At 39.4% G+C, this 71,808-nt stretch overlaps 4 protein-coding genes and 1 long non-coding RNA gene across 7 annotated transcripts; 2 read left to right on the top strand and 3 right to left on the bottom strand.

Annotated features, from left to right (window-relative positions):
- The first annotated feature begins 13,184 nt into the window (after window positions 1-13,184).
- LOC116049049 (homeobox protein HMX1-like) lies at window positions 13,185-15,693 on the top strand. Its single transcript, XM_031298439.2, has 3 exons — window positions 13,185-13,855; window positions 14,490-14,639; window positions 15,174-15,693. The coding sequence occupies exons 1-3, from the start codon at window positions 13,606-13,608 to the stop codon at window positions 15,599-15,601; spliced, it is 828 nt and encodes a 275-aa protein (XP_031154299.1). The 5' UTR covers window positions 13,185-13,605; the 3' UTR covers window positions 15,602-15,693.
- A 3,460-nt stretch (window positions 15,694-19,153) lies between these two features.
- LOC116049073 (homeobox protein HMX2-like) lies at window positions 19,154-21,166 on the top strand. The gene is made up of 2 exons (XM_035994284.1): window positions 19,154-19,655; window positions 19,998-21,166. The coding sequence occupies exons 1-2, from the start codon at window positions 19,442-19,444 to the stop codon at window positions 20,537-20,539; spliced, it is 756 nt and encodes a 251-aa protein (XP_035850177.1). The 5' UTR covers window positions 19,154-19,441; the 3' UTR covers window positions 20,540-21,166.
- Window positions 21,167-35,577: 14,411 nt separating this feature from the next.
- Window positions 35,578-47,978, bottom strand: LOC116049062. Of its 2 annotated transcripts, none has more exons than XR_004104803.2 (4): window positions 47,844-47,978; window positions 44,720-44,890; window positions 42,949-43,041; window positions 35,578-35,645 (listed from the first exon to the last, which is right to left on the bottom strand). It is a non-coding gene; the product is annotated as an uncharacterized LOC116049062 (long non-coding RNA). The 2 variants fall into 2 exon arrangements; XR_004895608.1 differs by lacking the exon at window positions 35,578-35,645 and adding an exon at window positions 41,870-42,853.
- A 6,485-nt stretch (window positions 47,979-54,463) lies between these two features.
- Window positions 54,464-62,896, bottom strand: LOC116049027 (carboxypeptidase Z-like). 2 transcript variants are annotated; one of them, XM_031298397.2, is made up of 11 exons: window positions 62,400-62,896; window positions 61,890-61,919; window positions 60,952-61,326; window positions 59,410-59,634; window positions 59,084-59,316; window positions 57,794-57,949; window positions 57,479-57,637; window positions 57,061-57,196; window positions 56,707-56,846; window positions 56,141-56,240; window positions 54,464-55,477 (listed from the first exon to the last, which is right to left on the bottom strand). In XM_031298397.2, the coding sequence occupies exons 1-11, from the start codon at window positions 62,518-62,520 to the stop codon at window positions 55,119-55,121; spliced, it is 2,034 nt and encodes a 677-aa protein (XP_031154257.1). In that variant the 5' UTR covers window positions 62,521-62,896; the 3' UTR covers window positions 54,464-55,118. The 2 variants fall into 2 exon arrangements, with proteins under 2 accessions (XP_031154257.1, XP_031154256.1); XM_031298396.2 differs by having other exon boundaries at window positions 59,410-59,637; window positions 62,400-62,895.
- Window positions 62,897-65,461: 2,565 nt separating this feature from the next.
- On the bottom strand, window positions 65,462-70,795 carry gpr78b (G protein-coupled receptor 78b). The gene is made up of 3 exons (XM_031298432.2): window positions 69,441-70,795; window positions 69,223-69,336; window positions 65,462-67,779 (listed from the first exon to the last, which is right to left on the bottom strand). The coding sequence occupies exons 1-3, from the start codon at window positions 70,109-70,111 to the stop codon at window positions 67,542-67,544; spliced, it is 1,023 nt and encodes a 340-aa protein (XP_031154292.1). The 5' UTR covers window positions 70,112-70,795; the 3' UTR covers window positions 65,462-67,541.
- Between the last annotated feature and the right edge of the window lie 1,013 nt (window positions 70,796-71,808).

Below are 71,808 nucleotides of genomic sequence, written 5' to 3'. Positions count from 1 at the left end.
TGCTTCTGCAGGTACTGGGAAGCTTCAGCGTGTGCAAGGTACCATGAATTCTCTTCAGTACCAGGAGATATTGGATGACAATGTGATGCAGTCCGTCACAAACCTGAGGCTTGGGAGACGTTGGACCTTTCAACAGGACAATGATCCCAAGCATACCTCCAAGTCCACTAGAGCATGGTTGCAGATTAAAGGCTGGAACATTTTGAAGTGGCCATCGCAGTCACCAGGCTTAAATCCGATTGAGAACCTCTGGTGGGACTTAAAGAAAGCAGTTGCAGTGCGCAAGCCTAAGAATGTGACTGAACTGGAGGCTTTTGCCCATGATGAATGGGCGAAGATACCCGTAGATCGCTGCAAGACACTTGTGTCAAGCTATGCTTCACGTTTAAAAGCTGTTATAACTGTAAAAGGATGTTGTACTAAGTACTAAGATTGAATGTCACTTGTGGGTTGAATAAAACTGATAATAATGTGAGCACAGAAAAGACATTTGTGGTTATTTCATTATAAATGTTATGTTATATTTGTCTGACCTACACGTGCCTCTTTGATTTAATTGTAAGCAGGATGACTGAATGATCTAAATCAATGTCAAACCGGCCAAAACAATCAATTTCAGTGGGGGTTGAATAATTTTGAACACAACTGTAGGTTCTGTACTGTGGGGAAAGAAATAGCTACTGTACTGTGCATACTAACTGTGCCTACTGTAGAATACAGGGTGATACATTTCAACATGCTGTATTAAACTGTACAACACTTAAACTCAGGGTAGTAAGTAAGAAAATAAATTACTACATTATTCTTTTACTTCAGTTTCTCATTCAAAAGGAAATATTACATGCCAATGTGTATGTGACGTCTGTACTGACTTTATGTGGCAGACTGTAAACGTATATTATTAGGCTACCTCCAACATTAATACACTTGTTGAAGTTAAATGCTTAAATAATTAACATTCTCAGAGGAATTATTGGCCCAGTGGTTTAGTACATGTGAATTGTTTTTTAAAATTTGATTATCAAATTCGTAAGGAGTTTGCACCACTGAGCTGGGTCCACCTTTATTAACTGATGACAGAGCCCTGTCTGTGTCAAAATCATCTGCCTAAATAAAGTTGTGTTTACACAGGCAACAAGTGGAATAACACTACCTTCCCCAGAGGTTTCTGAGTGTCTAGGCATATACTGAAGCTGCCATGTGTAGACTGTTGCATAGCTATGGGTGGACTTTGGGTGTCAGCAAGGGCCCAACAACAAATGTTTGCCCAGGAGCCCCTAAAAAGGTCATTCCATGCCATGTTGCTCAGCCCACTGAGTCACCAACATATGGCTTGATTTATGTCCCAAATATGAGGCTTGTAAACAATGACAACATATTTATAGTGATACTATAATGACAAGCAATAATGCTTATGTTAAATTATTTTTTGTGATGATGTATCCAATTAGGTAGTCCAGCACAACAGAAGTACATGATAAAGCCTGACATCCGGCGCATGGCTCTACACAGTATGCCCCTCACCTTCTGCTATCTGTGCGTTACCGTTCCTCAAAAACCCATCACTACAGGAAACAACAGCAAACTCAGAGCTAGAAGCTACATGCTGAAAATAGCAAGTTTTGAAGAAAATTTGGATGGTGCAATAAGGCAGGCCTGCTTGGTTCTTTCTGTGAATGATTGTTTAGATTTACAAAGAATATGTTTAAGGCATTTACTCTCTAACAGGGATGTCCTAGCATGTTTGCCTGCCTGTTATGGAAAAAGTTTTATTTTCCAAGCATGACCTATTGTCTGCAGTGAGCTAGCAAGGGTAACGTTAAACATATAGAGACATGTTGTAAAAATGCCATTGTGAGGACCAGGGGAAAACCCTGCAGTCAAGGGGGGCGGTAGCTGCAGCTTATTACACTGGGCAAGATAAAGACACAGATGAGAAAATTGCTGTTAGCTAGTTCTCCTTCGTATATGGATCACCAGAAACATTAGTTGGCAATGATAGATTGAGAGCCATCCTACAAATGACAGCATTTGGGACCAATTGGTGGGAACTGCTGGACAAAGTTCATACGGCAATACACTGGTATGTTTATATGTGGTAGAGCCATTGCGTGGAGGAGGGGTGGGGGTGGTGCGCAATCACGGAAGGCTTGTATCATGTGGACGCGCCGACAGTGTTGTTGTCATTACTTAGAATTCCTCATGGGGACGACAGAAACTATGCACTGTTTGTTTTGTGTTTCTCTTCAAGAGTGTTTTACTCTGGCCGGTTTTGTCACTGCTCCTCTCTCTCACTCTCCTTCCGTCACCTGACACTTACAGGGAGGAGATTTTATTTTCGCGCCATCCGTCATCTCAAATGGGTGTTTCCCGGTTTTACACAGGTGGTGAAACCTGGTGAGGATTGCAGGTCGTCACAAGCTTTAATACAGCGCGGTGGAGATAGGTCTGGCAATGCGAGACTACCAATAAGGTGACTTTTTCTAGTTTTATAACAGAGACAATATACTCATATAAAAAAAATATCAGATATATCAGGATTTACAGTGTCTTGGTTGGTAAGAAAGAATACCTGGCTTTTCATATTTAGGGATATAATGCAATCCAGTCTCACAGCAGTTCGTGAAATGGTCACGTAATTTAATCTATTGATTCGTGTACACGTTTATCTCCGTTTTTTCGTGATGGTCAGCACGTTTTTTTTTCATGATGGTCAGCACGTTTTTTTACAACCTGATCTCACAGATTTCCATGAAATGAACACGGCCCCTTAAGTTAAGGAAAAGGTCGTGTGTGGGCTTACGTTTCCATGACACGCGGGACAACAACGGGACAAGAAGAACGGATGTTTGGGTTTAGTAAAAGAAGAAAGCAACGGTTGGGTTTAAGAAAAGAGATGTGCGGGTCTCCTGGGTCAAAGTCCTGTGTTGTTTGACCCATCCACCACCCCAACCAACCTCCCTATGCGGATTTTCGGCCTTTCATACTACTCGCTATTGTAGTCGCTCTTAATGAATCGTGCTGTGATCACGAAAGATGCTTCCCATTGAAATACATTAGTTTAAAAAAAATGTGCTGACCATCACGAAAAAAAGGAGATAAACGTGTCCGTGTACACCAATCAATAGATTACATTACGTGACAATCTCACGAACTGCCGTGAGACTGGGCTGTATAAGGACTCCTTTATTAAAAAAAAAGAAAATGTAATTAAAAACAATTAGTGAACTAGTTACCAACAACTCAATAACTTATTAATGCAACATAAACACTCCAGTAACATAGTTGCTTGCTTGTCATTACAACTTGTCAAAAAAACCTTATTTAATGCATTTTTAAAAATCACTATCAATCCACACTCATTGAAATCAGTGACGAGGCACATTCAGTGATTATGTGATGTCTTTTTAAATTAACTTGATAGCTTCTATACTTACAGTCCATGTCTCTCTCCCCTTTTGTTTAAAGTGAATCACGCAGAAGCAACAGTGACCGAGACATTTAGAGCTGTGACTGACTAAAGTATAACGCTGCCATCTAGTGACGAAGCTATGATGTTACAAACATGAAATCAGTTATTTATGCAGGAGTTAGTGTTGTCCACGGTCATGTAAATGTCTGCAGTTGACTGTTCGGTGTGACAGTACAATAAACTTCCAAAACTAATTTCAAAATGTATTGTAACTCAGACTCATCAAAAAAACCAAATACCATAATCACGGTAATCTAAAATATTTTTCCTCAGTTGCACTGGCTTATGTTATCATTTTGTTGCCATTTGAATTTTCACAAGGTTTGGTTCAAGCTCTCAGGAAAGAGAATACTCTTAAATAAATAATTGACAGTGTCTCTTACTGCAATCCAACAGCAAATATAACTACTGCTATTTCATTGACTTGTACAAACTGAGCTTTGCTGCCCTCAGCTGTTATAAACAACATAATAAGCATTGTTTTATGAACAGATTTTCTAAACTTGGATTTTTAGAAGTGTGCATATGGTGTTCATGTACCTCCTTTGAACAATGACTCACTTTTGTTTGTAATAATGATTTCCAGCAGCATATGCATATCATCATAATGCAGGCACAAATAAAACTAATCAAACCAATCCAATCCTAACACTGTGTGATTTCTTCCTCGGTCTGGATATTTCTGTTTGTCTTCACCGCATTAAGTGATATACACCAGAGTCACATTAATCACCAACAGGCAGCAGATGAAAGGGCATTTTTCTATGTTTCCACACACTGAACTCAAACAGCAGATTACAATAGGCTACGTTGGGTTTTAGGCCTCCCAGCCTTGAAAACAGCTTCAGGCACTATAGTGACCTCCCTCGCTGACTCCCTCTGAAACAACTTCAAATTAGCCCCGTTCTTTCATGTCACACCATCAAAATTATTAGCACACATACTGCAGCAGCAGTGGTGGGAGTTGTAAGCTAAAAGGTGTGTGTTGGCCATTTCAAGAAAATGTCTCACATTTGTTGGTTCGTTTTTTTTTTTTTTGTTCTCAACAGAAACACATCGGTGTTAACTTTGAACATTGTTTTTATGCTTCAATGTGATGAACTTTACAACTTGGCCTGTTTACTGTATGTGGGACACATTATATTTTTGATATAATAAATTAAACGTTGCCAAAATAGCGGGCCTGTTTCCAAGGATGTGATATAATTATATTATGTGTCATAATACAGCTTATTTTTTTATTATCTAGACTAATGTTACAGTGTTCTAAACCTCATGATGAATTCACACAACCTAAAGCCTGGAAGTAAACATCCAATACAGAGGTTTAAATATAGCATCATTAAATCTCATTACAATTTTTCTGCCTCGTTTTATATGCGTTTTTTGCTGTAATTTTTTCATCCAAAAGCAATCGTTTCGAAAATAATTTTCAAAATAAAATAGCGTCTCTTGAGAACACAACTGACAGAATTAGTCCCTAAAAAATAGTACAACAGATATAAGTTGATAAAAATGTGTGTACACTGCGCTAAGATGGAGAATAGAATTACATGGGGTCTAGTTACCAAAAGAGCATGTGCGGAAATAAGTCGTCCTGTAGCGGTGAGGTTCGAGGATGTTTCTCTGCAGAGTGTTTATTTACAAAGTCAATAAAAGCGATTCCATCAAAAGTACCGTTTTGCCGACAGTGTCAACTCCCCACCTCTTTCTACGCTATTTCTAAGTGGTGTTTTTAAAAAAAAAAAAAAGTTTTAAAAGGTATTCGGTGTCTGTTTATCAGCTATTTTAACGGTTTCCATTTCAGGCAATCAGAACCGAGCAGTAGGCTACCGCAGTCTGTTTAAAACGACTTTAGCCTAGGCTACTCTGGATGAGTTTATCGAATGAATAAATAAATAAATAAATAAAGTAGGGCCTATGATAGTAGCAAGTGTAACTGTATTCACTGAGTGAGTCAAATCAGAGCAACTTTACCTTAAGTGGAAACCCTACTGAGTCTTCAGCGGGCTGTACCATTGTAGCGGGCTACTGTAGCCTAATGTAGGCCTTTATAACTGACTTCAGCTCAACTTCACTTCACATTTTAACTGAGGTTTGGTTTGGGTTTGTAGGTGGACCGACTGGCGGGCTGGTGACTGCAGTTAAGGTTAAATTAATGAATCCTTAAAAAAAAGACCAAAAGTTGTAACACTACAGGGCTACTAATAATAATAATAATTTAAAAAAAATGAATATTCTACTTTGCTCAACATATCGATTCAATGTTTTTTTTTTAAGGCGGGGGTGTTTAGGTTAAGTGTAAATCAAATTGTCCTAGATTTTATTCCTGACAGTCTAACGCAGCGGCAGCTTTGGTCCTATATATATATATATATATATATATATATATATATATATATATATAAAAACTTGCACAACAGGCCTTTTAAATTAGCTCTAGTCTGCATTCTAGCTCCATAAAAAAATAAATTAGATTGTTGAGTTTAATGGCCATACTTTAGAGTATCAGCCAACTGACCGTAATTGCACATAGCCTATAGGTTAGGCCTATTTTGAGTCGTGTAAATATTCTATAATTCTAAATGTATCACCATTTTACACTGGAAGCTTTCTACATTTTACGCCCTCAACGTAACTGCAAGTGTGTCACGGATAAGAATTTCAATAAAAAAAAAAAGATGCTTTTACTGACCAACACGTTAATACAGCGATTTCAAACACCCCCGTCCCCTTGTCAGATCGCAGTTGCGGGTTGGACTCCCGGGGCAGGCCAGCAGCATTAAGTAAGCGGAGGACTTGCGTGACAAGAGGAGGGAAAACACGACTGTGGTAATCCGTCCTTCAGGCAAACATAAAGTGGACTCTTTCGTCTTTCCTGCCGCTTCTGGGTTTTCTTGCCCTGTCCCTTTGCATGTATGTTTAATCATATCAGATGGCCCTCACACTTTACAGAGACTATACATGGCTCGACCCCCAATTCTAATGAATGGGAAGAGGAAAAGAGGAAGAGGAAAAAGAGGACATTTTTGTTACCTACTGTCCTCAGGGGAAAGAGAGAAAACGTAAGAAAAAAGGTGAATTTATAACCTGGGCCTATATGTTTCCTGTAGGTCTAAATAATCTGAAATATTATCAATAGATTTTTTAGACACTTTTCTGTATTTACAAGGCCAAAGTAAATTAGATTTCTATTCACACAAGTCAGCTTAACCTACAGTAATAGTAGAGACAAACCATGCAATGTCTTTCAGTAGATTTACATGTTGGTAAAGTGTTATTGCATTGAGGAATTATCATTTCAAGGAGGAAATAATAACCGTTTTAGAAGTTGATAAAAAACTGCATCTCTGAACTGGATATATTCAACATTTGACACTTTTTTTTCCCCACTGAGTGTAATTAAGCAGTATAGGAGGAAGCCCACAGACAGGACTCTGCTCTAATAGCCTGTGTGTTCAGCTATCCTTCAGGGGCATGATTTATTGAAAATATGGACCCTGTGTATAAGCTAATATGACAGAAGTGCTTTGACCTCCGGGGGGCAGTGCACTCTCCACGGAAGTCAGCTGCTACCTTGAGTGTACTTCTTTCTCACGCGATTCCTCTATCTGAGCTCGAAGTCCATCTTTTCTGCAGATTTATTTAAGTTTGCATGTAGAAAGGATCTGAACCTCGGGGTCAGATAGAGTGTGCTGTAGGACACCAAAGGAAGTCATACGGCGGGAGGAAAGGCTCTATTATTAGGCATCTGTCTGCCTTTAACAAGTTTTAAAAGCCTTTATAAATTTGAGCAATAAGCTTTCCTTGTGTTGTTATTTAGCTGAAATTATCCCAAAAATCAAGTGCTTCGTTAACATTTGACCCCAGTTCCTGGCACAGCTCAAGACATTAATGGAATTACAGGGAAGCTGATGTTTTCTCATTGATCTGATGTCCCATAAGCCCTGGTATTTGTGCTGGGCCTGTAATCCATCAGAAGTGCTCCTTTCGTTCCCACCCCACACCCACAGGGATAAAACATGTTTCCTGTGTAGGTATATTGTACCTGCTGGCGGCTGCACTTATCTCATGCAATTAACCTTGATCACTTTAACATGCATGGGAAAGAGCCAGTGGTTGTGGAATCCCTCGGAGTTCAAGGCACTAAATAAGAGCGTGCAAATGATGCAAAACCTTATTTCTTCCTTTTCAAAAACGTGTTACAATGGGTATATCTTTCTGAAGCTTTTTGGCTTTTAAAAAAAGGAGAAAATGTCTTGCTCTACTCTTTCAGACACAAAGGGGTGGGGATGTGTGGCATTAGGCCATAATGTGGTTAAAATATCAAGCCTTTTCCTCCTTTGTGCTGAGCTGACAAGCTGGCTCTAACAGGGGTTAATTTGCTGTTCAAGGGTTAAACAAACAGGCCTTCATAGTTTATTCCAGCCAAGACTCTAATGGGTTTTCTTTCAAGGCTTCAGAGATACAATTTAACCTAAAAACAACAAGGTTATTATTTTTGTTACCAGGCTTTTGTGCAAGGCTGCAGATGCTTTCGCAATAAACCAAACAGCTCCCAGAATGCCTTTTGGTTTGTCCCAATGAATTGGGCTCCGGGTGCAGTAAGGTGAGGGCTAATAGGGATTAAGCAGGAAAAGTATGTGTCAGTTTCGATGCTTGTAATCTGAAATGTTCTTTTTGGAGTTTCTGAGCAGGTATAAAACACAGATTAAGAAGCATTTCTGATAAGTGACAGCGGGAGCCCAGAGGTCTGTTTTCACGCAGGGTCTTACGCTGACCTATTTGACACAAACTGCCAGAGAAACCGCGTGTTTAAAATCTCATCTGATGGAAACGAGTTCAGCAATTTTGAGTAAGAAAAGTAAAAAGGGACTGCTGGTGAAATAAAACAACAAAGACGGCGAGCAGGAGTTGCAGGAGAGCTGAAAAACAGGCAGATTCATCAATAGCTCCACGCTTGATGTGGCACAAAGGGCCTTCTGGTTGACTGGTTCTGTTTAGGCCGACCTAAGATGTCTGGACCTTTCTGACCTCATATACATACACTATTGCATTGTAGGCCATGGCCTCAACCTCAACAGCTTGCACCGCCACAGTGGCCCATTATAGTGCCAGTAATGATGTGGAGGATTCCCCAGCAGCAGACTATTAAAACATTGATTCTCATCCTGCAGCAAGACAAACATGTACACTGTTAATGATACTGGATTAGGATCCCATAATGCATTAGATTCATCATGCCTTTGTTTGAGATGAGCTGTCGTCAGATAATCAAAGTAATCAGCGAGAAGGACTGTGACGAGATATTCTGCCCTGCACTTGTTCTCTGGGAGGACTGTGGCTTTTAAAACAACTATTTAATTAGAGCTAATGTTTAATTAATAATTTCAAACATAGCCAATCAGTGATTGAGTGGTGGAAAAAAATAAGTGCTTAAGTAGTTTTATATACAGTTTATAAAATATGCATATTATTAGCTACCCAATATGTAAAATAGTTAAAATACCTTGCAACTCAATTAGCTAACAACATTAAAATGCTGCTTACATGTTAGTGCATTAGTAATGATACTAGTTTCATATATAATTGGATAATATATTCACTTTGACTTATGAGTGTTTTTACTTTTGATACTTTGGGTACATTTTGCTGATAAAACCTTTGTACTTTTGTTGAATTAAATTGTAAAGGGAGTATTTTTATATTGTGGTATTGCTACTTTTACTAGTAGGTAAGTAACGCAAGGATTTAATCTCTACTTCCACTACTGCCAATAAAAGTCAAATCATTCCCAGTAAAAATGCATATGAATCTTATCTCACCAATAAGTACTAGAAAAGAGTTCTAATCCTGAGTGTTCATGTAGCAGGAAATGTAGAGGTTAGACTTTTTCCACTGTGTCATATCTACCTTGCAGTGTGATCATTAATTAGAGATCCTGAACATGCCTTTGTGCAATGCTTCCCAATGAGGCCAGACAGGGAAGGAAGTGTTGGGTTATTGTGGCATGCGATCGGACACAAAAACATGTCCGTCTGAATTATTGCTGGGGAAAGACTGTTGGACAAAAACAGCAGAAAGCTAAATTTCCCATCATTCTGCATCTTTTTAAATACCCAGACACCTCAGCTGCATGTAAGCCTCTGTAAAACAGGGCCCTACACGTTTTTTTTTTTTTTTAAGCCTTCAAAATAGCTCCAGATAGGATGTGAGGTCATTTGAAGCAATTGTTGCCTTAGACAAAATGTCTTTCTCTGCCATGTCTCCGTATGACTTTATGAACTGCTGACCAATGACATAATATACTTCCACTAAAGCCAGATAGAAAGAACACGGTCAAATTACTGTGCACTTAGAAAACAAAACAAAACTGCACATCAGTAAAAAAAATAAAAAATAAATAAATAAATAAATAAAAGTACAAAAAAGAAAGAACTGAACTTCATCAAAGACCAATTGTACAACCAGATATCAAATCATTTGGACTTATTTCCAAAAAGCATCTAATCCTGAATAAAAAAAGGAGCCGACATCTGGACAATCTTAAACCAGTGGTTCACCCAGGGGGTTTATAAGACCAATCTAGTGTTTTCACGCAAAGATAGGAAAAAAGAAGAAAAGTTGTATTTCTGCTATATACAGAAGCCCATTTACTTTCCTCAGGCTTTTCTCTAATCTTTTTCTTTTTAAATATCGGAAAGTTGTAGCTCTTATAGCCTCTAAAGAATAATTGAAAAGAAAAACATTCTGAGAAGAAATCACAACCGCTCACAGACATGCAACCTGTGACGAGGGGTTGTAAATGCACACTGCATCGTTTTAAAAAAGGTCCTAAAAAACTATATTCTACTATATTCTCCATCAGCTTCTCACTGTGTGATAACTCCCACACAAACGCACCGTTTTACACAAAAGTTATAAGTTTTGGTTATTTTACATGAGGGATCAACACATTGCCCTGTGTCTCTGTGCTTTTTGTCACTGGGTTGGAGTGGGCGGGGCTTCATTTAGGGCAAAATGTGATGTCACATACTTCCGTGCACCAATCAGGACTCCGCAACATTTGAATCAGAATCTGACACAGTTGGAGGTTGTTTGGTTACTGTCGATCAAATCTGACAAAAATCACACCCACACAGTCCTGATGTAGCAGATTAGATAGTTTCTGAGTGTTAGACGCTTAATAAATAATACTAAAGACGTTTTTCTTATTTAATTCCTCATTTAGTTATGAATATCTAATATTTTTGAGAAATGACATTTGAAGCAATGTTTTCAGAGGCTCTAAGAAGGGGTCATAAACCAAAAAAAAGGTTGGAAACCATTGTCTTCAAAACTTAGATAGTGAGTTTTATCCTATCTGTACATTTCTTTCAATAAATAAATAAATAAATAGTAACTGCTGGAGTGTTTTCATTTTAAACCAAATTCTTCTTTCAACTTTAACCAAAAAGCAGCCTCAATTAACAGTTTATGCTAAACATTTCCACAACCCTCCACTCAAAACCCCTCTTAATAATTACATATATCAGCTATTACTACGCACCATACAGCATGTATACTGCAGGCTACATAGTGACAGAATAATAAATAAAGCCTGTTGAATAATAAGTTTAATCACTTTTACAAATCCCTTTGTAATTTGGGAATTCATGTAAAAATATCCGTGGAGGTGTTACACCCGAACCAGAATCCAGAGTATTAGGCTGATAGGCTATTACTTGCAAAAAAGGCTTGAATAAAGTCAATTTAGTGGCACAGTGGAGAACAATTGTGAGCAATTAATCTGAGAAAACAAACGGTTTGTTGTTCTCTGCCTCTCTTCACTGATGGCTGGTCAGCTGTGCAGGGATTTCATACACTGACAGATTACCGCTCTGTTCACTTTTTGGATTCTAACTAAGAACTAATCATTCCTGCAGTATTGTGAGATGTTCCCTTTGCAAAAAAGGAGTTTAAACAAGTTTGATGCACTAAAAGGTTGATCAACATGTAGCCTGAAAACCTGCAGCCTGGAATGTTCTGAGCATTTGTTCAAGGCTGCTTACAGATGAAAGTAAGCTTTTCATAGTGTTTGAATCCTATTACAACTCCAAACACGGTGGTGTTTCACCCCACCGTTCACAGCTTCGAAGCTGACTAAACATTTTCCACCTTCAGAATTAATTAACTCATATTAAGCTGGAACACACTTGTCCATCTACGGACATTCAGGGTGGCAGAGGCTCTTTCCAAGAAAGAAAAAAAGGCATTTATTCTTCATGGATAAGCTACACTTGAGCGTTCATATTAGGCTTTATAAAGATTTCCTAACCATGGTGAAATGCCTCAGCCTGCCAATCAGTGTGAAAGTGAGACAGAATTCTGAGGCCTGTGGTGGGGCTACACTTCACTGGTTGGTCCTTTAAGCCTGCTGGAGGGAGGAATAACATGATCCCGGTTCCAAAAGCAAGATGATGTTAGCACTGTTGATGCCTGCAGGTTTGTTGTGGCTCATTTGGAAATACATGTTTGCAAACAAACATCTCACACATAAAAAAAATAATTATTTTGGCAACTATGTACAGTATGTTTTTTTTGTTTTGTTTTGTTTTTACAGGATAATGTCTTCATGCAAGTGATAAACCATTCCAAAATGTGTTTTGCTTATTGTTACGTCACTTGGATGTTTGTCCTTCACTGTGCAGAGTTTGACACTAGAAGACCAATCCTCGTCTGCTGAGGAAAGCTTCTCGGTGTCTTAAATCCGACTGGTAGATGTTTACGAGCATCATTTGTGACATCACAACTAGTTTCGAAGCCAATCATGGTCCAGTATACAACTCAAACACAACTGTGATGTGGAAACTTAAAAGTCTCCAGTGCACATAAACTGAGAATGGACTTTTTAGTGTATTATAGGTGGCCTCTCGTGTGTTGCAGTTAATAGTTGCATATTCATAGATTGTGGATTTTTCATGGAGCAAAAAGGAGTAGATGAAATTAAAATTAAAAAGTTAATTTGTGTGGAAAAACCATAGCAGGCAAATTTAGTATTTTTATACATTATAAAAAAAATGGCTTCAGTGGATCTTTAAGAAATGTAATTCATTAGAACAAATGGAAGGCTTATAGCAGGAGGCAGACCACATGCTCACCTACAGTGGATTTATAGACCTTTAGATAACCAACTAAACATTTTTGAATGATACAAATAGAACAACTTTGGCATATAGAATCAGTGGTGTCAAACCAGCTGTAAATGGTTTCATCAGTTGCTCTCTTTTACTCCAAATGTCACAGAAAAACAAATTTGAGTTTTCTTATGTTAATAATTTCTTATGTAATAATAATAATAATACATGTTGAGTACAATTAAGTATATTTAAGTTTCATGATTTAATACTCTTTTTAATATATTTTCTACAGCTCTTTTACACCATTTTTGTATTTGTCTTTGGCAACTGAGCAGACGAAATAAAGAACTGGCGTGATTTCTTTATCACCTCGTTTTTGTTCTATTTTCAAAACGATCGCCTCGTGTTCTCCATAATGGAAAGGCAAAGTAGCTTCCATGACCAAGAAACACTTTTATTAAGATTATAACCAAGCATATATTGATGATTAATCCAGCAAAAGCAGTTTCATATAAAAAAATGGATTCTAATTATTTTGTGGCTATAAATAAGAACTGAGAGAATGAGAGATTTAAAGTGTGCATGGACAGATGTAACCATTAGGCGGTACTGTGCCATTCTTCATGAAGCTTTCTCCATCTCCAGCCCTGAGGACAACACTGTATCTCTGCTTTGGTTTGCTCCCTAATTGACCTAAATACAACGTCCTCCAGGCAGACTATCACACAGCCTACATGAGAGGCTCCGACGAAGTCTCGGGGTTTTCTTTTCTGGAGTAATTCCTCGTCTCTTCCAGACGGAATTTCTGTCTGGGTCTCTTACAGCGGAGGCTTGAGCTCTTGTTGCTCTAATGGATTGCATCGGGATGGTTCACGCGGAGCCGAAGACACTCCTGGCTGGAAATAAGACACGTTCCCGGGAATGATTTTATAAAATCTAAATCTGGGATTAAAAAAAAAAAAATAAATAAAAATAAGAAGCTGCCTGGGGAAGGAAGGACAGAGAAAAGTAAACATGCTTGACAAAAACGCGCCGAGACCGAAGCTGGGTCCTCCGTCGAGAGGTTCGTCTTTTTACATTGAGAATTTGCTGCGGACTGCATACAGCGGGGCTTCAGCTGAGGAGCGGGTGGACACACCGAGCTTCAAAGTTACCGTCCGCAGCCCGGTGGTCTGTCCGGGACTGGAAACAAAACGCCTGGACGACAGCAAAGTGCTGAACTGGAGTGGGACATCACCAAACACAGCGTATGGCACCTCGAGAAGTGAGTGCATCTATTTTTTCTATCGGGTTGTCTTTTAACAAAGAGTACCGGAATAAAAATAATGTGGTTCAATGATTGCTCTCATTTCGTCTGCTAATTCGGGGTAGCCGGCTTTACATGGTTGAATTGTGGTTTAGAATTATTGTGACAACAATTACCTTCAATGTACAAACCAGTAAACGCATTGCAATAGTAATTTCAATCTCATATCATAATATATCACCATTAAAACCTCCGCAATCCGTGCGTAAAAGTCCGAAATTACCACCTGGACCAGAAAGGCTACAGCAGTTTCCAGCATTTTTTTAATTTTCACAAAAACAAATTCTCACCCTGGTTCATCAGCAGGCCACAAGAGGACATGACACGTGGGCTGTAGCATGTTTTACTGTCCCTTCCTCCGTGCGTAAAACACCCAAACTGCCCAATTATCAGCCTGGCGCGAGCCTACAGTGTTTGGCATCACAACAATCTGACTCTGATGCTCCACGTCGACCAGCAGTGGAGATCTGATGCGTATCAATAATGTTGGAAAGGACAGGCAGCATAAATGCACATTTGGGGCAAAACGTGAAATATGTGCGAAATGAAGCCTGAACAATGAGTAGGATTTATTATGTTTCCTTGTTCCTAGGTCCACAGTGCAAGAACGATCACACAGACCCTGTGCCTGCGAGCGATCTGGATTCCCCAACGTTAACAGGACGGGCGGAGGAGAAGGGGGACGATAGTTTGACGGATGACAGAGAGGAGGACGCGCGCTCCTCCTACAGCTGTGACACACGTGAGGCCAAAGTACACAGGCTACATCCTACACAAAAAAAATAGTTCACCTTAAGCTCTGCGGTTTGCACGAGAGTGCATTGTCACCACGCATGCGCTTTCCTCCTGAAACGAATAGTTGTTCATCTCATCCAAAATGTAAGAATTTGGTTTTGGTGTTTCCAGAACTTTGAAGTTTGGTGTAGCTTGATTTTTTTTCTTGACAGATTGTGTCAGCAACAAAGGTCCACTTAAGTTTTATATTTAGTTGCAGGGGTGTAGCCAACAAATCCTGGGTCCAGTGAGTCATTGTGGGTAATAATAATCAGTAAGCACCTCAAGGTTTCAGGTATTTGATTCCATGGATTGATTATTTTATTAATAAACTATTTCTCAATTGACTTTCCATAAACTTTCCCACTTTAATCCTGATCACAATAAATACTGAAATCGATACAAGAGGATTTTACATATCACCCACTCTCCATTAGCTGCACTGTTAGACTAGTTGTATCCAGTTCCATTTAGTCAAATCTCTCCCGCTTCCTCCTCTCAGGTGACATGAAAGTGGCGCGAAAAAAGAAGACCCGCACCGTGTTCAGCCGGAGTCAGGTGTTCCAGCTCGAGTCCACTTTCGACCTGAAGCGCTACCTGAGCAGCTCGGAGCGAGCCGAGCTGGCCGCCTCGCTGCAGCTCACCGAGACCCAGGTGAAGATCTGGTTTCAAAACCGCAGGAACAAGTGGAAGAGGCAGATCGCTGCAGACATGGAGGCCAGCAGCGCCAGCGTCCCCTACGCCACCCAGAGGGTGGTCAGAGTTCCCGTGTTGTATCACGAGAATGGCACCGCGCCTGCGATGCTGACCGGCCTGCCTCCAGTGACGCCACCGGTGCTCGGCTTCTCGAATTCTATCAGCTATCCATTGACATCCCACTTCAGCCATCCGGTGTCGTTCATAACGCCACAGATGACTGGACTGGTGTGACTTTAAGGGTGGAAGGGATGTTAAAGAGGCCGGGCATACTTGTGACTGTTTTGATGCCAATTAATCAAATAAAGATGCTGCAGAAATATTCATTTTAGTTCAGTTTCAGATTCTCTAAGGTCCGATGATAAAGTCAGTTTATCCTCTGTTTAACATGTCTAGAAGCAACTTAAAGGGTAACTACCATTTTTTTCAACCTATTTTCCTATGTTTTTGTGTCTAAGTGACTGATAGGAACTTGGTCCAGTATTAAACAAGATCGCTGCAGTCAGCAGCGGCGAAACAAGCTACAATGTAAGTTAACAGAGCAATTGTCCAGCTTGTATTTACCAATCACAAAAGTGCTCGTTTTGCCACTGACGGGCTCAGATTAATATTCTAAGTGTCTGACAACATTATGAAAAGGATTTCTAAGGAGGTCGACCTTTCTGTTAGAGTAAGATCCTTTTTTTAAACATATAAACATCCGCGAAATTGCGTTCGCTAAATTTACTCCATGTAAATAAACAGTAATTTTAGCAGCGTAAAATAAACTTCATTCTAAGTTGACAGAAACTAAATAAAACTATGAAAAGCCGTTTTGGGTCGTCTTACCACTTTTACAACCATCACAACTCTAGTTTTGGTTGTAATAAACACAGTTTACTGATTTACATACACAAAATATGTTGGCTCTATACACGCTAAATGTATTGCTTTTTTTAAATGGAGTCTGGTGGGTTTAGTGCTAGCGACTTCAGGGATGTTTCTGGTTAAACAGAAAGGTCTCAAAGAGGTTTTAAAAGGTCCCTCTCTGAAGGGATCCTTTCCATAATGTTGTTAGATACTATGAAAATTAATCTGAGCCTGTCAGTGGCAAAACGAGCACTTTTGTGAAGGTAAATACATGCTGGACAAATGCCCTGTTAACTTACATTGTAGCTTGTTTCGCCGCTGCCGACTGCAGCGATCTCGCTTAATGGACAATTCCGGCGCAAAATGAACCTAGGGGTTAATAACAGATGTGTACCCACTCGATCGCTCTCTGGGACATGTTTTCTTGCTAATCAAATGTGTTTGTAGCTTGAAAGAAGCTAGCGCGGACCGCTGATTAGCTTACAACGCTAGTATTCGGGGCACAGGGAAAGTAAAAACAAATCGCTATTTATACATATCAAAATATCACCAAACTTCAACGGTAGCATAATGAGGGTCCCTAAATGTTAACCAAAGCATTGAGAACTTTGTAAGTGTACAGACAGTTTATTGAAAAGATAGATTATAAAGACACTCGCGTTCATGTTTACATGCGGCCGCCGTCTTGAAAACCAGTCATGATTTACAGCTGGCGATGCAAACTAAAATCAAAAGCAATTTGCTCAATATGTCTGAAATAATCGCACTCTGCATAACTTGTGTAGTGTACTTACTCAGTGGATAACTGTCCATCTGGTCCCTCCGGTCTGGGTCGCCATCTCCAATTTATTTTCGGGACATGGAAAAAAGTACAGCCCTGTTTATCAGAGAGTGGAAATCTTCAGACTGTACAAAACACTGCGTCTCTTGGGTGTCGCGACGCAACAGGTCCCACTCCGTGCAACACAGACAGTCCTGTTCGGTGGCCATAGCTTCACAATGTCCGCAGGGCCACCACCAGTTTCCCGTAGTACGAGGCTGTGTTGCGGCATTGACTACCGGTAGCTCTCTCTCTCTCGTAGCCCTTTCACAGAGCTCCTGCAGCTCTTCGTTCAATAAACTGTCTGTACACTTACAAAGTTCTCAATGCTTCGGTTAACATTTAGGGACCCTCATTATGCTACCGTTGAAGTTTGGTGATATTCTGAGCCTTTTTAGTGGTATAAATAGTGATTTGTTTTTACTTTCCCTGTGCCCCAAATACTAGTGTTGTAAGCTAATCAGCGGTCCGCGCTAGCTTCTTTCAAGCTACAAACACATTCGATTAGCATGAAAACATGTCCCAGAGAGCGATCGAGTGGGTACACATCTGTTAATAACCCCTAAGTTCGTTTTGCGCCGGAAATTGTCCTTTAAGGACAATATTTGGGTTGCCAGGTTGTAAAAAAAAAAAATCCCTTTGGCTGGTTTAACCACATACATGTTGGTGATCATACAGTAAATGGATGCTCATGGGTTTCTTACTTCCTAATAAGCCATCAAGTATGCGGTCAGAAATGTTAAGTCATTCATAAAAGAAGTTTTACAATAGTCTATCATGTCATGCAGAACCAGTTAAAGGGGCTTTTCACAACCTGGCAACACAAACGTTATTCAGGGTCCAGGCTGAAAAAAAACGGTAGTTAACCTTTAAGGTGGATCATCGGGATCCTTGAATGGCTGCTTTATAACCCTTAAAACAAGACCATTTCTCCCCAATGTTGTTTTCCAATTCACTTCAAACGTATCAAGTGGTTTTGAGATTCAGTCTATTTAAGCTGTCCAAAATCCTGCCCTCAGGCCTGGAGGACATTTCACACCAGGTCACAGGTTTCAACTAAAGCTCTATTGTGTGATTTCTTTTCACAGAAATTGTATGAATGACCCACACATATTGTTTATTAACTGGATCCCCATTAGCTGATGCCTTGGCGACGGCTAATCTTCCTGGGGTCCCCAAATATGGGGTCAAGAAGATTTTGAGCTTGTGAAACAAACCTGCATGTGGTATGCACCTTTGTAAACCTATGAAAACAACTCGCCCATGGGGAAAAAAATTGTATTACTAAAAAATAAAAAATTAAATAAATGCACAAATTATATCAATGCTCAACTCCAAGAAAACAGATGTTTGTGAACATCTGAGTACAAATTGAAAGCAGGAAACTAACACTCCAGTCTGACGTTATGAACCCACATTCAAGTTCTTTCTGTTTATAATCTTTACTCCAGGTCTCAGATGCAGAAAAGGGTGATATTTAACCACAGGTTTTGAAGTTCATTCTCAACATGATTTCACAAGCTCTGAATCTTTTTTTACCCTTATTTGAGCCAATACACGTATGCACAGTGTCCTCAGAATGATCTCCAGAATTGTAGAAACTTAATAATAATAATTTATGAAAAACGCGTTTGGTGTTTGTGACTTTGGTTAGCTGTTAATTATATGGTATTATTAGCAATATTCTTTGACATTTTTTAAAGAGGATTTTAATACATTTTGTACACTGATATCTTCACATGTGAATAAAATGGATGCAGAAATCGTTTGATGGTTTCTTACTGGCAAGGCAACTCTGTTCCTTATTTGCAAAGGCATTTAGTTTCTATGGCTAAGTTAAGGTTATGGACAAATTCAGGTGTGGGATTAAAGACAACGTTTACAGGATACCGCCAACATAGAAAAAGTCACAAAACGTACTTTAGTTAAGTTAGACTTTTGCTGCGTTTTTAAATTTAAATGACGCCTGAAGCCATATTTTAGGTGCTATAATTCTCATGACCCCAGTATAAGGCGTTGTCAAGCTGTCTGAATGTGGCATACAAAAAAAAAAGACCTGGTTTGGATATCAAGCTACCCCAAAATGATACTGACTCCAACTCTAAGTCAAACGCAGTTCAAAAGGAACTCTGCAAACGTCTTAAGTTTGCTCGTGAATGAGGCCAGCAGAAATTAGTTTGGACGACAGAAAAGTGTTACAATATGGCAGCCAGACGTAAATCTGCATCCCGCCCTCATCTGCCCCACAACCTCGCCTATCAAAAGCTGCTAAACCGCAGTCTTCCGGGTCGTTGAAGAACGTCGCACCTCGCTCCTCTGCGCGCGCTAGTCAGCAGCCGAGGAGCAATGGTGCTCGGAGCGTGCGGAGACGTCGGTGTTTCGGGAATCTCGGAGGAGCAGATGAAATGCCGGGGAACATGAGCAAAGAGGATGCCCCGAGCCGGAGCGCTTCTTTGACGTTCACCATTGACAACATCCTCAACCTGAAGCAGCGGGATAGCGGACACCTGGACGGGTCAAAGCCGCAGAGGGACAGTGGATGTACGGATGATTTGCAGGCGCAGTATGATGAGGCGTGGGACGTCCGGAGGAGACATGGCAGCGGATCAGACGAGACAGGTAATTGGGTTACATTTATTAAGCATACATCTTAATCATGACGACTAAGACAGTCCATCTCCAGTATTTTATTTACACGGATTAATACATTTTATAAAGAAAAGTTTTAGTCTGTTTAGAGCCAGATGGTGCGTAAAGTAAAGATAGATCAAAATACAAGAGACTGATGAAAGGATTTTCAGAAATTGTAGGGGTAAAGTTCGCGGACCATGAGGTCGTATTTGTATTTATTAATCAGGCTACAGCAATGCTTGTGCAGCTTCTTTGCATGTGTTTGCACACAGAAAAAACAAGTTTGCCTTTACCGCTGCATCAAAGTAGGTTGTGTCGCTTCATTCACAGCGCAAACGAAGCCCACAGTGCACCTTGCGGACCGCGGGGAAAACAGCCCGCCGCTGAGCGCTGGCTCCTGTCCCGGGGCGCAGAGTGCGCACACCGCCGAGGACGCCTCCGAGCAGCAGCAGCCGCAGCCCACCGCGGACTCCAAAGCCATGGTCAAGAAGAAAACGCGCACCATCTTCTCAAAGAGACAGATATTCCAGCTGGAGGCGACTTTTGACATGAAGAGGTATCTGAGCAGCTCGGAGAGAGCGTGCCTCGCCAGCTCCCTGCAGCTCACCGAGACCCAGGTCAAAATCTGGTTTCAGAACCGCCGCAACAAGCTCAAGAGACAGTTATCCACGGACATGGAGGGCCCGCTGGCCGCCGAGCACCTCTCAGAGGCGGGCAAAAATGTGCAATTACCGACTTTTTACAAGGACAGCCTGCTGGGCGGATGTTTGTTACCCATGCCTTTCCCTGTCGTGTACCCGACTGCCACCGCTGCGCCTTACATCTACTTCTCCAACACCGGCAAATATTTTGGCCTGTTTGATGCAGACTGAGGATTTGCTCTGATCAGATGACAGTGTGTGGATAGTCGGACATACAGTCTCCCCTGTTTGGGCTTTAGGCCCGTCACTTTTTTTTTTTTTTTGGGACTTCATAAAAAATCTCCCAACTTTGATGTCAACATATCAACTAATCCAAGACATGCATGTGCCACTTTTTGTTCTTCCCCAAATTGTATTATTATTATTATTATTATTATTATTATTATTATTATTATTATTATTATTATCCTATTATTATTATATTTCTTCCAATGCTTAAGCCCTTTTGGATAGGAAGTTTATCGTCAGAACAAATGTGTATGATATGCATTAAAGTTCCTCTGAGCAGTTTTATTTCGCGCAGTAATGTCATCTGAATGAATGTACGTTAATGCTGCATCAACGTTTTTACTTCGCAATAACAATTCTCTTTCCCCCCCCCAACTCCTGTCTTAAACTTTTAAATGAGTTTCTGTGGTGCAACACTGCATTTGTATTTATATGGCCTTATTATTGTTATTATTATTTTTACTATTAATAAAACTCGTTTGTTTTCAATGACCTTTCATATGACAGACTGTTAACTGTGAACAGTTAGGTTATGTCACGACTAATTTTGCAATAAAAAGTATAATATTTGCAATTTTACCAGAGTGTGTTGACTCAAGGTGAATTATATTCTAAAAAAGACGCAACAAAGCAACTCCCACATTGGATTATTGATTGCGTTTCATTCTATTTTTTTGAGCTATTTTAGAAAGATCTATAAAATGATGTCATCACTGGCAACAACGAAGTTAAAGTTTAGATTTGTCGGGTTTCTTAAAACCTCATGTTGACAACTCTGTTGTGTGTGCAGGACACTGGACCGAGGTGGAGCAGAAAAAAATAACTCCTTCCTGCTTTATGAAGAAAGAACAGAACTGCGTTGTGAAATAATCTCACAGCAAATTTCTTATTACACACAGAAAATCATTTAAAGCAGTAGTTCACTTCCCTGCATATTCATGTATTCACTCTTTAACTGGTAATTGTGTATCATATGTGTACCGCCTCAGCAGTGGTGGAAGGAGTATTCAGATCTTTTACTTAAGTAAAAGCAGTATAATACCGCAGAGTAAAACGTCCTGCATTCAAAATTTTACTTAAGTAAAAGTACAAACGTATTAGCATCAAAAAATACTTAAAAGTACCAAAAGTAAAAGGACTCATTTTGCACTCCATTTCAAAATGATATTTGATTATAATTCCTCATGCATTCATGTGTTCATCACTTTAATGCTGTAGACATTTTGTATTTTCCTGCTCCATCTAAAGACTCTAAATCTTAACACTGTTGACACCACATTGCTTCAGAAGTCACTTTGTTCAGACTGTATTGTGACATTCATTTCATTAGGGTATGGAAACTTTGAAAAGATTGTCGTTAACATTAATAAAAATGTAAATGATGGGGCAAAACCTTGTCTTTAACCTTAAAAAAAACATTACTCTAGAACATTATTTAAAAAAAAAATAATATACATAATCATGTACACTTAATAGTTTGGATTGTATCACCTATCATTTTTACCACTGAAGGCACTTCTGCTGAAAACAGGTACAAATAGCCAGCAGAGGAATGTTTTGGTAGTTCAAATAGGGACACTTTATTTTTTTTATAGTAAAAAAGAAGAAAAGAACATAAAATGTCCAGAACAATTAATGACTGTGTTAATTAACAGAAGGTAGTAAAAGTGTACCATATCAGGTTGGTTAATGTTTGTATGTCATACAATCGACCTATGTTGTAAAGAACTTCACATTACATATCCTCAAAGAACATCTACCCTTTCAAACTAACATTTAACATAAAAGAGTGACAACCTGCTTTTATATGTTGCAGTCACAGAAAGTTCCCATCACACCCTGAGTTGCTGCTTTTAACAGTATATTTACACATACGCACAACAAGTTGATATAAAACACTAAAAACTGTATCATTTGAAATGTACTGCCTCATACGGAAAAAGTCATGACAAAGTATCATGACATACAGTATGGTCAGGCTATTTGGGACAAAGTTTGCCCAACTGCCTTCAATGTGAGGTTGACAAAAAAAAAAGTATTATTTTTGGGTCTACTGGGCCTCTTGTGGTGAGTCTTTGATATTAACTTACAAAAAAGTTTTAGTTACTTGAATCGTGATTTAAAACAAAGAAGTAACAAATAAGGTGGACAAATGCTTCTTTGTGGGAGTAGAAAAACAGACAACCAATGGCAGACCAGGTTACTGCATAAATACTGAGCTCGGATTGTTGATGCATTTACACATCGTCAGCTTTGTGTCGCAAGATTTACATTTTCACACTGCACAAAGAGCAAAACACTATTCAGAGAGACCAAGATTGACCTACATCATGACAACCTGACTCATGTCACTTGAATCCATACAATTTAAACTTCTGTCCTTGAAGCTCTTACGTTTTTAATTAAAAAAATACATAAAAAAAAGCAGTTCTCACCCAAGTGCTGAAAATCTGCTCACAGCAGAGAATCATTACTAGTTTTTGTTACAGGTCTGTGGGTGATGAACACAGTCAAAAGATCCCCCACTATATGTTTGTCTTTGCAGTTAGAGCACATGAGTGTGCATGAGTGTTGCTGAGTAATGCATCTCTGCACAGGGAGCGAGAGAAATAAGAGAAATGTGTATTTAGGTGGACTTGCATCAGTGCTTCTGGGGAGATTTCTCCTAAAGGGCCCAACAAGCTGCACTTACACACCGTTTCCGGGTCACTTCCCCCTTCAGTGCTGGAGCCTCTCACTGCTCTCTCCCTGTCACAGCCATTCAAGGCCCCGTCGCTGTTAACCTGTTCACTCAACCACTTCGTCTGCCTGCAAATCTGCCGTTTTCTCTACTAAATTCCTGTCCTACTGTATCTCATTATTCCCACAAGTTGTTGAAAATGTCTAAAATGAAAAAATGAAGCGCAGAAAGAAAGTAATGGCTCCTTTACACATCGATATGTTATCTCGTTTGATCAATCTAAAATAATGAAAAGGTGTATGTGGCCTAAAAACTGATAAACATATGTTTAACTTTAAATTCTTCTGTATTTAATGTGTTTTTTGCACCTATGCATTTGACAAATCAAAGCACAATATATACTCAAGTGTTCCCTTTTATTTTAACTGAGAGCAACCTTGGAAATGCAGGACTAAACTATATCTAATTGATTGATAATTATCAGTGTAATTGTAAGCAGCACTATTAAATTTTTTTTTTTACATATTTAGTAGCATGGTACCAAATGTAAACTTGACTTCTTGGTAGCAAGTCTTTGCAAACGTTTTTTTTCGTCATGCACTGAAACGTCAGAGTGCACCGTAAGCTCTGTGAATATATACATGTATATATGGTGAGTATTCATCATGTTAGAGACAAAAAACTGTTTGCACCGTCACATCTCGGACCAAACTTTAGTAAAAATTACCAGTTTGTGCTGGAAAGTAGAGTTTCGTATCTGTGATCTTAGTTTTGTGATATTGCACAATTCCGTTTCTACTTGTAAACTCTCTGACATGTTTGACACATGTCTGAGCTTTGCATGCAGGCTTTAATATGTTACGTTTAAATATTTAGGTTTCTGCATGTAAATTTGTTATGAGTGCGCAAAACATTTTACACACAAAAAACCTCAAAGTTCGACTTAAAACATTGACAATGTAGAAACTTTCAACACTATTTTAAAAGCAAACCACTAAAAATGATATACCAGCGCATCATTTTGGTTTTAGAGTTAAAGGACAGATCTGTCATTTTTTTCAACCATATACATTTAAAGTATATTCACCTAAATTATTATATAATTTGAGTCATTGATGGGAAGTCACCATTTTATTCCAAATAAAGGATACACATATTAAAGATGTAACACGAATAATTAATAATAAAACACTACTGATTCAGATTTTTCATTTTCTTGTGTTAATTCTGTGTTTTCTGGTGGTGGGGTGACACTTGTGTTTACACCTGGATCACAGATTGTGCCTTTAAGGTTATAATTATGGCTACTGTAGATTAAGTTATAGGTTAAAGGTCTGGGTTTTTCATCCAACAGTTATGCTAAAATTAGTCTGCAGAGGATGAATGTAAGTCAGTACAAATGTCCTCACAAGTGTAGTAGTGCAGGTTTGTGTGTAGAAGTGCCTGCTTGGCGTGTCTTGGAGTGTGTCTGAGATGGTGGGTGGGGGGGTGTCGGGTGGGGTTTACAGTCGCCAGACTTCCTGACTCTCTCGCTGTCGGACACTTGTGAGCGCAGCGTTAGCTCTTTGTGTCTCAGCACTCTGCCCTGCAACCACAAGGTTCAAGTGACCCCACCGGCTGCCTGCAGTCTGCTCCGGGCCGGGCCGCAACCCCGCCCCCCACCCCACAGCCTCGTCTGTCAGAGGCGAAGAAAAATCCATTAAAATCTGAACCCGATCAAAAAGACGCCCAAAGCCAAGACACCATATGCACTCATTTAGGGCTATCGATGACTGGCGAGCATTGTGTGGTAGCTTAAAACATGCCATTGACTTACTGCCAACAGTGGCAACAAAGACTGGTTTTCTACAAAGAAATAGAGCTACGAGTTTGGCAGAGGTATTCCGAGCTGATGTGCAGCTCAAGGCCACGCAGAGCTGTCAGCACGTTCCTCCAGTTTGACCATCAGTAAACCTCACGGCACATGGTTTCCATTCTGTGTTAAACGTATGACTGCTGAGCGTGATTGTTTGAAATCATTGATCCCGGAATTGCAAGTAATGATGTGGTCCCACTGAATGATTGTGGTGGGAGTTTCTCTCGTGCCATTAGCATGCAAATATGGAGATGTGACCCAATGGCTACGGCTTCGTTTTACCATCAGCACTGTGTTTACACGTCCCTGTGAAGTCATTGTAGATCACGTCCAAAATACAGAGAGAGCGAGTGGAGACCAATGTAGATACTGCAGTCATATTTGTACTGCTACGTATTGTGTGCACTACACTTGTGCATGTGTGTGTGAGCTAAAAGGATCATCATCTTGTCTTTGTCTCAAAGGGGTTGACATGTCGTCATATCTGATTTCATCTCCTTAACACAGAGTGACAATTTTGATTGAGATTTCCATATCAATCGACCACTGGCCTTGTTCGTAACTAGACCCGAACGTCTGAGGAGCCATTAAACGTATCTTGGTGCTCTACGCCCAAGAACAGGCCTGTTTTGCCGTGAGCTTTCTTTGTGCATTCTCGAGATGGGATTTATAATTACTACCAATTACTGTTAGAGCTGCCTTGGGGTAGGCTGGTATTGGAGCAGCAACTAACTTTGAAGACTGAACTGAATTTTTTTAACATGATTTATCAGAAGTGAGTTGTAACTGCTGTAAAATACTACAGCTGTTTTTTTTAGGCCAAATTTGGCAAAGGTAGTAAACAGTGAGTCTTTTAAAAGCTGCCGGATATACAGAAGACAATTTCAACAAACAGTTTGTCAGTAGCCTATAAGAAAGACCATATTTAAATGGATAGACCCTGTACAGTAGAGGTGTATGAGCGAACAAATCTTCGTCAACAAATTCTCTAACAGAGTGTAAAACAGCTCAAACTGGCTCAAATCACATGGAATCCAAGACTGAAGTGAAGACGTTCAGAAGCAGCACACTAAACTTCAATACATAAAAAAGCAACAACACTAAATGAACTGCATAGTCAGTGAATATGATTATGTTTACTGAACGGAATTATTTAAGTCTGCAAAACAATTCCTAATGCCCTCCTCTATAGACCTTTTTTTACGGCAGACATGTTGACATGTCATAGTAGGAGAAGCACAGGTGTAGCCTATTCAAAACCATTCATGATGGATGCATTCCACTTAGGAGAGGCCCTGGTATTGTTCATGCTGACTCACTGAAATAGCTTACTGGGACACTTGATGGAATTGAGTCATCGTTAAGGTTATCAATTTCAGCTGTGCTTTTCCTACTATAAGTCAAAATATCTGCTGTGAAAAAAGGTCCATAGTAGCTCCAGTTCCCTTCCTGTTAGTTTTGTGGACAAGATAAAGGACTGCCAAAAAGATTGTGTCCTTCAGTATTTTCACATCAGAGGTGTCACATAGGTAATAACTAAGGGTGTCACGATTTCGATTTTAATTCGAAATCGACCGAAATTAAGTCACAATCTCAAACTTTGAATTAAAAAATGGAATCGTCGATGCTGCCACGCCCCCATGTCACGTCCGGTCGGCTTGTCAAGTGGAAAAAAACACACGTGTTGAAGTGCTGCGAGTCAAACTCCTCTAAGTTAGCTACAGCCAGTCAAAAGATAGCATGGCAACTGCAGATGCAGGAGACCCATCGACAGAACTTTAACCCCCTCCTCTTTCACTGAAGTCACCGGTGTGGAAGTATTTTGGATTTCCAGTGAGTTATGTTGACAACGTTCGCGTTGTCGACAAAAAAGCCACAGTTTGCAAGCTCTGCTATGTGCTTGCATCATATTCTTCCACTGGCAGCACGACTAAGGGTGTATTCTAGGAGCTGTATTCTCAGTAACGTGACAATCTGCAAGAAACAGGTTTGCTTATAAATCACTAAAATAGTAGTGACAGCACCGTTTGGCTTAGTTATCAATGCCGTCAACATGGTGGCTAACACTTTTGTTACTTTATTTTTTGACAAATCGTTTCGGCTGTGCTTTCTAACATGACGTCATTGTGCTAACCGAGCACCGTTAGCCTTAACAACAGAGCTGCTTCATTACATTACATTACATGTCATTTAGCTGACACTTTTATCCAAAGCGACTTACAATTGCTATATGTCAGAGGTCGCACGCCTCTGGAGCAACTAGGGGTTAAGTGTCTTGCTCAGGGACACATTGGTTGATGTATCACAGTGGGAATCAAACCCAGATCTCCCACACCAAAGACATGTGTCATATCCATGTGTCATATCCACTGCGCTATCACCACCCCAATACACTTGTTAGATAATTTTTCATTACAGAGTTCTCTATTGATTTGTGTTGGTCGCTGTGTGCTCGTGGTGGAAAATGAATGTAAACAGAGACCGGCGTGCCAGAAATGCAATGCGCTGTGACTTAGGTCCCCTTCAAGGCCAGGCTAATGTTGGAAGTCCCTCTAATGGACAGAACGTGTAACAACAACCACATGCTTATAGTGGCATTGACGATGCATAAGCCTGAGTAATGTAGTACATATTAATAACAGGCTGCATTTGAGCATTAAATGTTCAAATATTATTTGAATAATGGCATAGCAACCTGTGGTTTAAAAAAAAAAAAAAGTAAAATCAAGAATCGAATCGTGACCTTAGAATCGAAAATTTAATCGAAGATTTGGAGAATCGTGACACCCCTAGTAATAACTGAAATATTTTAAGGTTAAGGACTCCAGGAAAAACTGTCCAGGAAACAACCTAAAGTCACATTTGAGAAGAAACACCTTGCATCATGGCCAAGCAACCTTCAGGTCACCAAATCATCTCCCTAATCTCCGGACTACTGCTGGCCCACAAAAACTAGAATGAACAACATGCAACAAATGTTCAATGTTGTGACATGATCCGACAGTAACATTTAATTTAAATTGCCTCACGACAATTCTGCTGGAATAAGCAAACAATGAGCAATAAAAGCAGAACAAAGAACAACTTGCTCCAAACCAAAAGCTGTGCTTTCCCACAAACACAAAACAGAGTGAATTAATTGGTAAAGATGGGAAACATGACACATTAGACAACACCCAGAGGGATTTCTTGTTCTGCTGTCGTTTCTACTATTTGTATTGTTACTAGAGGTTCATGTTAACAGAGCTTAAATAGGGAGACACTAGGACAACTATTTATATTATATATAGTTATATTTCTTTGGGTATCAAAGGTATCTAATGATATACTGTATACTGTAGGTCAATCATAAGCTATTACTAAAGGGTAACTACCGTTTTTTTCAACCTGGACCCTATTTTCCTATGTTTTTGTGTCTAAGTGACTGATGGGAACCCACAATCTTTGACAATGGTCCAGTATAAAGCAAGAATGCTGCAGTCGGCAGTGGCGAAACAAGCTACAATTTAAGTTAACAGGGCAATTGTCCAGCTTGTATTTACCTTTACAAAAGTGCACTGACAGGCTCAGATTAATATTCTAAGTGTCTGACAACATTATGGAAATACAAGCTGGACAATTGCTCGCAGAAGCAGCCTGAGTGCGAGGAAAAGGGCCAAAGCTGAGAGCAGGAAATCTGTCCAAGCAACCACATATCTGAGTAGAAAGTAGAAAGTTTGAGCACAAGCAGAGTAAATCCAAGCGCGAGCAGTGGCTATTTGAGTGTGAGAGCAAGGTTTTGAGGGAAATTATTACAAAATCTGAAAGTAAAATCAATGAAAAATGCTCTCAAATTGAAAGAATGCACTCTTGAATAAAGATAGGAACTAAACTCCATATCTGCAGTGGTGTACTAAGCTCCGGCTAAGAAAGTGGTTTGTTCAAAAGGACTCGGTGACGCTGCACTTTACAACATAAACAACACCCCATTCATTATGACTCGTAACTTGATAGCGACCAGGGGGATCTGGACCCTCCCGCCAGGCTTTCAGAGGGCTTATTGATCCATTCATTTCGTCGACTTTAGTGGTCTGCAGTGACAGAGTGCCTCTGTAAATTGAATGGGGGCTGAGGGATTACAATGACCGTATCTGATGAAAAGGTCCTGCGTGAGTGGCGACGACATAAATAAAGCCAAAGGTCATCCACCTTCCCTCTCTCAGGAAACAGTCGACTGTGTCAAGGGGTATCTCATCTCATCCCTGAATGCCCCCTAGTGGCAAATATGCCACAGCAGTGAGGAGCGGCCAAATGTCAGCATATGCTCTTCACACTTTGGAGATGCACAGTGGGGCTGAAGAAGCGGGAGGACCAAGGCACCACGGGGATGCTATTTATGTATTTCATGCACTAATTAAGGGTTATTGTTTGTGAACATCTGTCATTACTAGGATTGGGCATCGAAAACCAGTTCCAACTTGGAATTCCAATGGAATCTTTTTTTTTTTTATTATTGGAATAGTTTGAAAAAATTTGGTTTTGAATCTGATCATAGGTTCCAAGTTTAACATGCGCAAGTTTTGGTTTCCGTAGCAGCCAGCGTATTTTCAGGCTTGTTGTTTTGCAGCCATGGAGCACAGTAAGCGGCGCTCTAGTGTGGCTTTTCTTTTACATTTACATTGAAAAAGCCTGGTAAAACTGTAAACCACCATTGATTCAAAATAAAAATTTCATCTCATCTGTGAAATAAGCACTCAACCAGTTTCAACTCCACCCATCGAAGAATCGGAATCGAGAAGAACTGGAATCGAAAGGAAGAATCAGAATTGTTAAAATTAAAACGATGCCCAACCATAGTCATTACAGTGATTAGTAAACCAGGCTATTTTCTCTAATAAATATTACTCCCTTTTTATATCAAAGAGAGCTGGGGCTATGACTTCTTACTATTGTGTAACTTTCCATTTTGGTGGAAATTGCAAATAGTCAAGATAGCCAGGATAATAGTCAGCTTTTTTCTGAGCAATCAGATGTATTTGTCTTTAATTATTATATTATTATGATAATAATCTCCCTTCTGGGAATCATTTAATTTCATTTTACCACGCCTTATGTAGGTCACCTCAGTCTTTCCTGTGCAAGAAGGTGAAGTCTGACATGACTAATATCACACCCGCATGACACTTTTCAGTAACAGATGTCTCCAGGGATAGAAGACCATATTGTGCTCTGTGTTGGCTGCCATGTCCCTCTGTGTATGGCAACAACGGGTCATTTCATTGTGGCCTCGGAGATGAAAAGCTCTGACCTTCGAGGGCACCGGTCTGGCCAACTTTAAACTACACGTCATCTGATCCTAGGTCAGATGTCTGCCGCTTCATGCAGCTGCAATGTAATTATGAGCAGTAATAAGACTGGCAGTGCTATTCAAAGTGACAGAAGTTATGAAATCAATGTAATAAGTTGAATATCGAGGAACCTCGACGCCCCAGTTGACTGAATCCACCTGGCCTAACCAGCTTTCCCCGTCTTTAAGACCAGTGTACATGCTCTGGTACAAAAGACACACCGAAATCAATGGTACAAGTTAGAGGAAACAGATACTTGAGACTAATGGACACTGGGAATTGCGGCTGATGGGCGCAAAGGGCTGAAATTCATATTGATACGGACATCACAGGCCAGTGGGCTCCAAGGGGGCGAGAGGAGGTCACAGGTTGCTTTGACAGCCTACCCCCTCTTAATGGACGCCTATCGACTGAATTGGGAAGAAGCTACTGTGACTAAAAGGGAGGCACAGAGTCTGCGTATGGCTGCACTAGAATAAATGTGTCTGTATGGACGCTTGTACATGTGCACGTTTTGTGTGTGAATGCAGACATATCAGTTTCATAGCAGTCCTGAGGGACTCTCACTCTGATCAATAGCACGTTATTAGTCATTCAATAATACCTTTTTCTGCTCAAGACCAGGATGGTGTACATCTTGAAGTATGAAAATGACAATCTTGCTCTTTAATTGTGCTCCAAAATGACAATTTATAAAATGCTGCTCGTGTCTCGTGTTTAATGTTTCACAGCATGCTGACTGTTATAATGTAGCAGCAAACAGAGGAGAATCTTTCTAATTTGGAGAATGCACACAAAGTGAGGTGCAGACCAGTGTCTATTGCACACTTTTCTCCTTTTAAAATAAGGCTTTGTTCACCAACCAGTTGCCTTCAAAAAGTGTATCATTGTATCATCATCATATTGGTCAAATATTAACATTACTCAACACATTTTCAGCTCGAAGGTTATTTTTTTTTTACCTTGGAAACAGCCAGACTTTCTTGTTCTACTTGTCTGTGACACTACAAGTTGAAACACAACAGTGATGTGTGGTGCATCTTAAATATCAAAATATGCAACTTAAACAGATGAAATGTCATTCAAATCTATTATATCGAAATAGACGCTAAGATTCTAAAACATTTCTTGCTCACTGTTCAGCAGCCAGAAGATATTGCAACATTGCGTATGTTTATAAGCAAGTGACACAGAAACCCAAACCTTTGCAGGGCTGATCAATGGTTCCTAAAACCTTTTGGCTTGAATTGCTTAAAATGAAGCAGAGTGATTTTTCCCTCAAAACTTCTGATTGTTTCAGTTGAGCCAGAAGAGGTAAAACCTCACAAAGTTTAAAGGAAAACACAAGAACTGTATGTTCTTTTAAATATACTGAAGAGGATTAGGGCCACATGTGAAAAAAATTATTTGAGTCAGAATTCTGAGAAAAAAAAAAGTCAGAATTCTGACTTTAAACTCAAAATTCTGACTTTAAAGTCAGAACTCAAATCATTTTTTTCATAACCTTACAATGTTTAAAAGGAAAACACAAGAACAGAAATGTGTTTATTCTTCTTTTGGGACCCATTCATCTCATCTCCCTCAGGTTTATCTTGTTACTGCTTGGTGGGGTCCTGACCCCCAGCTGTTTTAGTGTACTTAAATACTACACTAGTGCATTCGACTGCAGCTCATGGCCTCGTTGAGCACAAAGTAATTTATAATGGAGAAACACAATGAGCGAGAAACTATTTTGCAGTGTATTTTACTAAGCCTCCATGCAATATAATGGATTTCTTTATCTAGTTTGCATCCATGACGTCCACTTATCAGATATGTTGAGTTAGCAAAAGGCGACAAAAGAAGAAAACTTGTGCTTCAGTTTGCAGAAAACACCTCAACTGTTGTATACAAAGTGCTGACTCAATATCAGATTGTAGTGTGAAAGCGATAGTTAATTGACAGCTGGTGTATTTCCTGCTGATTTACCCTCCTCTTCCAGGCAATTGGCGACAGGACGGTAAGCTGACCCACATCTCTTACCACAAAATGTCATCAATCTGAGCTGTAACCATTTAGCTTCCTTCTGAATGGACGGCGTGTGCTCCCAGCTCGGCTCTCCCCGAGGGCTGAGCAGCTGCGCATCGCTCCGCTCATCCAGTGTGACAGCCCGAAATCACAAGTGCAACAGCCCAGTCATGGGAATTTATCATTGGTAAACACACGTATCACTGAGCAATCAGCGGCTGAGTGGAATACAAGTCGAGCTGTGATTGATGCAATGAGAAGGACAACTACTCCCCAAATAGGGATCATTGAATTGTGGGCTAATAGCCTGAGTGGCAGCCTGCCAGGTAGATGCACCTGTGGCTCTTAAACAGGCTGTGTCATCACAACAGTTAAACCATTACATATGGCTTCAGAGTACCATTAAAACACAGCTGCTGAGAAACAACCTTTACACTCAATAGCACAACAACGTAATCTATTCCTACAGTGGTCAATATCAACTAACTGTTTGTCCTGTAGCCACATACTGTAGTCATACGTATGATACACAACCTGGACAAACTTTGCAGACATCTTGGAAGTTACTGAAGCCACACACAAAAAAAACACAACCGAGTGTAATAGCCTAACAATCTCACCTCCAAACACACATCCTTAAAGTTTTAGTGTAACTGTTTTAGTAAGGAAACAAGTCAATAACTTAGGTATAGATAACAAAACACACACATATCAACAAAACACATTAAACAAAATGCTAAAAAGTATAAGAGTAAAGGTTGCCGGTCTCTATTGCAACAAATTCCCACATTAGAAGACTGTGTGTAGGGGACTGATTCTCACATTGAGTGTATCAAATTAAAGTCCTCCATTGACTGAAAAAAGCCATCTACCTCCATATTATTTAACTGGTGATGACATACGCTTACATACAGTGGATCCCAAACTTTTTTAAATAACCTCTCATAGGAATGATGCTTTCTCTTCACCTGAAAAACTCACAAGCCAGAAAGCGTGTTGCTTTACTATGACAACTGGCAACTATGAGCCGTCACACCATTAGTGCATATTTAACAGGGTTTTCAATGAGGTGGTTTTGCCATTTATTGCTTATTACATCTGTTTTGATATGTTTAATAAAAATTGTCATATTAAATGTAGTCAATGTAAACGCTGACTCATTTTGTAAGGTGCGTCATTGTGCAAAGTAGAAATACAAGTTTGGGCATTGAGGGCATTCAGAGTTAAACCGTGATGCTGTTCTCGTTGCCAGAGCTGTGACCCGTTCACCAGCTCTTTGGCCCTTGCTGAATTCCCAAGTGAAAAGCAATTTATAACAGTCCAGCTATTTCTGTTTGAACCACTCATCTGAAACAAATCCAGTGGCTCTGGGTGATATGCAGATACAGATGGTGCAACACGACTAACTGTTAACTGTGTTAATTACTGCATGATGGACACTTAGCTACCATGCCTTGTGCAGAAAACAACCATCTTCATTATGAAAATGCCAATAAGTAAAAAAAATAAATACAATAAATGACCACAATATCTGCTCAGACTGGGGATGAAGGCTTGACGATCCTCCACACAGTACATCTCAGCGGACAAATGGATCCAGCATGACAGCACCCTGGGGTTGAACTCTCATGATCTGGCACTCAAAAGACTCTCATAGAATCTGTCATCTGCTATCCAAGCCACTGTTAACATGGTTGTTGTCGACACAACTCATCAGCTGAGACGACTGATGTGCAACAAAAGGCCACAGTTCACGGCCACTTCAGACTGTCAACAAATGTCTAATGTATGTCTAATGTAATGTATGTCAAAAAACACTGAATTCCATGTATGTTCTATACGAAGAGGATTAGGGCCACGTGAAAAAAAATTATTTAAGCTCCGAGTTTAAAGTCAGAATTCTGAGGAGAAAAGAATTCTGACTTTAAACTCAAAATTCTGACTTTAAAGTCAAAACTCAAATACATTTTTTCACATGTGGCCCTAATCATCTTCCGTATAAACATTTCACTTGTGAATAGATTCACTAATACTGAATGTGGTAGTGTGTGTTTGTTAGTTTTATCAAGGATTATTTTCCCACAAAAGCTCAGAAAAATAATGTATGAAATATCACAGAAAACCTTCTAGGCACAGAAATGATTGCCACTGGAACATGCATCCACGCAAAGTCATAAGACACTTGTCAGCCATCAACAGACTGTACAACAAGAACTGATAACAGTGTTAATAAAAAAAAATAAAATAAATAAAACATCAACTACTCAGTAGAAAAGGATTATAGGGTAAGTTTGTGTTACACTTCCATCCACAGCCCATGCCTGATGGTAAAGCAAGGGGACTTGTGAGAGACAGAAGAAGCAGCAGAATTTGAGATATAGTGCCTTTTAGTTTGTAGTGTGGGTCAAACTCCAAACTGGGTCAACATTTGATCCTACATTTCCCATTATGCAACGTAATGGCATCTTTGTGTCCATCGTTCGGACTTCGACAGAAGTGAATGGGAGACAAAGCAAATATTCGTCTACCTGAAATGTACTGTAATGTGAGCATGACTTAAACCGAGATGATCCTGATGACATCACTATGTTATCACCAGGGTTATTTTCTCAAATCTTAACAAAGCTCCTCCAGAGCAACACAAGACATACCGTTTTCACAGCCTTAGTAGTACTCAATGCAACAAGTAATCTGACTACACTGTGTAAAAACAGTGCAGCGCCCCTTTAACGGTTAGGATTTCACTGCAAGAGCCACAGTATGAGTGCTACATGGGCTTTTAATAGAATTTTCTGACATTCAGCGTGATCCCATCCATACTGTCTATGATCCACAGTATTACAGTAGGCTGTCAACGTTTTGCTCTTAGGCTTTTCTCTTTCACATGTATTATTATACATGTTTGTATATTATTTCTACTAAAACAACAGAGGGTCATTAAAAGTCTTGCCATCAGCTGGAAACTACTGAGCCAAAAGGTGATTTCTTGGGTTATTTTGTCTACAGTGCTTTTAAAAACCAGGTGAGTGGTGACTTGATAGCATCGGTTTGTTCTGAAATCAAACACTTCATAAATATCTGTGCTTGCTTGCCTTCAGATCCCCTGCTGTCCAGAAGAGATGCAACTCAGAGAGAGGGATGCTTCCAGCCATGCATTATTCACCATTTAATTCCACAACCCTACAAAAAAGAAAACAGAAGAGTTTGTGTTTATTTTATTCATCTTTTAAATCCACAAATAGATAGCGGCAAATTGTACTTGTTAAAGATTTATGAGCAGGCATCAAATAGTGAACCTTTTCCAGTGTTGCCCATCACTATAGAGATGAACGAATGATAAAATTAACCACCACCTTCTATCCACAAACGTATCTCAGTATTAAAAAGGAATAGCATGACATTTTGGAAAATGTGCTTTTTTTGCTTTCTTTTGGAGTGTTAGAGAAGATTGATACCACTCTCATGTCAGTACGTCAAGTACAGAGCTGGAGCCAGGAGGCGATTGTCCTAGCTTAGCATAAAGACTGGAGCCAGGTGGAAACAGCTAGCCTAACCCTCCCTAAAATTCTTAAATACACCATAACACATAGTATCAGGTTTGTTTAATCATAACACAAACAGTGAAACTGACAATTCATGGTTTTTACAAGGACTTGAGATGTGGACGGCGATTTCAGGAACAGGGTTACAAACAACTGGGTAACTCCTGGTAGTCCTTTGTTAAGATATAGAGAGAGTCAGGCTAGCTGTTTCCCCCTGCTTCCAGTCTATATGCTAAGCTAAGATAATCACCTACTGGCTCTATACATACACAAGCTCAGACACAAGACTCGTACCACTCTTCTTGTCTCACTCTTAGAAAACAATTTAAATGTAGGTCTTAAATTATGTCTAATCAGTTACACAGTTAATATTAAAGCTATAGCGTATAGTTTCTGTCGCCCCCATGAGGAATTCTAAGTAATGATAACACCACTGTTGTTGCATCCACATGACACAAGCCTTCCATAATCACGCCCCCACCCCTCCTCCAAACAGTTGCTAGTAGCCAAGGAGGACACGGAGGATTAAAAAAACATGATGGACTCTTCAGAAGAAAGTCACCGGATGACACCATGTTCTGAACATAGCCATAGTGAGAAATACAGAGTGTTTTGTGAAGCTGATAGTCTTAATTAGCTTTGTATCAACTAATTTGGCAATAGCTTAAATGTAAGGAGCGTTCATTAATATAAAAAAAAGTTACGCACTAAAATTTTAAATAAACAGCACATCTTGTATTATAGTAACCCTTTCAGTGATACAAGACATCCTGTGTGTATTGTTCTTTACTCTCAGGACATTTACCACTTTGACATGAGGAACAAGCCAAAAAATAAATAGCCTAAATAGAAGCTGTCAGAGATGAGAGCTGGTCAAAGCCATATTTCAAACTCACTTGTGTTTAAACTCATTCAGACAGATTTTCAAACCCATCCCTATCCTGGAGACCAAAGCACTCTCCAAAAATGCTTTGAGATTTAGAGGGAAGTGGCTGAACAGATTGTTATGTCCATTAGGGAGCTGTAATAAAGTCATATTTCTTTTGCATTTTGCATGACTGGAGGGCCTTCCACTCTCGCCTGTCTGCTCCTCTCACATCAGCTTCCCTTAAGTGGAGCAGTTCTGGGCTGCAGGTTTTGCCTCGCTGCTGCCAGAGTGTGTCTGTGCCAGATAGCGTTGCATGATTACACTCAGCAGCGCACAATTTTGTAGACAGCGTTATAGCAAGAGAATAAAATATCTTAGGCCTCATTAAACGCCCACACATTTGGAAATTAGAAACCAGTTATTCATCATTGGGAAGGGAATAGGGATATCAAAATTAAGTGGTTTATTTACAAGCTACAAGGAGATGGGCTGCTGAATGATAATGCTGTGTGATAACAACCAAGCGTGCGTTTGCGTGGTGCTTTTAAATAACTGCAAGCTGACAAATACACACAACAACATGCCCTATAGGTTTCCTTTCTTTATTGCACTCTGGTGCCAAATTCACAAGTATGGTTTTTTGGAGCAAAACTGCAAATTATTCTGATACAGATAAACAGTGAGAGTCAAGTGCATAAAATTCATTGCGTTTCCTTAGAGCTGTAAAAACAATAAAGCTGTTCTGACAGATTTTTTTGCCAGGAGCCGATGCAAACAGAACAATAATGTGTTCTGCTGTATATGTGAACGTGCTGTAAAAGAGCATGCTGTCATGTTAATGTTCATATTTTAAAGTTGTTTCCTGAATATGTGGCCCAAAGTTTGCATGGCTGCTCATGAATATTTGACCAGTTGCTAAATTAACAAAAAAACCTTATTGTCAACGAATAAATTATAAGGCATGCAACCATCTTAATGTGTGCGTCTCTGTCTGCTGCTTGACCATGACAATCTTTATTATACAATAAATGAGTGAATTCTAAGATAAAGTTAATCTTGCTTATAGCTGAATAGTTTTAGATTTCTGGGGATGACAAATATAACTACTGTAGTTATTCATCAGCTCCAGCAGCTGTGCTTAGCGACTCTATTAAAAAAACAATAACGTCACTGACTTGTTAGCTGATATTTGTTACTGAATGGATTTTATATGAAGAGGACACACAAGCACTATGTTGTGACACATAAAATGCCAGCACACAAGTGTTGTTTAATGATCATGAAAAGGTTTATCTCTAAGCATAATGCATATGGCTAGTTGCCCTTATGGTCACACAAGGTCAGCAGCAAAGGCTTTCAAGAGATGGGATCCATATCTAGGCCTGTAACAATTATTACATAATTGTCTAATTGTCAATTATTTTATGTAATCGCGGTTTCTTTGTTTAACTGCAATTAATGCTAACATTAGCTAAAGTCCTAAGGGGTATGACTGTTAATGGTAATTGTTATTTTGTTTAGATATGCTAAATTGTAATCATATAATTAATTATTGGTCAGACTGATGAGCTAAAGTTATGCTAGCGGCAGCTGCCCAAAATCTTCCTGACAAACCTGCTGATTAAATAACCATCACCACCCTTCACTTTTCTTTTATGATAATAAAGAGGCGTGGTTTAGTTCAAAGGCTGTGCATTTTTGTTAATGCATTATCTGGGTCACATCACAGTGATATAACCAAAAAAGTATCCTAGAACTCATTCAAAACTTTAATTTGCTTGAAAAAGATAAATAAATATTTTTTAATTGGACTGAAAGAGACATATACAGTATATTGTTAATCGCAATTATTTCTGAGACACTTAATTGTACCGCAAAATTTGGAATTGTTACAGCTCTATCCATATCTCCTGGAAATCTCTGCAGCCAAAAAAGCTGCATTCAAGAGCAGCCATCAGTATACAACTCTAAAATCAGCATGTAATGGAAAAACGCCATAAGACTATGCAGTTTGTAGTCTCTAACCTCAACAATCTTCATCTCTTTGATACAGACTCCTAAATGACTAAAGTTAGGGATGAAAAATGAATAGTGTTTGGCGTGTCAGGCCTGCATTACCCACTCTGTGATCCCAAATGAACTTGTTGAAGGATTAGATTACTGGCCTTTCTCAAGTGGGCATATCTGCTGCTTTGCCTCTTCCTTGTGCCTCTCTGGGTTTGATTTGAGCCAAAAGAGCCACAGGATACAAAGACCAAGGCATTAGCATTCTCAGCAGTCACACAAAACAATTTCAGATCATGCTAGTTTGAAGTGACAGGGTGTTTAAACTACAGTACATGGGGGTGAGAAACAACCGCTGCATGCTAACTACAAACACATTATGCAAGGAACAGTGATGGGCTCCCGGCCTTTTCATCTGCACATTCGATTTCTTACAGTATTTCCCAACACTATAGTGTTACATCTCCTGGGTATGGGCATGCTAATGCATTTTAAGTACTAAGAGTGTATAATGTGGTTTTGTGCAATTTGGGAAACTGAGGAAATGGCTGAGGAGTCCAACAACTTATCTTTAGCTCATTGTCCAAGTGTTTGGTCTAACTCAGGCAAAGACCAAAGGCAAGTAAAACTCCAGTGTTTAACTCAAACTGGTGTTTATCTTATGTTGTCTATACTTTGTGTGTTTCTCTGTAAAAAATGTGTCTGATGAAAAAATAGCAGATTGTGAAAACCGGCAGCCAGTTTTATTTTGAAAGTCTTTAAAAGAATTCTAAAAAGCTAACACTCCTGAAGACAACGTGCAGAAATGACTGGAACAGGCACATTCATTCACCACTGCTATGCAGGATATGCCAGCTCTATGTCAGATTTTACCAAATTGTTTGAAAAGTGTTCATATTTGCTCAATCTGAAACCACTTTCAAGCATTTTGTCAGATTTTCACAGCAGCTCTGCATTTGTTTATGTTCAGAGTTAATTTGGGCTTCCCACGGTAATTATAGTTCCACTTTTCAAAATTGTATCTGCAACAAAACAATCCCAAATCAAGGTCTACTTACTATCTTTTCCAGAGCTTTCAAATATACAACACTGTCTTCATCAGTGTGATCAGTTTGCCATTGAGATGGATCTGTTGACATGCAAGATCTCATCCAAAGAACTTTTACGACTTCTCTTCCACGTTGGAAGACTACTGTATGTAGTACAGTTGAAAGCCCCGGGTAAAGGCTACCATGTGGACCTGGAGTTGATTTTGTTTTGTCACACTACTACCTCCTACTGTAGGTCAAGAATTAACTTCCATGTTTAGATTTAGCTCAGGTCAAAAGAAAAAAAAAAAAATACAGTGCAAAATTAGTATGTCATGGTAACATTTGTTATGCCTTTGATTACTTTTTTTCTGGAATTTCTTGGCTTACATTAAAGTTGGTTGACTGAATTGCACACATTTAACACATTAATCCCATAACAAAAAGAAAACTAATAAAAAAAACTTTCATTATTTAAAAAAAATAATAATTTCGAGGACATCTATCATTGTACCAAGCTTTTTCCATGAATCTGTTGTGCAGAATACTGTTTGCCTTTCTATATAAAGCCATGCCCACTGCTACAGCCCTTTTAGTCCAACTGGAATGACTGGTATCTTATTTTCTTCCTTGCTCATAACCACCACTTCCACAAAATGTCAAATATCCAAGTGAAATCTATTCAGAACATTTTGAAACATCCTGTTTACAGACAGAGTGGGTTAAAACAGAGCCCCTGACTGACTCCAAATGGTGAGCATAATTTGGTGTAATTGCACCACGGGTGAACCCTTTGAAGACCCAGTTTGCTTTGTGACTGAAACAATGATGATTAGAGCTTGTTCCCTTGTCAAATGCAGACAGGAAAGCGACCACATTTAAAAAGCAGACCTTTCTATCCAGCAAAACTTAGTATCCCATTAGAAATATTACCTTCAAAAATACATATACTTATACACTATGTGTTTAACTAATAATACAATCATATTAGGTTTATATGCACATTGCCAACAGCCATAATTATCTAAATGACTGACCAACTATACACATTTACATTTTAGCTGCAGGGAAAACTGATCAGTGACAAACAATATACAGCATGAGCTAACTTGAGGCTTGAAAGGCTACTGCTCAGACCACATGATATAGATTACCTTTAGAGAAATCTGGGCACCTATTAACACTGCTGTTTGATCTCAATGGCACAAATTGATCCAAGGTGAAGAAATTGTGGCGTAATTATGATTGATGATGCCAAAAAGGGGAACTGATTTGTGCCTTTAAATTCTCAGTGAGAACGTTGTTCCTTAGCTAAAAGTCCACAGTGGGGCGCTTTAGGAAGCTGTAATAAAATTTGAAGATTCAGCTGATGAGTAGTTAGAAATATTATTATTTAGGTCACAATTACTATAGTATTTTTACAGTGAGAAGGTGGTTAACGCCTGGTTGGCAGTCTGCATTTTACAAAGCCTTTCTGTTGCTTGGGTCTTAGCTTTGTTAAACACTCTGTGCACACTACTGTCTGACCGATACTGGACTGTTGACGCCAATAATATTTGATATGTTGATTGATATGAGCTTTAGAAATACAGTCACAAAACACTGGATGAATTACAACCACAACGATGCTATCTGCTCCGTGAGGCTGCATAGAGGGGCTTTAAAGGGCCTGTACTCGAAATACGTTCCAAATTACGTTAAATACCTACGTTTTTTTTGGAACCGGACCACCTATCAAACAAAGAACAGCGACGCTCAGATTACAACACACAAAGGGAGTGTGCTATTGCTATATTAATGTTCTGAATGCTAAGTACAACCCCTTTAAGCTAAATGCTAACATGCTCACAATGCTAACATGCTGATGTTTAGCATGTATAATGTTTAGCGTGTCAGCATGCTAACATTAGCTAATTAGTCCCAATTACAAAATAGGCTGCTGTTGAGGCTGATGAAAAAATATTTTTTTGTCATTAACAAACAAAACATTTTACTAAAAACTATAAATCTCAACTTTATGGTGGCAGTAGAGGAAAGGTCAGAGGATCACTAAGGCCAATAAGCAACATTACATGGTAATAAATCCAATAGTTGTTGAGATTTCATTTTGGACAAATTAGTTACCCAAGCCACTTGTGTGGCTAAAAATAAACACAGTGCTCTCTGGTGGACAAAAAATTTAATTAAATTACCTCCACCACGTCTTAAGATATTGCAGTACAGAAATGCCTGTTACTTATGTCCAGATACCGTTATATATCTGTGATAAGCTAATATTGGCCAATAATATCAGCTTATTGTTGGTTTGGGGCTCTAGTACATGGAGGACAATTTAAGCTACATAAAGGAACTGAAACCGACAACATGTAGCACATTACACCCCACGAACATCTGAAACACATTAATACAAGTACATTTAGGTTTATGGCCAAGCCCCATAGCCAAACAGTGTGAACGACAGCACATTTCATAAAGGAGCCTGCCTGTTAACAGATGCATTGAACATCACACACACGTCTAGTAGCTCTGTGCTCACTCCTTTCATGGTTAAAATTCACACTATTTATGTTACAGCGTCAACTTTGTCTGTATCCTGCTATCCGACTGTCTCAGAAGGAATATAATGTCAGTAGCCAAAATCTGTGACATATTTACAAATGGAAAAAAAAAACATGTTTGAGACAAATTAAAAAAAAAAAAAAAAACATGATAGCATTTCATGCTTCCCCACAGAGACCTGAGCCTTCAACATTTTCCTCCAACAGCCTTAATCGAGCAGGAAGGATTTTTATGATGGCAGGGCATCTGTGACTCAGTGTCTAGAATAACTCTCTAAATAAAGAATAGAAGCAATCTGCTCTCGTTTCACTCAATGCACCTTTTCCTTCCGTTGCCAGGGGGATGACCGAATGCATTTCATATGCAAGCGTCGCGCTTGACTGCCTCCTAAGCACAGAACCGAATCATGTTCCACTTTAAAAAATGTTAATTTTGCATTTTTAATGACTGTCTGATGGCTTAAGTAAGTGAGTGCCGCTTACAAGGGAAGATGTGATGTTCTGGAAATCCTCCTCCACACACTTCCAATTCCTCGTCCTGGATAAAATGGTTAGAGGAGGACGGAGATGTGACTCCTGTTGAAAGAAATAAAAGTGAATATTCATATTCCAAAAAGGATTTAATGTGTTTTCACTGAATGATGTCGTTGTTGAACACGCTACACATCATGTGTTCACTTGCTGCAATGAAATCCAATTTAGGAAATTCCTCAATTTCATGGCTGATTGGCCTGATGCCAGCATTATCTCTTGTTATTTTAAGGCAGATAATACAAGATTATGACTTAATATCTGTGAATTCAGCTGGAAGACACCAAGGGGGCCTCTCTCAAAGACAGATCTGCAAAATGCAGTTCATGCTGGTCAAACTCTGAATTGCTGAGGTGAAATAGTTGACCAAACCCCTATATCCAAGGGGAATATTTGACGTTTAAATAATCTATGCACCACACATTAGGAGTTCACAGCTAGTGGAAATTACACAGCTTTTGAGCTTCAGGTCATGTAAAATTTTTGTAAACACCTTCATGTAAATTCTGCACATCCCAAGGGCTAGCCAGCTTCCCAGTGTTGGGAGGAGGGGTTTCGACGTGTCTCAGATATGAGCTAAGCGGTTTATAGCGCAAATTCTGCTCTCTTTTTTTTTTTTTTTTTAAAAAGGTAGTTAGCTTGTGCTCAATCCTGTCATATCCAGAAGTGCAGCTGCCTTGCAAAAAAAACAGGGCAAGAAAACAAGAGGCCAAGCCTCCCCAGGGTCAGTGCCCACCACAGCCTGGATTATGGCACCAAAGGAATCCTGGGAAGCGTGTATTGATTTGGCCTGACACTTGCTGCCACATTTAGCTTAGCCGCTGCTGACTCGCAAAGGCTTTAAGCAGTTATCTGCCATATTCTCTACTATCTTTAAAGACCACTGAGAAATTACCTCATGCCAGAGAAGATTTATCATCACATAATTAGCTCGGAGCACCTAACAGCAGATCTCTTTTGACTGCTAATACAAGCTTAAAGTTCATGTGCAGATGACTATGCTTAATTAACTTGTTAGTATGAGCATGCTGTGACGAAACACTGGCCTTTATAAACTGCATTTGTTTTACAAATTGTCTGGTATTGGGCTGTACTCTGAAGTCGGATCTTTGCTGGATGCTACAGACAACACTGATGCATCAGTACAGATATATAAATTAGACTATGATCTTTCCTTAATGTTAACCAACTGCTTCTTTCAGTGCCTGTATATATCCATTAACAAGTGTAATAATACTGTAGTTGCTATGAGCTGATATTGTATTGCTAGATTAGATATTTTGGCAGAAAATAAATTAAATAGGTCAACAGTGAACATTTTACTGATGTGTTCAATATAAGCATTTTGTGACTTGACAGACACGTTAATAAACAACATTTCCTCATTGTGTTAATAGGAAACATAATACAGGCTGGATTACTTCAAAACATATATGATTTTGCCAATCAGTTGTATATAAATGTAATTTCTGGAGACAGGGTTGTTGATGGACACTACTGTTGCACAATGCAAGCCAATTCAAAACATTTAAAGTAATCTGAAGAATCTTGTGAAACTAAGTATGAACTCTATTAGAAATATTTATATATTTATGTATTCTCTGTTATATTTAATTGACAGTGACCTTCTAACGTCTTATCACATTTGTTGGTGCACAAATTACATTTCCAAACAAACAATAGTTTTACATAAAAAAGAAAGCGCAACTCAAGGACCACTTACAAGTTTCTTTTGCAATTTCAGCGGCATCTCATGGTCTTCCTCAGAGTTTCAGTTGTGGGTGGCACCTTCAGTCCTTGTCCTTCCGTCCATTGGGTCCTGGTCCATAACTCTGTCTCCTTGCGGTTACATGTTTTAGGTCTTTGGTGATGACAACTGAGCAAACTCCACCTGCTAAAAAAACAGCAACCATGAGATGCAGTTAAAAGCTCTAAAGAAGATAGTAAGTGGACCTAAAAGGTTTAACTCTTTGTCAAAGAAAAATAAATGTCTTACTAACTGCAAAAATACTACGACAATATTATATTGTATACACTTTATATTAGTATGTAGTATGTGATTGGGACACAGCTATAGAGATGTTCTTGATCCATTGCACAAAGCCCAACTGTTGATTGTGTCAGCTATTTTATGATAGCATAGGCTTGTGCTAACGTTTCCAGTTAGTATTTATTCAATGCACATGTCATATGTTTGTGTACCCAAAAGGAGAGTTCTTGTGTTTCTATTGCATGTATTACCAGCAGCATCAGACGCATGCCTACCAGCATCTTCAAAACATGAAGCAAATAACTGGATTTACACTAATGAGGGAGATACAGATCGCATGTTATAGCATTCTGTTTTTGTAACAAAACAAGAAACAAATATCCAGTTATCTAGTGTGCCATACAGTAGTACAGAAAATAAAAATAGAAACTTGTCAGCTCAAGATTATGTGTTGCACACAAGCAGCCATCTTTAGTCTTGTAACATTGTGTTTGTAATGTTCAGTGAAATGTTGTCCAGTGTCATGAGCAAATTTGACTCCTCACATGCCCAGTGTTCACATTTCTACTCAGCTGTAAACATCTCATCACCCAGTGTTGTTGCTCTGTATGATTCTGGGCAACTACTATGTGCAAAGAGTAACCCTTGGCAAATATTAGACTTGAATCATCCAACACTTTACCCTTTGGAGCCCCCATTGGCTTTAAGTGGCCAAACCCTATCTTATTTTATTCATGCTTTACCCTTTGGTCTGGCACTCTCTTGGAGCAATGGTATAAGTCTCACCCTGTCGTTTTCCTCTCTTCAACTGACAGCCAGATCTGATTTCTCTTTTATCACAATGTTTTCCATTTAATTTAATTCTCAGAGTAGCAGTTGTAACATCATAAGGCATCTTCTTCTGCATCTCTCTCAGTCAGCTACAAATGCAGTTGTGGGACCGCACTGGATGAAATGGGCAAAGACAGCTTCACAGTCACCAAGGGTGTTATTCTAAGATCAGGCTGGAATCAGAAGTTTTGTCGGTTTCAGTTAACCAGGGCGCTGCTAAATGGCTTAACCCAAGCATCCGTGCACCCAGCGAAGGCTCTGAGATATTGCTGCATGACAGCTAAAGTAGCTGGGTGCATCACGGACATGTACCCAGCCTAAAGAGCCCTCAGGCGCTCTCTTCTTCATGACTGACTTTTAAGTGTTTTATCCCTGGGACACAGCGATAATGTGCATTAAGATCAAGAACACTTATTTCAATTGTGCTTTATGTTTTATTCTGGCCTGCAATTTCGGCAGTGTCTAGACTGTGACTTGCTGAGAATAGCTCACATGGGGAAGATTCAATGCCTTTAAGTATGCTAACATTAGTCTTCACTATTATTTTGTTGCCAAGAAGGATTTTTTTTTTTTTAAACTGAGTTAAAAAGGCACAAACAAAGCCAAATGATTTCCTATAACCATATGTTAATAGCATAAATATATATTATAGAGAGGAATTATTCCTGTCTCTTCAGAAATCTATATACTGTTTAATACCGGATAAAAACTGCATCAAAACAACAGTGATTTCTTGTGTGTCTGTGGTTTAAAGGATGAAGTTATTCTATACTCTTATTTTCAACAAACCCCTTAAAAAAGACCAAAACCAACAATGTGTTAACCTGTCGACACTTTTTGGCTTTCCGAACCTGTCTGTGGCTCTCATGCCCAAGCCCATTGGTCCTACTGAAGATGTAAATCTTCAAAAAACGGGTCACAAGTGCATATAAAAGCCTAAATAATTTGAGTTCTCTAGATTAACCAAACCATGGTGCACGTTTATTGTAATGAGGTAACATGTCACCCAGTGGGAAAGTGTAGCTCATCGATGTGTTTTTTTTATAGTTTTGGAGAACAATGGAGCCCTGTGGCACAGATGAATAAGCAGGTAAACAGGTAATGCTGTTAAGCAATGCTGTTGATCCTGAACGACCATTTGGAAGAGCTTATATTACACACAGATGAAAAGATACTATTTGCATACAGAAAAAGCATTGCAACGTTGCTAAAACTATACAATATAACTTACTTAATAATCATGATCCCGTGGAAACCACTAAAAGGCTGCCCCACCCCTCACACACTCCTGCACTCAGACACTAATGAGGCTGACACAGGTGACATCAATTAAAGTCCATGAGGGTAAGGAGAGGGGGAGAAGTGCAAGGTTGTGTTAAAAAATACTGCACAGGCTTTCAGTATATTTTCAAAATGACAATGCAACAATTAGAAACAGACAAATACATCCAAGGTAATTTCCAAGTCTTTCTAACAACCGAGTTTGAGGCCCAAAGCCAGAAAGACACCAAATATGAAAGCAGTGTAATACAACACCTGCTTATGTGCCAGAATGTTCCTACTCTCTGACACAATGAATTTAACTTCATGTAGGAAACTCCATGTGTTAATATTCATACATTCATGGAAAAGCTCCAGGTACTGTCATCTCTCTCTCTCACACTCACTCTCTCTCTCTCTCTCTCTCACACACTCACTCACACACACACACACACACACACACACACACATAATCAATCTTCTCAGCATGTGCTTTCAAATCTCATCAGAGCAACTTGCTTACTCTGCTGAAAAATACTGACAAAAATGATCTACACTTGTCTTGTGGCTACTTTATTCCATGCAGCTTTACACCAAACCAGACTTGAGTTATCTGTATCGACCAACTCAACAAACAACTGACCCACTTTGCTATCCAAACAGTCCCATATGCTGCTAGCAGGCTAAACATCTAACCTAAACAGAGCAGGATACTGGAATATGACCATGCTGTTCAAATTAGAACATAAAGACAACACACTCTTACCTGTGATGTAAATAGACATGTGCTGGCAGTCCCAAAGTAAGACCTTTTTTTTGTTAGAAATTAGTTTGAAGACCCCAAGACATTAACACTTCCTGGAAAGCTGTTACTTCCTTGACAGTGTCATGCCCAGGTGGGCGTAAGCAGGTACTTCAACCAATCAAGCCATTACACCCCTCTAACCTTAAAGTTCAATGACATCCTGTTTTATCATAAAATACACAACATTACATGAAATAAAAATGGCTTCTTAAACAGTCTTTGCTCTTTCACACAATAATCTTCTGACAGGAATGTGGTTAAATCTAAACAGTATTAAGGTGTATTAGGTATTATACCCCAAAAGATAAAATGGCAATATCACATTGTTTAAAATAATAATAATAAATAAACATTTTATTTTTGTTTAGTATCATCCAAAGTGATTTCTGTGGCAGTTGCAGTCCTATTTTTATTTTTATTCAGCAGTTAAAATTTTCAGTGACTGTCAGAGTGCATCTCTATTGTGTGAACTTGGTCTGTTTCTATTCACTCTAGAAGAATTATATGAGACAAGATGTTGAATTCAGACCTTGCAATAAATCATTGCATGGGTTCAAATTAACCATAACTAATACATCATATTGTCTAGTATGAATCCAAATAATTTGTAGACAGTTAAGCTAAAGACAGGGAAGATATGTTAAGTACTAGATAGAGTAAAAAACACAGGGGTCTGATGCAACCAATCCCTGTACTATTTGGGTAAACATGTGCTCTTACAGTATGTCATATTGTAGCAAACCATTCTGGTCCAGACTGAAATATCTCTAACTATCTAATAGATGGATTGCCATGACATTCATTTATTTTATGTTCTCCTCAGGATTATTTGTATTAACGTTGGTGACTGACTTTTCATTTCGCACTACCATCTTGTCAAAATGTTGAATTTGTCCAATTCTTTGGTTAATTACCATATACTTGCACATCTAATGACATCCCATCACTCAGATGTACTATAGTGCTGATTACAGCCGTGACGTTGGTGTTGTTTTTACCTTGTGTGTGTGTGTGTGTGTGTGTGTGTGTGTGTGTGTGCGTGTGTGCGTGCATGCATGTGTGTGTGTGTGCGTGTGTGCGTGCATGCATGCGTGTGTGTGTGTGCGTGCGTGTGTGTGTGTGTGTGTGTGTGTGTGTGTGTGTGTGTGTGTGTGTGTGTGTGTGTGTACGTCATATGGCAAAATGTGGTCCTGGAGACACCTACAGTACTGTAGCAGGACCTACCACAGAGGCGGGTTTGAGTACTTTGTCAGGTGTGATATGTCTGACTGTTTGTCAGGCGCATATAAAGGACAAAATATATAAGCATACACACTTTCCGCCCCTGGCCCCAATTTGGCGTCGAGGCACGTATGATCCCATCACAAGATGGCCTCTAGTTAGCAAATAACAGGCCAAACCAAGTTAGAGAATTTGGTAAATAATAGCTGCTAAACATCAGCATGTTAGCATTGTGAGCATGTTAGCATGCTGATGTTAGTATTTAGCTCAAATCACCACTGTGCCTATAAGTACAGCCTCACAGAGCAGCTAGCATGGCTGTAGACTTTAAGTCTTGTTCATACCCAGAAAGGCATCTCACGCGCAAATAAATGAGAGACGTTTTCGACTTTAGTAACCATTTATTCTCTAACGTTCCAGTTTTTGACAAAGTTCATTTTTCAGAAACATGCTAAATCTTTAAAATCAAAAATGGTCTGTGCTGCCCCTATTCCACCAAGCAAAGGCCTATGACTTGACAAAGACTGAACAAGCAGATGCTAACTCCACACAGATCTCCCCTTTGATCCCTCAGCATAAGAGAGTATCCGAGCGTTGCAGGAATAAATCAAAACAAATGAACACAATCAAACTCAGGAGGAACATGTAAACAAACATGATTCTTCATCTGAGCCTGCAGGTCAAATTAAAGCCTGTGTGGCCTTGTTGTACGGTGACCTCTGTCCGTCACGCTGAAGGAGAAACCCCAAATATACCAACAGTACAACGCAACAAAGAAACTCTCCAGTCCTCCACGTACCTCCCAAGTTCATAAACACCAGTAGTCAATCAACCCGGACTCAGCCTCTTTTTTTCAAAAGGAAGTGACTTTCATAAACGAGCAGCTGTATTTTCTATTGTTATATTCTGTTGTGGTTTGGGATCCAAACACTATTAAAGTGGAATCACCTTAACCCAGTTGGACCAGCTTTTGTCATAGCTGAGGGGTTTTCTACAAGAACGATTGGTGGGGTTTTGTATACACTCACGCTCGACTGGTCGCATTATCTTTGCTTCACGTGTTCCACCCCGAGTTTATTCAGGGTCTGTAACAAAGAAAGTGGCTTATTATCACCCACCGGAGGAGTTGTCTGCACATGTACGATCCGGTAATTGCTGCCGCTTAACAGGCAGACTGAATTGGACTTGACATTGAGCCGTTATTAGGAAATGAAATGCTGTTTTTGCAATAATGGGAGTTTGGCAGTACCCAGTGAATCTCCTCTCTAAATATCGTAAAAAAGAGAAGTCAGTTACGTCCACAAAGATGCAGAAGTACTGTGTGATGTTTAAGAATATATAGATGTGCAATAAACCTGTGTGAAATATAATAATGACACCTAGTTGTAGTTTTTCTTCTGGAAGAGGTGTCATTGTTACTCACACCAGTCTGATTCTTGGTACTTTTTACAGGCTCAACAAAAATGAATTGAATGACCTGCTGCTGTTTAAACATCAATGTGAACTATACGTGAAAGCATTAGTACAATCCTGTCTTCATGGTAAGCACTTCTGGACTTTGAACACCTGTTGCAAGGAATCGACTCTCATGGCTGTCGTAAAGAAACAAATTAGAAGGTGCGACCATGACCTTACAGCAAAACAAATCAGCATTAGTTCTACATGGAGATGTCGAATGAGCAAACTAGTGTTATGTCCTCAAACAGCAAATTAATGAGCATATACTTTAGCATCCTTACTTTGTTAGCAGGTTAGACAAAATACCCATTAAATATAAATGACATTTCCTTCAGTGATCCAGTTTGCACTTGACAACATGAAAAGCTCTTTTGTGGAACTCAAAAGCTGAGAGAACTGAAAGAAGAATGCAATCTATATTTCATACTGTTAGAAAGCCTGTAGCTGTTAACAAGGAATACAATTTGCTTTTGAAATCATGCGCTCTATCTTTAATCCTGCTCCCCACAGAGTCAGTTATTCCAGAATCATCATATATAGCAAAACACTGACTGGGGAACATTTTACTGCACAATGACCAGTTTTACTTTTGATACTTGAAGTACATTTTGCTGATAATACATTGATACTTTTACTTAAATAACATTTTGAATATGTCTTCCACCACTGGTAATGCACAAGATTTACCGATAGAAAGTAACGCTTGATTTGTTTTTTCTAGCCCTTTTTTTAATCTTTAATACAGTATATTGTCCTTTCTGTGTTTTCTATTTTCCTCTTTCCCCTTTTCTTTCTCATTTAAAGCACTTGGTAACTTCTATTCATTACAAGTGCTGAGTGCTATATAAATAAAGTTTGCTTGATTCAAATTATGGTAAATCATCCAGTTTTGTTTACAAATATTGGAAAAAATGAAAACCTGACAGATTCATAAATGTAACACTTGTCAGCACACTTGTCAGCCATTTACTAAAATAAGGTAATGAGAGTATTAAAAATGAATGAAATTAAAGTAACCCCCTGCTGTGAAACAGGTACCCGGTGGCACTATATTTACATGGTGGACTGAGCGTTCAGAAATAGTCATAGTTACAAACTGATCTTGAGTAGGTAGTACATAAGCGTATTAAAGCTCCTTTGAGAACAGCTTCACTGAACTGAAATGAGGCGTTACCTACCTACTAGCCAGCAGCACGATGCTAATACAACATGGCAGCTCAGGGCGACTCTATGCTACTTTCTCAGCCTCACCAAGTAATGGGTGACCCAGCACCCCACCTGACATGGGCGGCTCGTGGAACATGGTTCCAGAAAAGCAAATAGGGTCAATCCTACATATATGTTCACTAAAAAGCATGTGACAAATGAAAGTAGCCATTCATACAGAGAGGCACAGGCCTGTTTGACAGTGTTTGCTTTGGTTTAGACTTCAGTCCCATCAATCTCTACCTTCTGTGGGAGGGATTGTGGTGGCATTTACGTCAACTTTCAATATTCCTTAAAGAGGCTAATTTGTGGAGCAATGGAGCAGCCTTTTCTTAACTAACTGACAGATACACTTACTGCACCAGCATCTAAAATATGTAGGTTTTCTCATACAATCTCAGAATGTCACAAAAAAATCCACCCATTAGATTCTTACAGACTGTACAGATATCTTTAGACATGCACTTGATGTACAACTCGAAGGTCTTCTGGATGTCTTCGTGCCAGATGTATGCTCGTAGCATTACACAGATCATTATATATTAATTTGATTACTACTGTAACTACTTCTTTTCTTTTTTTTTTCGCACCGAGGCAAATGGCAATAGCTTTTAAATCATAAGTAAACCCAGTTTGTTCCTCTCATGTAATATATTTAATTGTAATCTGGAAGCAATGAATCTATGTGCACATACTGGACAAATAAATGTTCGGCTGATCCATTAAATAACAATGTGCAAAGAAAACAAATCAAGATATCAAATCAAGGAGAATTGCAACAGTGTCCCTAAATGTCCAATAAATACTTCAACCAGCTAACCTTATTTTGAGCCTCTCCGGTTACTGCTCAACTGTGGAGACTCTGTATTATGTCCTGTTGTTCTCAAGCGCTTTGAACAGACACTACTGAGAAAGACAATGCAAAACAACGGATCTAGAAACAGAAGAAGAAAACAACTATCTGCTGATATATGATAGACTCCTACATAGACACACTGTCAGTTGGTAGTTACTCTATGTCAATCTGCAAATCCCAATCTGGCCTCTTCAAACTGCCCAACCTGCGAATGGAGTCACTTTGTTGTCATGGAGATGGGGTACTCTCACCCTATATACAACCAGCTGTTATCACAGGTGTGAAATGCCATACTTTGGTCTCAATCACTATGACAACTGAACAACTCCATCAGCAGAGGTGGGCCACAAGATGCAGCTAAAAGGAGTCTGTTGTACCGTTATAATATTGCTTCCATTAATCTACATTGAATAATATTATGGAGATCATCCTCCCAGCCATGCACCGTAATGCCTGTACAGTATATAATGAATTCCAGTATTTAAAACATACTGGTATGTCATGGAAAAGGACATTGTTGATGCCATCTTTAAAGTAAGTTATATGTTACTGGGATAATGTACAGTATTTTCTAGTCTACTGTAGATGGAGGTCTCTCCTCTGCTGTTTGGATGAGCGGGTTTGATGCCAAATCATGTGTTTGTGTTTTGTAAATCCCCTGAGAAGCCTGGTATTTTTTTTTTCACTGACTTGTCGTGGGTCAACTAGTTCACCAAGCAGACTTTTCTCTGTGATTCTGTAATAGTATTCCTCGACCTTTATGCAGGGGCAATTTGCTTTTCCCATGCTTCTTTCATGACCTTACAGAAAAAGCTGTTTTGTTTATATGATTTGGGACTTTACTGGAACCCTGGGGCTGGTAATGCTCTTGCACGCCTTACTCCATTTTGCTCTACTTTTCATTGTGGAGATAGTGTCCACTTGGCTTTATTAAGGTGAACTTGTGTTGTTGTTTTTTAGCCGCATGTGACAAATGCAGCTTAGGTCTTTATTTCTTTCTTAAATTCTCGATTCTATTAAGCAGATCCTCTAGTTTGGCTGCAACACAATACATTCACACCCTCTTTTTTATCCTCTTGGTCAGTTCTCCATTGCTGTTGCTTTTTCATGCTAATGCCTTGACTTGGTATACCCCCCTTTTTTAATAGACTCACAAAATAAGCCCACTCTGCTTGGAAATCATAAAGGATGGTTTATTTAGTTCCTTATTTTCTTCCTTGTCTGTCATTATGTTATAGATTTTATGGTTTTAAGGCTTCAGAAGTATCATAGGAACATTTACAAGTCAGAACATGCTGTATGAGCGTTCCACCGCGTAGATTAGCTCCACCATAAAGCTGACAGTTGAAAATATACACAAACAGAAATTAGGTTTAAGTTTACAAAACATCCTTCCTGCTCAGGTGTGTGGGAGGAAGATATGTAATTATATACTGACAGAAGTTTTAGCCATTATCCAGGAATAATCAGGTCATAAAGAGATTTATGTTGAGAGTTTTAAGTCTGTAGTTTAGATCAGTGGGTCCCAAACTGATGGTCTTTTTTTTTTCTTTGCATGCTTTTTGTGGAACAACTGGATCCTTTAACCTCTCCAAGTCTATAAAAAAAAGAATAGGTGGAACCATTCACAGCTTTAATCACACGTACAGTAATAAGGCATACAATGTTTAATTTAAGGGGTCGTAAGTTGAATATTTTTTTTAAATACTTTCTAAAATATTATCAAATAGGTTTAACTTCTGTACTGTATGTTTTTTGTTGCAATATATAAAGTTTATTATATAAATGTTATAGTAAACCACATCTTTATCGGCATTAAAGAAAGCTGCTCAGAAAGAAATGCAAAAGAAATCAGAAAAGGCTTTTAATCCTACAAAACACTGACTCAGCATAACGCTCAAGACACACCCGCAAAAAATAATTTCTGCTAATTTTACAAATTGTACACTGTGTGGGAGAATAACCAGACCCCCTGGTTTGCAGGAACTTGGGCCAGACGTTGACTCAGCCTGCCCCCTAGTGGTCACCTGGTTTAATTACCTACTAAAGAGATAATACTTGAACCAAGATTGCAGGTGGGTCATTCAGAAGAAAAAGTTATGAGTTCTCTTTTTTGAACATATTTATTTTCCTTTTGATTGTGTTTTTTATGTTCTTGTTTAAAAGTAGAGCAGAGCTATAAGGACAGCTAGAAGGACTCACATTGTGACTATATACAATCATTGACACAACAGTTCTTTATTTCTGATGTAAAATTGTTATAAAAGTCTCAATTTCATCATGGTTATTAATTAAAGTAATGTTATTGACTTTGGACCAAACAAAGCACATGTAGGTAAAAGTATAAAAGCTAACATGAAGGCCAGCCAGCTAGCTTTTACCCTTTTCTGCGGTGTAACATCAATAAAAAGCAGCACATTTTTTACACAATAGCTCAGTGTGTGTGCGTATACTGTAGCAAGATATACTATTCTTTCACTTTTCCTATGGAAGCTCTAATTGTGTTTGAGCAGCCAGGTTGGTGCAGGGCCTCCCGGCAGGACAAAGTAGTTCCACCACCAGGGCTTCTCTACTCTCTCCTCGCGGTTGTGGCTCAAATTGGCCACCAGGGTGTAGCGCTCGTACTGATTATAAGGGTCAAAGCGGTCATAGGTGCCCATAGACTGGATGGTGTCATCCTCCTCTCGCAGGTCAGGCTCTGGCGCAGCTTTCTGCAACACAAAGTCCACCCGGCCTGCTGTGTGCATGCGAGGAGGCAGGTGTACTTTCTTCATAGCTCTGGCGTAGCCCGGGGCCGAGGCGCTCACAACATAGATGCCAGGGGTGAGGAGGCGCCAGTACTCTCCGTTTTCAGCTGGGCAGGGAGAAGGAGGCTGAGTGTTTGGACTCATAATTTACATGCTTATATTTGAGTAGGACTGTGTTTTTCTGAAAGAGAACTCCAAAAGTGTTACACTATACTCATCAGGGCAAAAGTCTGTGCTACAAACTGGGGACGTGGAATTTGAGTGTATAGCAGGCAGGGAGGATCTAATGCAGAATTTATTTAAAAAAGAATGGATGGTAGAGATGGGGAAGATTACAACTTACAAGTGTTCATGTCATTGGACAACTCAAATCAGCTGTATGATTACAGAGTTGTGGATTCACTGTGTATGGATTCAAAACACTGTGCATTGAAAATATAACACTATATTCATTAAATGTTGGTTTAACGATGTTAAATGACAGACTATGGTTGAAGTGAGGCATCCACATTTGTTTGGTCTTCAGGTACTTCCAGTCGGATATATTGAAGCCTTTAGAAAAATCGGAGCTTCTAATTGCGATAGTGATTTTGATGTTGACATGAATACATATTTTCCAGTCAGAAACTGGTACAACAGTACACTGTCGCAAAGACAAAATGTGTCACATTGGCCAAAAACTTGGAATATGGACAATGAAGCAAATCTAATGTCATAGCTTTGGTTAATTCATCTGTGGAAAATGGTGCATCTTCTTAGCAGCTTTTTACCTGTGGTCACATCATGCTGTATTCGTCTGACTGATATTCGTGCACCTTTGACTGCATTTCCCTCCTCGTCTTTTACAACTCCTTTGATACCTAGATGGGCCTGAGGAACGACATATGACAAGCCACACTTAACTTTAAATGCAAGTTTACTTAAATAATGACAGTGGATCAGTCATCATCCACTCATTGTTTTGTACATCTCCATGCAGCCAAACTTAGGGATGCACCGATCTGATACGGTGGATTAGTGTCAGCGTCAATATTGACCTTATAAACATCACTCTCCACTGAACCCCTTGTCCACAATACTGCCTGTTTAGCTATATTTGCCAGCAGTTATTCTGTAATTTAAACTGCATTCTCACAGCAGAAGTACCATTGTTGGGAGCTAATGTCACTACATAAATAGCAACTCATAGCCTCCGCTTACACTGTAGTTAAGTAATAGTTAGTAGTTAAGTGATGTGTTTTGAAATTGGAGATTGGATCGGTGCATCCTTAGGCCAAACACTGTGATATCAACAAAAATAAGAAACCAGCAAACATAACCATAATCATGTTCTTACCGTTTCCATAAATGTGATTAAGGCCTCCTGGTTTTCATGCCAGCTGAGAAACAGTTCCTCTTCAGGGGGGGATTTATCACAACCCAGCTCTACAGTCACCTCAAAACAGTTAGTGTGAAGATAGTTGAAGTCTTGCATGCCTGACCAGAGACAAAAACAAAACTGTTTTACCCAGAAATCCATGAGAAACCGTGCTGACCTTTCCCCTACACTTCTCAGCTTCCCTGATTTTCTATCATAAGCGGTCTGACAGCGACCTCTAGTGGCTCCATCTAACATTTCTTTTTATTTCAGAGTCGGACATTACCACTGGGACACTGTTACTGAGGAATGATGTTTACTTTTTCAACTCACCACCGGCCATGCTGGACCACTGAGCTCCATTAATGGTTCCTTTGTGACTGATACCACGAGACGATCCACACTGGGCATTTTCATTGGACATGGTCTCATGGGCATTTGCATATGTTCTTGCAAGAAGCTTAAATACCTATGGAAGAAAAATCTGAGGGTTATTTTTCTCTTCTTTAAGTTCATTACAGACAATGAGCAGGTCAAACAATAATAAACATTAAGTTTTGAAATATGTCAAAAATTGAGGACGCAGGGAAAATAAATATGTATTGTTTGTATGCATGTCAAAGAGCCATATTCACTTTCATAGTATTTTTTATCAGCTATTATTCATTAAAGATAAAGACATGTCATGTTTTTCTTATTTGGTGGATTTAATGCACTTTTGACTGTGATGTTTTTCAAGGAACCCGTTCACCTTGTCGTCCGGTGTTGGGGAGAACATGTTGCGCTCCAGCGGGTGTTTGGACAGATCGTAGGGGTAGGACACCACCAGGTCGCCACCATGGAAGTTAGCGGAGAGCACGAACGGGATGGAGCGGATCCATTTCATGACAGCGTAAGTCTCTGGTGCAACCTGGATTTCAGCATTAAGACTTATTCGGACCAAGAAATGAAACAAATCAGATTTATTCGATTGAAAGTGGTAGAGCCGTTCCTCTGCAATGTCACCCATTAGGTCTAAAACCTCATTCACTGACATGACATATATGGGAAAGGATTCATACTGTACCTTACCAAACCAGTAATAGTCTGGGATTGGGACGTGGTCAGTGCGGTAGCCCTTCTGTTTGCGTCGACTGTAAACGACGGATGTCAAATCCGGGAAGTTTCTGTTCAGGTCGATGTTCTGAGCATTGTTCCGGCCGATGTGAGAAGAATCGTATCTCTGTGGTAGTCACAAATTTGTGTTTCAGAAAATTAGACAATGATGAATATTATTCATTCAAGTACTGATGATTGTGTTAATGATGAAGTGAATATCTGGATTTTGTATTTCAACAGTATGATGCATACAGTAATTGCAGGAATTTTTGCAGTTGCAACTCCCACACACTGCCTCACTTACTGCTGGTATTTTTATTCATGACACTTCAGGCTACAAGACAATTATCTATCTGGACAAGAATCACAACAGTTCCATAAATACTGTATATGCATAAAATGCTGGGTAAATTATCCAATCACTTTCATATGTTTTGTTACACAAACAGGCATGTTCTTTGTATGCTTGTTGTGTTATTATGCCCATATATTTTATTCTTCTTGTTCTTTGGATAGTGCAAATGAAAGAAAAATATATGCATTCATTACATTCCAGATAGTGGTCCTTTCTACTTATTGACCTGATTTTTTTTTGTATTTTTATTATTTGACTTCTGGAGAGTTTGGAAATGTTATATGGATGTTGTTGCTCTATTATACTTTATTTGTCCTAAATGTAAGATCTTAATCTATGGTGCATACAGTACGTGGCGTTATTTTCATTATCGGTTAATCTGTCAATTCTTCTTTTCAATTAATGGATTGTTTTGACGATAACTCACAGAAGATATTCATTGCAAGCCCAAGAACCCAATGTGAAATAAAAATTAAAGTTAAAATTGCTTGTTTTTTTGTCCAACCAACAGTCCAGAACCCCAAAATGTTAAATTTACCTCACAATAAAGAAACATGAAACAGATGTTTTGCATTTTTGCTTTGACTGCAAATGAATATTCTGTGGAATGACTGATTTATTGACTAACCATTCAAGCACCAGGGTAGACAGATGCTATAACGAAGCAAAGTGTTCTGTAAATGTGTGTAAAGGCACACTTCCTGTTTTGAAAATGCTCTGCACTCATGCTACAAGGTATTTCAATATCTTACAAGCTCAGGTCTGTTTTGCATGTTGTTTAACTGTAACATTTAAGAGGGATGTGTAGATTGTTAGGATGTTTGGTTGGTTTTCCAAATGTGTCACAAAACAAAATGGCTCAAACTGAACAGCAATAAATGTATGTAACCGTGGAGAACTGACCGCCTGCTCATCATCACTGTAGTTATTGTCCTGGAGTTCAGAAACCGCTATCTCGTAACCGTCAGGGTTCATGGAGGGCAGAATATGGATGCGGGTGGTGTTGATGAGGGTCTGGATGCGCTCGTTCCCCAGCAGATACTCTGAGCACAGGTACTGAGCCAAGTAGATCAGCAGCTGGCGGCCCAGGATTTCATTTCCATGCATGTTGCCGATGTACTTTATCTCTGGCTCGACTACACAGGGTCACATTTACAGTAACTGGTCTAACTTCCTTGATAATGAAAAAGAATGCAGACTATCTACAGACTTTGACGAGCTTTACTTACGCGGTTCATGTTGGCCGGGGTTGTTTGAGAACTCGATCACGAGCAGCTCCCTGCCCTCCATGCTGCGGCCGATGCTGTAGGTTTTGGCTATGTCAGAGCATTGTTCCTCAGTTTTCTTCAAGATGCTGATCATCTGAGCGTTGGAGTGATAGGTGAACTGTATCGTGGTGGCGGGCTCCTCAGGAGGAGGAATTTCCATGCTGTCAACAGCCTCTACAACCTGCTCTGCTGTACAGAAAACCATAGCATAGTCTTGTCAGTTTGATCAATGTGCTTTTAGATCTAATAGTGATTGGCCCCATTTTAGATCTATCAAACAAAAATGCTGTTTACATTCTTGTAAGGCTGCCAGGCTGTAAATAGAGTGCTTGAAGAGTCTGGTATTTACAGCAGAAATCAAACAGAGAGTGTGGAAAGTCGATATATGACCAAATGCTGAATATGCTTATTTCAGCAAACACGTTAAACTGGCAAACAGGCTGATGTCTGGCCTTATTTTTGTATTCACACTTAGCAGAAACCAATAATAGCTCCAAAACCACATGAAACACATTAAACCGTGCTGCCAGATTCAAGTGATGTAGAAGACCATCTGTCAAAACTGTCACTACTACTGGTTTAATGGCATGATTTGTACAGTGTAAAAAAGGTTCAATCTTCTTCATCTTATAGACGATCTAGACACATTGAATCTAATGGATAACACACATACATTTCCATAAAGTGAGGCTAAATATTATAAAACACCCACTTTTCACTAACATATCTTTTGCTACATACGTACACACTGTACAAGATTACTGTGTGAAGAGCTTAAAGTCACATCAGTTTAAAATTAATGTGAATATGGGAATAATTACAGAGGTCCAACCTGCTGCCAGACATCTGAACTAAATTCTAAATGACTGAAAAAAGTTTTCCACTACAGTAAAAAGTAAGACACTTTCATATAGTAGTCCATGTTAAGACAGAGTAGTTAATTTCATTGGTTGACTTTAAGACTCTTACCATGTACGCAGTTTACCATACACAAATGCTAAAATGTTAGACTAAATGCTCAAATCAGTTCCTTCTGTCCTGCCTAGGTTCCGGCTGTAATGCTCTCATATGGCTCACACATGCTTTCTGCTCTTAGTTGCAGCAGAGTATTCTTTTTTATCTTTAGAAACATGTTTTTGACTTTGAGAATTTACAACAGTTAAGACGATGTTTGCCTTCCTGTGGTGCATTAAGGCGCTGTTTATATGGATCGGCTGCTAATAAAAACACATGACAATAGCCACAGGACCCAGTGTAAGTAGAGTTTATGTGGGGAAATAAGGCGTTCAAGTTGGACTTTATTTTGAGGCGAGCCGCATGAGCATGTGTGCGAACCAGATGCCGGCTCTATTGAAACTCAAAAGGACTATACTTGTGTTTCTCTTGCAGATGAAAACAAAAAGGTAAACACCTGATTATTAACAAGGATATATTTAGTCATAGCCAAAGCTAAAGTCGGGTCACTAAGGTCACAATCCCAGTAATATTGTACTTTGTTCTCACCTCTGAGGCCATCCAGCGGGTCATAACATCCCTCTTGGTCACTGACAAAGAAGCGATCGCAGTCCAGGAAGTAGGGCCAAGCCATCTCTATGTCCTCAAAGAAGTGGCTGCATCTTTTATGCACCGTCTCACAGGTGGTGCGACAGGGCTTCAGCACTTTCTCCTTCTCACAGCGCGGGGCCAACACAGAGCAGCCCAGCATGCGGATTTCAGGGTTGCACACTCCCCCGAGCAGAGATTCGACCACGCTCATTAGGAGGTACTCGGCGCCGGCCTCGGCATCTTCGCGGTTCTTGTGGCCGAGGATGTTCGGGAACATGGTTTGAGTGTAGGCCATGTCTTCGCAGTAGGACAGTAATACATCTGTGCATTTGGCTGAGGTAGAAAAAAAAGGAATTCAGATAGTACTAAAAAGTGCAGAAAACAGTCAGCCAATAGTAATATAACTTTATGACTCTTATTTCGAGGGATCCAGACATGTATCTCCATCTGTGTCACACACTTAATGATGAGCCTCACTGTGCTGTCTTCAATCATCTAGCCCCAAATATTTCTATTACCTCTGGAAATTAGCATTTGAATATTTTATACTGCCATTGATCATCTAAAAATACGCATGATGGTCTTATGGCTTTCGGCCGAGATTCTATTAAGACTACGCCTAGTGTGACTTATGATCTCATCCTTTCTGTTGGTGAAAACACTGACTCACAGGGATGTAACTGTACAAACACGACCTGTCAGGGAGATTTAGAGCCTGATCATTCTCTGGTGTGAAAAGTATGTGGTTTTAGGCTCAAAACGTCAAAGAAAAGCTCCCATTTATAAAGTTAAACAGTCCAAAGAGATGATCAGCTGCTACAACATGCCTCATGTTGCTGGATGACAAACAGCTCATGCTCAGACATCGCTCTTCCTCCGAGCCCAAGGGTACTCACGTTTTTCTTCCACTTTTGGCTTGCACAGTCCTGCAAGACACATCAGCATGTCATCAGCTGACACTGTGGCAGACAGTAGATGGCAGAGTGGTCTCTGCAAATGCCTCAATGTGATCTACAAAATACTCTGCTTGATCTACATCTGGTTATGCTTCAGCAGCTTTCTAAAATGTCTGTCTGTCTACAAAAGTACCATTAAGTCACTAGAAGTTCAACATATTTTACAAGATTATAAATGTTAATCATTAAGGTTAAAAAGCATGCTTTCATCTGGAATATTAATACCATTTGACAAGCTATCAGTCAATATCTAATCATATTCACAATCATTTTCTAGCTAAAAAGTTACTTACAAGCATTTTTCACAAGTTTTACTGCATGAAAGTCAGCTTCTGAATCTAGAAAACTGTCTGAGTGAAACGTGAAAATATGTCCAAATCATGCAACAGTTTCCGGATGCACGTAGGATAATAAAGTATGTCATCATCACATAAAGGTCAATAACTTTACCTCGAAATCCTGGGTCACACTGTGGAGGAGCACACGACACAAGGACAGTCAACTGCAGCAGGATCAGAAGCATGATGCTCATTTTCCGCGGTTTATATTTTCGATGTGGCACCTCGCACATGCAGTCTGTGCGTCAATTTCCCAAAGTCTGCAGAAATTCCCCCTGAACTTCACCCACTTTATTACACGTATTACGGTCAAATATCAAATTACAGTGCAAGTGGCTCTGAGGTGAAGTAGGGACATGTGAATGAAAATGAGAACGTAGATTTTGCGAATATGGCGTATATTCACCAGTGACTGTATTTACGGAGATTTCAGTCAATTAAAACGGGACCACGCAGGCATAAATCTCTTTTTTTCCCCCCACTTTTGAGTTTAGTAGCTGACTTTTTGTTCCAGGAGAGGTTTTCACTCTCTCATTAAAATGAATAAAAATGTAAGTGCCCCCTTGAATAAATTAATTTCATATTTTTTTTACCTTGGAGTGTCACTTCTGCTGTCTTGTTTGGTCATAGGGCCATAATCATGGATGTGGCCATAATGCACACAGGTCCTCAATTGGCGGGAGAAAAATGGTTATCATTAAAGATGCCTGTTGGGGTCACGAACATTACAATTAGAAGTATTACTATATATTATTGATATAAGTACTTTTGTTGTGCCCATTTTAACTATCTTGTCTTAATTTAAAAACACATGTAGACCTTTATTCACAACATTAACTCTGGTCTAACTTTTAGGAATAATGATGCTTAAGCTAGCAGCTAAGCTAGTTTTTATTAGGCTAGTTTTTTTATAAATTAGCCTAGCTGTCTTAATGATAAATACTACACGATAACTTACTTCAAAATGTTTCATGTATCATACATTTAAAGTATCATACTAGCAGGGTATTACACCAGACATAAATAGTTTTAAGTTAATATACTTGAATTTAGGTTTAACCTTAAACTATATAACATAGCCTACTTTTTCTGTATTTTCTTTTTTTCTTTACAACATCAAATTTTGGTTCCATGCAAATCAACGTTTAGCTTCTGAGCTGCGGATGTAACAGCTACATATCAGCGAAGAAGAAGAGCAGCTGCAGTCTATGAAAATGTTGGATTTATATAAACAAACATTTAATAATTCAGACAGAAAGTAGACATCTGTGGAATATTATGGAACCAAATCACATGTAACTAATGTTCAAATGGGGCTACACATAGGCTATAGGCTGTTGTTCTATTGGCTTCTCCTTCTTTGCCCAAAGATACATGCCTGATTTTTGGCTAAACCTAATGCCGTAGTTGTGGCATCACCCACTGGTTTCAGAAAGGACATTTTTTTAATTATTAAGCCTGGAATGTTTTGGGAAACTCCATCTTACAGCCAAAAAATCAACATTTAGGCAAAAGGGAGGAAGCTAGGGTGCAGCTGAGGGGGTGGGAGCTAGCTGTGATAGGCTAGCTGTCAATCAAGAAAACAAGTCATTTAAGCCTTGAAAGATCTCCTTAATGGAACAAGGATTCTCAGAATTACTACTAAGATAATCATGAGACTAAGCAAGTCCTTGGATTATCTCAAAAGAAGGTTTAATTTGGTTCAAGACTCAGCCGAGGTGATTGCCACCTGACCGGATTTCTATCCATTTAACTTAATTGTCAAGTGAGCAACTTTACATCCTATTTTGATGTGTCAGGAGGTTATCGCACAAATTGTTTTTGGTCATGGCTACCTACATTGAGCTTTATTACGTTGAGCTTGTTTTACTCATCCAACTAATTATAGGTTCTTCTCTCCTTCAAGCTGAGCTGATCTGAATTAACATAATAGGGAAGCATGATTATTCATCATGCAGGCAGACGGGCTCAGGATCCCTGCGAGAGAATCTTGAGAGGGAGCTCGACCCTCTCACTGTAATAAGTGAGTTAAGGGTGGTGCGAGCGAGAGTATTTAAAGTAAAAATACTACTGTATCTTAAATCTGGAATATGAATTAGATCCATAACATTTATTATGCATATTTCTGCATGGCCCAGAAATGAAGTGTTAAAATACTTACTTTTTTACAAATATTTCAATGCTGTTTCCAGAATTAGACTTTTTTTGTAAGACATCTACTTCCTCATCAATACATGTAATCTGTCTCTCAGAGATGTAACCACTGTTGTATTGCCTTTCTTGGTTGAGGTGTTTACTATTGATGCAGCAGGCTACCTGCAGACTGGGTCATGTTGCTAAATGGTCCTTAACGATAAGTTTGAAACTAGTGTCAGAAGAGTCATGTATAAAATATAGTTTTGAGAGTGGGTTGACACTCACTCAGTTGTCCTTTTAAACTTGAGCAGCAGATGTGACACATATTTTTCTATGCATACATTTTCCATTTGAGCAGTTTTAATCATCAGTTTTTCCTTTAGCAGTTTGTGATGATTGGGGTTAATTAAACGATGTGTTAATATAGCTAAACCCCTGGCTTCAGTATGACCGTGAGCTGCTTTTAGCATGAACTGCTTGAATTCATTATATTGTTTTATATATATATATATATATATATATATATATATATAGTGGCGGTTGAGTTAGCCACAAAACAATGGAGATTCCTACACTTCATGCTGTTGCCATTCATTGAATTAAGTGTGAATCAGGATAAATAATTGGCAAAATGATCTTTGACCCGTCACTTTAATTACACTTTGCAATAATGCGGCTGCAACAAAGACATTTACACCATATTATCATCTACAATATAATTAGGGCCATGAGGTTGATGGAAACAAAACAATGTGATGGAAAAACAGGTTACTAGCCGGTGGTAAACAAGGAACCAAAAGAGCTTTATTTGAGAATAACAAATTATGTTTCTTTTCAAGTATACCTGTATCCATCAATTTTGAATATTGAATACATAAGTTGTCTAAAATCCTCATCTATCGTTTAAGTCCTACTATTTGTCATTTAGTGTCCAACACGTAACTGTACTGTTTGAATTTAATTTATAAACTTACTTATTAAATCAAAGCTCATTATCTAGATCCAATGACATTACTGTGAAAACATTAATATTTTTACTAGCTTTTTAATTGACAGCTTTTATTGCACATATTCTACAAATAGCTAATCGCACTGCCAAAGAACAGTAAGTGGCTTACAGGAGGAAAAATACATACATTTACATCGAAAGAAACAGATTTTTAATAATAAAGCAGCTATTCTGGTTTAAGTCACTGAAAAAGTCACATATTAAATCTGGCACAAACACAAAACGGTGTGTTTAAAGCACTTTGAAAGCATTCCTATGCTACATTACATTGCTCCCCTTTTATCTAGACAAAAAGTTGTTCCTGTACAGTGCAAAATATATAATAACATCATGTAAATATCCATATAAACATTTTCTCCAGTCAACTGGCAAAACAAAGCACAGTTGTACATATGCATTTCAGTCAAAAGTGGGCTAACTCTAGTACATTCAGTTACAAACTCACACTTTAAAGGATAAGTTGGGTGATATTCTATGTTTTTCTTTTTGTCAACAAATCCCATAAAGAGCCAATAAAGAAAACCAAACCAATAATGAATTGATCCTACTAACAAGTGTTATCTCTGCCTCCTGGACTTGTGAGTATGCTGGTTTAATTCACAAGAGAGTTGTATTTAATTAAATGAAACACATCCAAACTAAGATGCTATGCAGACCAAGTGGCGTAGGAACTTGGAACATGGTGAAATGACCACTAGTACACCTGGCATTCAAATAAACCCATTGGTGGTCTATGTTTGTCAATCGTCCAAAAACTCATCAGCACATGCTGTTGCACTGGGTGACATGTTTCTTCACTACCACAAACCAGGGCACTGTAGTTTATTTTCGGTCAAACAAACTAACCCGTACTGCTGTCATAAATACTTCCCAGTGCATCAAATGTGTATAAATCTGCATCTAAAAATAGTTCCCAAACAATTTACATGTTTTCCTGTTTGAGCAATGTTCTCTAAAAACTACAGTGCCCAGCTGATTTAAGAAATTATGAAATTTGTTTTAAAAAATGAAAGTATATATCCATGACCTGTTTTTTAAGATCATCATACATCATTGTGTCCTAGTAATTTAGATGCATCCCATATGTTAAAAGCACAATGTTTGATTGACAGTTTGATTTGACAGAAGACATGTGTTGCATGTCATACCTCTCAAATAATGGCAAAAGTGCCACAAACTAAAAATTAAAAAAGGCTCTGAAAATATTTAGAGATGGAGCAACTCCTTGTTGATTTTGGTGTTCACATGGCACTTGTTGACGATAACAAAAATATAGTTATCACCAGCCATGCCATTTAATATCATGGTGTAAATGTTATTTGTCTTTGGCTCCTGTAACTATAGTAGCTCTGAGAGAATTAGACAAAGTGCATCAATATTCAGTGACTGACACTGCAAAGTAGTCTAACATAGTCAATATACTGTAGAACATAGCAATAATGTGCAGCAGTTGAGTCTCCACACCTAAGAATACATTATCCAGAAGCAGTAGCAACACAGTCTTTCCTCTTTTCACATCTTCACTCCAGCACCTATCGACCTTTAGCTTCTTGCTTTGTCCCTGTGGCAGAGGACATGTGGATTTGCCAAAATCATTACAAAGTGGTTGGTACAGTACAAAAGGCCACTTTATACATGTCGCTCAAAGAGAACAAGAGGCCGGTGTCCAGCTGTGTGGTCCTTCCGTTTGAGATTAATCTGAACCCACTACTTACTCCATGAAATTGATTTGTCTGATCTGTGTGTGCATCTGTGTGGTTTAGTGTGTTTTGCTGCCACCGATGAATCACAGCTCTCTTGTTTACCAATACTTTCTGAGGCCGTCTCCACATCGTCTCCGTCACTCCCTATCTGTCTTCCACTCCGCCACCTTCATCCTCCCCCTCATTACTGTCTTCTCAATCTTCTCCACCCACTATCTTCCTTATTTTTGCTCTCTTTCTTCGCCCCCCACCCACAATCGGTCCCCTCCTCTGCTCTCTTTTCCCTTCCTAACAGCATCCTGCCCTCTCTGTTTCTCTCCTCATTCGTTTCCTCCGCACACCTTCTTCCAAGAGGCAACCTTTATTTTTGGCCTGTAGTGTGTATCTGTCATGTCCGCGTCTGCCATTAGCTGATCCTCTGGAGACAGTAGTCGTTCTCTGTGTCCAAAGAGCTGTTGTGGCCAGATGAGGGGTATAGGTCACGGCGGAGCAGCCTGTTGACGACAGTAACCAGCACTTTCTTGTACTGCTGACGTAGGAGGGAATAGGCAAAGGGGTCAGATGCAGCCTTGCTGTATGTCAGGCACTTACTGATGATCCCCCAGCGGCGGTTGATGTCCACGAAGGGTAAAAGCTCAGCCAACCTGAAGGGGCAGCAGCAGAAACATAATTAAACAAAGTACATTTTGGTCAGAGCTCTTTTTTTCTTGTTTTTTAAATGTGCAAAGTTGATTAGGTAAGACTGAACCTATGGAGCCCTTAACACATTAGGGACTGTATGAAAACGGAGGGGTCAAAATGGAGGTTTTTCCACAAAGTTGTCGCCTGTGCCTTCATTCAATCACTGACAGTGGAAATAATTGTTACAGGACTCTATGTTCACCATCATTTCTTATGTGCAATGTTATGCATTTACGTGGATATTGTGAAATGTCTTGCTCCAACAACCTGACATGAATTTTCCATGTCACAATAGAATCTAATCACAACACAGAAAAGTGAAGAGGTGTAATGCATGTCAGTGTTGTCCAGCAAAGAACAGCTTAAACCTGCTGATATGTAAATATAAAGCACTATCATTAGTTTTCACAAGGAGGTGCAGGGGAGCTTTTTCTTTTTTCTGGGATAGCATTTTAAATCTTCCATAGATACATACATAGAGCACACATTGAGTATACAAAGGGAATACGTATAACAATGTGCATTGTATCTTTCTTTAATTTGCTTTATGTAGGCATTTAAAATCTTCCACAGATTTAGACCAATTCAACACTGTTTTATACTATATATATATATATATATATATATATATATATATATATATGTACACATGTATATATATACATGTCATTTTTAATACCACTGGGGAGTGATTTGGCTTTTTAAAAATTGAACCATAGGGTTCAGCCCCCCTTCAAACTCCACTAATTTCCGTACAGTACCATACTGTAATCGAAGCATAAGGTTACCACAGAGAGCGAAGAATATTCCCCTCTAACCATCACTAAATGATGTGTATAAATGCTCATTTCAAAGCAGAACGGATACATGAGTAGGAATTATCATAATTAGATGCTTCACTTTGCCAGTGGGTAAGCAGTTTACTTCAATATCTCAGACACTTTTTCATTGTCAATATGTCCTCCCTCTTGTCTCCCATATGTGCATGCACCACAAATGTCCAACTGATGGATCATCTTCGCCACATCTGGCTGACAACTGGTTTGTGGGCCCCTGAAGCATTTCCTCTTTTCTCTGTAAGCCACTTTTTGTTTTCTGTATTTATTGTCTTACACTGTATTGTGTGTGTTTCAGTGGAAGCAGCAGGATGACACAGGTGACTAATGAGCCATGTTATGGTTCAGAGAAGCTATGTAGTGTGACTGCACTTCAAGTGTTGAATTGTGTCTAATGTAAACTAATGGTGTGACAGATGTGTATCTTCTAAAGGACAACAACAACTCTAATGAGTCTGGATGCAGATATGAGTTTTACATATTAATGTTATGAGTCCTTTAGCGTTTTCGCATTGCACAGGAGTTTAGAGTAAATTAAATGATTTATGGGTTACTATAAATTCGACTTACCTTGTAATTACATAGGGAGCAAAGCAGATGATGAATGAGCCGATGAAGATGCTGATCTTCTTTGTGGCTCTCTGCTTTCTCCTCTTTTGCTCTGCTAAACATCTCTGTTTCACGCTGAAAAGAGCAAAAGACTTTTAGACTCTGAATTATAGATTGAAAGGCCTATGAGAAACCATGTTTAGCCTATATACAAATGAGGAATGCATTAGGTGAACTACCTTGGGTGAATGTCGACCAGAAGGAAAAGAGTCTGCATGGTGATAATGTCGATCCGCTTGCAGTGAAACCTGGCGACTTTCAACACCTTCAAGTAGGTGAAACACAATATGAGCAGGGAGAGCATGAAACTGGTGGCGTGGAAAACAACAGTGAAGATTGTAAACTTAATCCTGTCGCTGCCTTCCTCGCTCGGCTGCAAGGTGCAGGACGCGTAAACGTCGTTGTAGTCGACCCAGGAGAAGAGCAGCGCCGTCAGGGAGAAGGTGAAGGAGTGCAGCCAGGAGTAGCACACCATGATCAGCGCGTCCTTGTAGCGCATTTTAGTGGAGTAACTGAGCGGGAAGACCACCGCAATCCACCGGTCTATGCTGAGAGCTGCCATGCTCAACATGGTGTTCGCAGTCAGAAAAGTCTCCAGAAAGCTCACCGTGTGGCAAATGCAATCCCCGAAAGGCTGCTGGTCCCTGATAATTCCCACCAAAGTGGCCGGCATGTTCAAAACAGTGATGAGTATGTTGCAGAAGGACAAGTTCATGGTGAAAACACCGGGCACCTGGCGGCGTATCTCGGTGCTGTGGACGAAACATAGCAGCACCAACAAGTTTGACAACAGCGAGACGACCGCGACCACGATGATGAACAAAGCGAAAATAATTTCAGCAAAGTCCATGTCTCACTCCAGAAAGTCCGCTCTCGGTTTAACTGCGCCTGTTGTTGGTAATAAGCACTTAAAATCAACCATGGCTCATCTCTCCAGCAGCTCCCACAAATTCGTATCAATTAAATCCTCCTGTGTCCGCGCGCGGCCGTCCTCTCCAACTTCCACGAGCGCTGTCCAGCGTGCTGAACCGAGCCGCCGCCACCATCATCTCTCTCCCCAAACGTGTCGATTATTTCCAGTTAACACCCGACAGGTGCAGGTTTAAAGCGGGGCGCGTGTGGTGTGAAGGCGGCCCACTCATCAGACAGATCTGGACTGGTAGGGGACTGAGGAGGACCAGCATGCCTATCGAATTGAATGATCGTTTTTACATACCACGTGAAGAAACGGTGATCACACCTAGAGACATGGAAACAACTTGTCCTAGACACACCTAAACTCACATATTGTTTATTTCATATTGTGGATAGAATAGAATTTCTGTTTAAGGATTTTCCCTTTGCCCGTTGTTTGATTTCTTTGCGCAAATACACATCAATCATCCCGCATGAGTTATGCACATGCAGATTTCTTGAGTCGTCCGCATTGATCACGGCTCGCTCAAAATCAATGTGGATGGATCTGGAGGCAAAAGAGCGCAAATTCAGGGATGTGCTCCTGGATAATTGGAGACGCTTCTGCCGTGACCAAATGGCACCAGCTGCATACGCGCGCGGAGAGGCACAGGGGCAAATAGATCCTTTTCCAGAAATGAATTATTCATTCCCCGTGGCTACTGTACATTCACTGTGCAAGATAATAATATGTGTCTGGTACGCAAAAATATATACATCAGGACTGCTATTTGCAAGAGAATGCAACGCAAACTATGCCCTAAAATCTTTTTTTATCTTTGGCCAATATCATTTTGTGCTTATGAAGACTGAAATCTAGGTTTCTACTTCAATTTCTACACTGTGAAAGACACTGAAGTGCCACTGTCAACCAAAGCCCACTTAATCAAGCAATTCATCAATCAACAAAACAAAAACTCACTTTGCAACACCCACTTTACCTCTGCATGGCATAAGGAAGAATAAGTCCTCATAGAGAGGAAATGCCAGTACAAAGTCTTTCACATCCACCATTCCAGCCTGAACCACAGTGATAGAAGTACCTGCATTTATCCCTGGAGGTGATATCTTCTGACGTCCAGTAGAGAGTTCAGTGTTTTAGTGTCACATTTTGTGGAAATATTTAACAATAGATCAGAATTTCTTGGCATCAGACATACCAGCCATAATTTACAATTGTTTAAAAGAGTAGATAATGATTTGGAAAAACTCTCTTTTTATTTTTGATTCATCAGAAAGTGGAACCCAACTTTAAACAGGTGGAGAAGCAACTATGCTACACCAACAAGTGGCATCTGGACACCCCAATTTGGCACAATACACATTTAATGTCTGGTAACAAACCCTTTGCTTGTAAGCAGTGGAGTGACAGAGGCATTTTTACTGTAAACCAGCTATTCAATGAGAAAGGTATGTTGAGTTTCGAAGACCTAAGAGCTACTTTCGAGGTCCCCAGGACATCCTTCTTCTAGCCATCTCTAAGTAGTAGAAGACACACACTGGCTTCAAGTTATATTTAAATGTATTTATTTCAATTATCCTCCTTATTTACAACAGTATCTTGTACCTTATACATCAAACTATGAAGTTCGG

Source organism: Sander lucioperca, chromosome 17 (genome assembly GCF_008315115.2).
Source record: "Sander lucioperca isolate FBNREF2018 chromosome 17, SLUC_FBN_1.2, whole genome shotgun sequence".
NCBI classification, from domain to species: domain Eukaryota; kingdom Metazoa; phylum Chordata; class Actinopteri; order Perciformes; family Percidae; genus Sander; species Sander lucioperca.
The sequence above is the reverse complement of the archived record's forward strand: the minus strand, read 5'-3'. Positions and strand labels throughout refer to the sequence as shown.

What these genes read in the sequence shown, in the direction of transcription:
- LOC116049027 (XM_031298396.2), bottom strand. Translation starts at nt 62,520, where the DNA reads ATGTGCGAGGTGCCACATCGAAAATATAAACCGCGGAAAATGAGCATC. An exon ending in GTGGTCCAGCATGGCCGGTG is followed by an intron (nt 56,847 to 57,060) that starts GTGAGTTGAAAA and finishes GTCTCTGGTCAG; the next exon opens with GCATGCAAGACTTCAACTAT. An exon ending in ACAGCATGATGTGACCACAG is followed by an intron (nt 55,478 to 56,140) that starts GTAAAAAGCTGC and finishes CTCCCTGCCCAG; the next exon opens with CTGAAAACGGAGAGTACTGG.
- LOC116049049 (XM_031298439.2), top strand. Translation starts at nt 13,606, where the DNA reads ATGCTTGACAAAAACGCGCCGAGACCGAAGCTGGGTCCTCCGTCGAGA. An exon ending in AGCGTATGGCACCTCGAGAA is followed by an intron (nt 13,856 to 14,489) that starts GTGAGTGCATCT and finishes CCTTGTTCCTAG; the next exon opens with GTCCACAGTGCAAGAACGAT. An exon ending in CTCCTACAGCTGTGACACAC is followed by an intron (nt 14,640 to 15,173) that starts GTGAGGCCAAAG and finishes TCCTCCTCTCAG; the next exon opens with GTGACATGAAAGTGGCGCGA.
- gpr78b (XM_031298432.2), bottom strand. Translation starts at nt 70,111, where the DNA reads ATGGACTTTGCTGAAATTATTTTCGCTTTGTTCATCATCGTGGTCGCG. An exon ending in CTGGTCGACATTCACCCAAG is followed by an intron (nt 69,337 to 69,440) that starts GTAGTTCACCTA and finishes TGCTCTTTTCAG; the next exon opens with CGTGAAACAGAGATGTTTAG. An exon ending in GCTCCCTATGTAATTACAAG is followed by an intron (nt 67,780 to 69,222) that starts GTAAGTCGAATT and finishes CTGCCCCTTCAG; the next exon opens with GTTGGCTGAGCTTTTACCCT.
- LOC116049073 (XM_035994284.1), top strand. Translation starts at nt 19,442, where the DNA reads ATGCCGGGGAACATGAGCAAAGAGGATGCCCCGAGCCGGAGCGCTTCT. An exon ending in CAGCGGATCAGACGAGACAG is followed by an intron (nt 19,656 to 19,997) that starts GTAATTGGGTTA and finishes CTTCATTCACAG; the next exon opens with CGCAAACGAAGCCCACAGTG.